Source organism: Sminthopsis crassicaudata, chromosome X (assembly GCF_048593235.1).
Source record: "Sminthopsis crassicaudata isolate SCR6 chromosome X, ASM4859323v1, whole genome shotgun sequence".
NCBI lineage: Eukaryota > Metazoa > Chordata > Mammalia > Dasyuromorphia > Dasyuridae > Sminthopsis > Sminthopsis crassicaudata.
This window is the reverse complement of record NC_133623.1, coordinates 35145651-35217739: the sequence shown is the minus strand read 5'-3', so window position 1 is coordinate 35217739 and position 72089 is coordinate 35145651. Positions and strand designations below refer to the sequence as shown.

General features: G+C 36.8%; 1 long non-coding RNA gene across 1 annotated transcript; it reads left to right on the top strand.

Moving 5' to 3' along the window:
• Positions 1 to 13853: 13853 nt before the first annotated feature.
• Positions 13854 to 69579, top strand: LOC141548447 (uncharacterized). The gene is made up of 3 exons (XR_012483951.1): positions 13854 to 13932; positions 25544 to 25699; positions 69508 to 69579. It is a non-coding gene; the product is annotated as an uncharacterized LOC141548447 (long non-coding RNA).
• The last annotated feature ends 2510 nt before the right edge of the window (positions 69580 to 72089 follow it).

Sequence of the window (72089 nt, the reverse complement as noted above, 5' to 3'; positions counted from 1 at the left end):
GTAGACTTTTAGAAAGGCATGTTTACTGAGAAGGTAGAGTAAGCAGAAAAATCCTAACTCGTTCTCCCCAAACCGGAGAATGATTCTCTTCTCTGCACACTCCTGGTTGCTGGGAGGGAATACATAGACTTAGAGTATAAAAACACAAAATAAAAATACAAAAGTAGGGGACATAGATGCCTAAGGAAGATCTGGCCCTGAGAATTCCTTTTGTTCTTTGCAGAGTCCCTGATACTTCTGTGGCAAGCCAGGAGATGAGCCATTCCCTCCCTCAAATGGGCTGGCTCCTTGCAAGAGGCAGCGTCTAGGTTGCCAGCATTCTCCTGCCAGGCTGGGTTAGGCCCTTCTCCCCTCAGTGGACTTAACTGCTGCCACTAGCTCTGGTTGCTAAGGGAACCTGTAATAGCTCTTCAGACCTTTTACAATTCACAGTCATAACCTGGCCTGTTCTGTCTCTGTGTTTTCTTTCACTTGAGATCAGAGAAAAAAATAAACACAGAATCAAAGAAATAGAGGTGCCATGCATTTATGAACCCCGGCAACCAGGGGGGAGATGGGGCCTTATTCCCCTTTTCCCACCTTGTGGCCCATACTAATTCTAACTCAAAAGATGGCAAGGAAGAGGGAAATGCAAAAAGGGCAGAGGCAGGGAAGTATTGATCCTTTTAGATATGAATTCAGTTCAAGCTCCGTCTATCAGCACACAGCACCAGTCCCTTGATCACCGAAGGCTAGAATAAGGTTTACCAAATCTTCTTCGTGATGGACTGATAACTGACTGGCAGGCTCTGAGGACCGGTTTCTTTGGCCAGTCGCCCATTATACAGCCATTCAAATTATGTTAAACCTCATGGAAATTTAGAAATTGCAAATATGAACACAAATGACTTTTGTTAATATTGACATTCTTTTGATATTTTCTTCCTTTCTTTCTTTTTTTGCAGGGGCTTTTGTCTAACTACAAATCTGTAATCTCTACTCTCTTAAAAGGTAGGATTCAAGTTGGAAATTACTGAAATTTGATTCCATTTCTACCGATCAAATTTGTATGACAATTGAAAAGTAATATTCCATCTGTGGACTTCAGTTTCCTCATTTGTAAAATGAGAGGGTCAGATAGGTTGGTCTCTCGTGTCCATCTGTTCTAGCTCAGATGCTTGATGGATGGATCTGTGTTCCTATGTAGATGGAACATATAATAATTTGTTATATTCATTACATTAATATTAACAATAGTAATAATTACAGCTGATGTTTATAGGCTTTCATGTTTTTCAAAGCACTTACATAATTTAATTTGAACTTAAAAATTCTATGAGCTAATTTTTCTTTGGACCGGGCCTGTGATTTCATTGATTTTGTTGTTGTTGTTTTTCATTTTGTTTTCAATTGCAGCTGACTCTCCATGACCCCCATTTGAGGTTTTTTTTTGGCAAACATACTGGAGTGGTTTGCCATTTTCTTGCCCAGTTCGTTTTACATATACAGAAACTGAGGCAAACAGGGTAGGTGAAGTGAAGGCCTAGAATTGTGCCATCTAATTGCCCATTCATTGATATGCAACTTAATAGCTTCAGAGATGCATGGGACAGTGAGAGGCTGAGGGCCTTAGCCCAGTGTGACACTGCCAGCTCATGTCAGAGTTGAGACTTGAATCCAGCTTTTCCTGGCTCTGAGGCTGGCACTCTGGCCCACTGCACCATGCTGTCTTTAGAAAAGTAGTCTTAGCAGCATGATTATAATTTTACACATTCAAAAAATGATTTTCTGAGAAATGACTTGCCTGTCACAGTGAGATCCAGACATGGGCTTTGAACTTAGATCTTCCTGACTGCAAATCATGCACTCTATTATTCTAATTAGGAAGTATGGCTATTGATTTCAACAACCTGTTTTTAACAAAGTATTTGTTTCAACCTATTGTTCTGAGGCAAATTTTCCCTGTGTCTCTAATTACAAAAAAAAAATGCTATTTTGGCTCCTTTGGATTTGTCATTAGTCACTGAAATTACTTTTTTCAGACTTCCTTGATTGCTGTCTCAGGCATAACCCCTGCATGTTTTTCATAATTCCTAATGAGACTTGCCATTGCCTGTAGAGGAAAAGCAGAGGAAAAGGGAAAGAGGGAAAAATCGGGGTAGACTTATAGACCATATTCAATTCAATCAAATAACTGGATAGCTAATCAGTTTGACCTATCATTCTGGATGGAATAGCTTTAGAATAATTCTTCTTGAGATAAGAATGGCAAAATACTGGAAGAATCATATAATCTTAGTTTTGGAAGGTCATCTAATGATGTGATACAGTGTGCTTATTTGGAATCAGCCAGAGGGGGGCTGGTGTCTTATCCCTGAGGGGTAGTTGGGAGAATTCCAGCAGTCGAGTTGGAGGAGGTACCATTCTAGAGGCTCAGACATAGCCGAGTTATCTGATTGGAGAGAAACAAGGCCCAATGCAGGGTTTTCTGATGATGGAGATCTAGTAATCAATGCAGGTGAACCAGGGCCAAGGATGCAGAGAAGAGGAAGCTGGGCTTAATAGCTGCCTGTATCCAGAGTCTGAATTTCTATGAGGAGATTGCTATGATTTCTAGGCGTATTTATTTAAGGGACTGCCTTCCCTACTCCCTGTGCCTCTGAAAGCCCTCTGCCCCTATCTAGGGCCGGTTTGGATACACAATGTCGGGAACCCAAAATATATACATATATGTACACACACACACATACTATATCAAGAACAACATGTCCTTGATAATAATAATACTAGAACAAAATAAGAAAATAGCAACTTTTCCTCTGAATGAGTTAAAAGTGACAATAATATCTGACAGTACTTTAAGGTTTACACGTCGACTAGTACATGTTGTCTCAATCCTTTGGTTATATTTTCATACAGAGATTTAAGGCCTTTTGTCAATATAGACATTGTCAGCATGCAGTGAATAGGCAAATATGCTATTTTCTCCAAATATCTTTAATTTAGCATTCTTTCCTTTAATCTCCTGGAGGCCCTGCCCCTCTGAAGTAGCCAGCTTCTCATGCTGTCTCCTTTAACAGCCTAGAGAAAGAGCTTCACTGAAAAGCACCATAACAGCCCTCAGGCTCAGGGCTTCATTGGCTTTCTGCAGCAGCAATTCTTCTGTTCCCTCTGCATCAATGACGTCTGTCTCCTTTATAGACAGATGTATTGCAAGGTTGACAAGGACAGGAAAACCTTCTTTAAATGAAAAAGAACATAGACTTAAGCAGGCCTAATAGAAACCCATAGTGTATATGTACTTTCATTCTGAAGTGGGGAGATGTATTTGTGCTAGTGTTATTCATCTGTAATTTTGAGGAAAAGATGGTCCTGCCTCAGTTCTCCTAAATGTATGTCTCCAAGCAGAAAGGCTTGTAAATCTTGCTCTAAAAAGCTTATTCCTTCAGATGGCATATTGGAAAACAATTAAATCTGGACTCAAAAGTGCTGGGTTTCATTCTGGATTCTGATACTTATTTGTTATATGAATATAAGACTATAAGTTATATGAATATGATGCTGTGAAACTCAGTGTCTTTATCTGTAAAATGGTGATAACATTATTGATTTATGGATCAAGAGCAAAACTAAACGTTCAGTTAAGAAGGCTCTAGAACTTGGGGATGCTTGTGGATTTTAAAAGGCAGAAAAGGGAGCTTTGGGTTCAAATTTCAGTTCTGACCATGGGCCACACTTTTCACCTTCCTAGGTCTAAAACTCCTCTTTTATAAAATGAGGATAATAATTAGCACCTCACAGAGTTCTTGCAGGACTTGGGTGGGATAATGTATGTAAATGCTTATTAAATGGCAAATTATAGCACAAAACAATATAAATTACTTGTGGAGATTTTTTTTAAATACCCCTATGTATACTCAGGAATAGGGAATGAGCCCTTCAATTTAAGGAACTGAATCCTGAAAAAATGAAATTTAGGAAATCTGTCATTTATAGGTATACAGAGCTCTTGGTGTGGAAATTCCTTCCATCACTGAAGATCATTGACTTTTTTTTCTGTAATTTCTAGTTTTAGACAATTGTTTTGGCTACTAAAAGATGAAATGACTTTGTCATGGTAACACAGCCAATATGTATCAGCCAAAGGAATGAAACCCATAACTTCCTGATTCTGAGAGAAGATTTATCTCTATTGTGCCAGGGTGCTTCTTAGATATTTTCTTAGTCACCGTATTTCTTAGTTGCAACTTTTTGGGTGAGAATATAAAGTACTTTGAAGGTGTATGCTACTCTTAGAGAAAGAAGAATATGATAGCTAGGTAAACTTAATGGGCTCTGGGGGGGAGGGCTTATCCTACTTCCCACTCACATTGATAAGTTATGGAGCCTAAAGGTGTTCCTGAGAAACTGGGATATCTTTTTTTTTATTGGTTCCAGCCTCCATTCCAGTGTGCTTTTCCTAATATCAATCGCCAGGTAGTTAGTATCACCCTTATATCATTGATTAACCCAGTGATTAGCATCCCAAAATCATTTAATTTAAATCAACTAGATTTTCCAAAGGGCTATTTATTGAGAATCTGTAGCAAGGACAGAATTATAAACATTCCCCCAAACCAAGGGCATACTCTCTCCTAGGCCCCTTCAGCCCCTGGGGACAATGGGCTCAAACTTAAAATGGACATCACAAAGCATAGACACTTTGAAATGTGACATAGCTAATTCTCAAGTTGCTTCCTATTAGATGCTGTTGATCGACTTGTGTGGGTTAAGCAGGTTGCTCCTTATGAGACCCAGATGCTGGCACACTCTGGCTTGGATTCCAGTTCCTGAAACCCTGCTGTTTTCTTGACCTTTCCAGCTTGCAGGGCCAAACATTCTATGCATTCTCATAAGGTCACAGCTCTCATTAGGCAGTCCACCATTGCTCATGCAAGGTGCGTACAGAGTAAGTAGAAGGTAATCTTAGGAAGAAAGGGACTGGCAGCTAGGGGAGACAGAGAAAGACCTTTAGGATGTGAAGATTAAGCTGAGTCCTGAAAGAGGGATTTCAAAAAGTTGGAAGAACATTACAGAGGATTGTATATGAAACCATAAATTTGTATTCTGTAAAGCTTATTTTCAAAGTAGATATTAAATTGAATATACTAGTACTAAAACAACCCTGCTTATCTTTGTCCTTTTCTGAAAATCCTTCTGCTCTCATCTGTGTATTTTTTACACGTTTCACTGATATATTTTCCTTCCTAATTTTTTTTGTCAGCCGTATCACTATAAGCCTACTGTTGTAACAAGTAAAGTAAAAAAATGAATCCACACATCAGCTCTGCCTGAAAACATTGCTCATTCTGCACTTTTAGTCCATTGCCTCTCTGCCAAGAGGTGGGAAGTGTGAGTTGTTGTCATTCTTCTGGAGTGGTGATTTGTATGATGTTGATCACAGTTCTCAGGTTTTTCAAAGTTATTTGTATTTAGGATATTATCATTGTACAGCTTGTTCTTCGGGTTCTCCTCACTTCACTGTGCACCAATTCCTACTCATGAAGAGTTTGTCTGAAACTATTACTTTCATCATTTCTTCTGGAGCAATAATATTACATTAAATTCATCTATTGTGATTAGTCCAGCCACTCCTCAATTGCTGGATATCCCCTTGGTTTTCAGTTCTTTTCTCTGAGAAAAAGATCTGTTATAAATATTAGTGTGCATTTGGGTCTTTTCTTCTTCTTTATAATCACTTTGATTTATAGGCCAAGTATTGACACTAGTGTGGCAAAGGGTATGACTAGTTCAATAATCTGGGGGGGCATAGCTCCAAAGCACTTTCTAGAATGGCCGGACCAATTCACGTTCTTGCAACGATACCTTATTGTCTGGTTTTCTAGGCACTCTTCAACAATTACCATTTTATCTTTCTTTTTTTTTAAGTTATTTTTTCCTGATCTTACAGATATGACATGGAATCTCAAAGTTGTTTTTAGTGTGTATTCTTGTACTTAATAGTGATTTGGAACATTTTTTCATATTTTTGTTGATGGCTTAGATTGCTTTATATGAGAACTGCCTGTTCATATCCTGTCACCATTTATCTTTTGGAGGAATAGCAATTGTTCTTACAGATTGGAATCAGTTCTTTATATATCTTGGGAATGAGAGTTTTATTAAAGAAATTTGTGGTACAGACTTTTCCCAAATATTTTTCCCTTCTAATGTGAATACCATTGATGTTGTTTGTGCAGAACTTTTTTGATACTATGAAATCAAAATTATCACTCCCTAGGGACACCTCCTTAGGGTACTTGATAACCTCTGACCCCCTTTTTTCCTTGCTGAGGTTGCTCTAAGGTCTCTATACTTATTGAGATATTCCCCATCAAGGAGCTGAGTGGTCTACTGACCCTCCTGGTAAGGTGCCAGATGTTTACCGTCCCTATCACAGCTTCCCTATTCTGGGTCCTGAATGGTCTCTTCTTCCTCTTCCCCAGTAGGACATTGAATCTTTTTTTTTTTTTTTTTTCTTGTCCTCCCTGGATTTTGTTTTTTCTATCAAGAGTTGGATAATCTCTCTTATCCCTGGGGCTTCTCTGGCTAGAAAGCTGCCTTTGGCTTCTCCTTACATAGTGCTACTGAGGGTTTCAGGTATGTTTACCCATGTTCCTACTGGCTTTTCTGGTAGGATGCCATATCTACTGTCCAGCAGGTTCTGTCTGTGTTTTTATGGTCTCTTGGGCTGGATGAAGGGGCTTACTGAAATTTCTTTTTGTGTTCTTTGGATTCAGTCTCATGTTCTTTAAAATTTTTTTCTCAGTAGTATTCTATTTCTACAAATACATGTAAAAATAGTTTTCAACTTTCATTTTTATGAGATTTGGGCTATTAATACTATATATATATATATAATATGTAAATATTATATATGATATATAAATATATAATCTCTTTGGGATACAGACCCAGTAGTAACATTGCTAGATCAAAGGATATGCATAGTTTTATAGCCCCAAATTGCTCTCCAGAATGATTGGATCAGTTCACAACTCCACCAACAATCTCATGCTCTTTTTAGATCTTTAATGTAATAAAGTAAGAGAGTTGGGCTATTGTGTAACTTAAGTAAAAGTCTAGATTTATGATTGTTTTTTCAAACATTTAAAACATTTTATTTCAAAACAGAAAAAGAAAAAAACTTGCCACAATGCACAGCAGAACATGAGAGGATTAAACATATGAGACAATAAATTTCCATTTCAAAAAAGCCTATATAATAAATACTATACATTATGTGTAGAGCTGTCTATCTTTTCTTTGCTTCCTTATATGTTTTCTTCTCTTCTCTCCTGTGCATTATTTTCTTTATTCCTCCTATCTCCCTCCCCACTTCACCCTCCAAGAAGACTACAATTTAAGTACATATATATATATATATATATATGTATACACATACATATCTTTATATATATATATCTTTATATATATATATATATATATATACACACACACATACATATATCTACACAGATATCTATAATAATACACATATATAAACATGCACATTCATATTTATAAAAGTCCATATTATGCTTATTTGTCCTCTGTGTCTCTTAAGGTGTTTAATATCTTCTTTCATAAGTCCAAGTCTTTCCACATTTTTCTAAATCTTCCAACTCATCATTTCTTATACCATAGCGATATTCCACCTTTACACTATCTAGTTCTTTTAAATAATCTAAAACAATGTTGATTAATATGGTTGGCATATAGTATAGTCTCTACTTTTCTTGTAGGTTGTCTACTGTTTCTTGTTTCTTTAGGTTTCTTGTTTTCTTGTTTAAGGCTAAAATTTATTTTCGCTTTAACTTGAAGATCAATGATTACTAGATATGCTATTTTTTCCCAATAAGCCCTACTCCCGGTTATTGTTATTATGTTTGTGTTAGATTTATGATATTTGACTTATCTCGCTTTAAATTTGTTTTCTAGATTATTTGCTTTTGCTAGGAAATATTTTGTATTCTCTTGGATTTTTCAGTTTGTTCTAATTTTTCTTAGTGTCTGATAGAATTTTTCAGTTCTGTTTGCTTTATATTTTTTTCAGGAACTCTATTTGTTAGAGCATGGAATAATGGATAGAGAGTCAATCCAGAAGGCAGTAAGACCTGAGGTCAAACCCCCACTTTGATACATAACTGACTGTGTGACTATGGGCAAGCCATTGAATTTCTTAGTGCTCTGTGACAGACTAGTAGTTTCTTATAAATTACTGATCTACAGTGGTAGAGGGAGGTTCCTCTTCTGGGAGTTCCTTATACCAGTGAAATCACAGGTTGAATTTCTAATCCAGCATTTAGTAAAGTTTTCCACTTTCTCTTTTATGCTGTTCTCTTTCTATTTTTTTCTTAAGAATTTCAATTTCATTTTTTTATCTCTTCCTTCAGTACTTGCAGCCACTCTTGGGATCCTTTTGCCAAATCATTATTTTCTCTGAGACTAGTTGTTGTGGAGACATTCTTGATTCTTCTTACCAGACTCCTTGTTGTTTTATTTCTTTATTGTGTTTGATGTTCTCTCCAGTTTGCAGATATCTTCAGTCTAAATTTCTGGATTGGGACTTGTAGTTAGAACCAGGTTCTGCGGTCTCCTGTCCTCTTAGATGGGGTAGGCGAGGCCTCCTTGGTCTTGTTTCCTCTGTGGTCTGGATGTGGCTACTGCCATCATTCTAGACAGTGTGACGAGTACCAGGCCCCACTCTCTGCTGCTAGTCCTGCCTTTGGCTTTGTTCAATGGTGATGAAGGTGCTGGCCTTGCCTTTTCTCTGTTTCCTTCTTCTTGCATGATTCCCAGCTGGGACCGTAATAAGCTCCAATCAGATGTTGGAGATCATGGTGGTTTCAGGTCTCCTGGAAGTCTCCCTGGCATATATACCTGATTCCTAAGCTGCCCTTGTCTCCTGCTGTTTCCTAGTTCTCCACCAAACTCTTCCCCAATGGTGACCTTTGAAGAATGGCTTTACTTCTCCATTGCTGTTTTAAGAGGTAAGGCCAAAATCCTTTTGGCTTCTGGCCCAGTGACATGGCTGGGTTCTGGTCCCCCAGGAACATCCCAAGTCCTGCTCAGAATAGTTGTAGACTCCCGGTCATTTAGCAGAGCCCCCAGTGGCTTTGGCTCCCTTAATCTCATTCCTCTCTTCAAAGTCATCTGCTTGTCTAGCCCTACTCTGGGTAGAAGAGAGCACTGATTTTTCTGAGTTTCTTCATTATTGCTCTTTCTGGTGATTTCCGGAGCATATGTGAGAGAACAGGACTCCTCCGTGACATTCCATGTTATTATCTTAGCTAGAAGTCACTCACAGAAGCTGCTCGAGTAGGGGAGTATATCCTCAACTCTTCCTCAATATCTCAACCCCTGTCCCATGCCCAAGCACTTGCCAAAACTTGTTGATTCTACCTATATAGATAGCATCTGTCACATTCATTTTCTTCCATCTACCTCTGTGTCTACAATCCTATTTCAGACTCCTTCACCTTTTATGTGGACCATTGCCTCTTGATTGACCTTTTTTCCCCTTATTCTTCTCTTTAATAAATCCTCTACTTGACAAATTAATATTGCTAAAACATTGTTCTGATGGTGATATATCCTGGTGTGAAAACCTTTACTGGCTCCCTACAGCCTCTAGAATGGAATCCAAACTACTCTATTGACATTGGAAGCCCTGCCTAATTGGGTTCCGGCCAGGAATGTACTGGAAAATGGCTAAAAATCTGCTCTCCAAAACCATCACTTTCTTAAGTGTAGACAATCGACAAAATAACAAACTTAGGTCTGATTTGTGGATTTCTGAGGTGTAAATGCTCATGCTGACAAATCAACAATCGGCTCACACGTACCCCACTGGTTCCAGCTCACCTTCCTAGTCTTTTGTATTCATTAATGTTCTTTGTACACTTTCCAGTCCAGCTATTGGTTTACTTGTCTCCTTGTTTCTTGTACAGAGTATTTCATCCCTCATGGCCATGCTTGAAATGTATCCTTCTCAACTCACATCTTAGAATTTCTTGATCTCTTCAAATCTTATTTCAAGGACCAATTCCTATAGAAGGCTTGTCCTGATTCTCCCTGGCTATTGGGCCTTTTTATCAAAAATATTTGATATTATTCTATACACATTTTATATTTATATATTGTATATTTGTGTCCATTATCTTACAGAATGTAAACTTCATGAAGCCACTTAATTTTTCACTTTGTATCCCCAAACCCTAGCACGGTACTTGGTATGGGGCAGGCACTTAATGGATGCTTTTTAATTAAGTTATCAAATAATGGTTGCAAACTAAGACTTGATAATTAGTGACTTGACATAATAGTCTTTACTGTTGTTAATAGAAAGTTGGCTTTGCTTTTTAGCCAGGATACAGTATCATAGGCTCATAAGACTATAGATTTACAGTTGGAAGTGTTCTTGTTGTTGTTCAGTCATTTTCAATTGTGTCTGACTTTTTATTGGGGGGAGGGGTTCTTGACAAATATCCTGGAATGGCTGGCCATTTCCTTCTCTGGCTTGTTTTACAGATGAGGAAACAGAGGCAAACAGGATGGAGTGACTTGCCCAGGGTCACACAACTAGTCACTGTCCAAGGCTGCATTTGAACTCAGAAAGATGAGTCTTCTTAACTCCAGCCCAAGTACTCTACCTACTACAGCGCCACCTAGCTGCCCTTAGAGCTTATTGATTCCAACCTTCTCATTGTACAGAAGATGATACTGAGAGCAAGACAGATTCAGTAAGTTGAACAAGACAATACAGGGAATAAATTGTAAATGGGTAAAGTGACTCGGGGCCTCTGATACCAAATCCAAAATATTTTACTTTGTAATATAATTGTTGTTCACTTGTTTTATCTGCCTTATGTAAACTGTTCACATGGTAGCGACGATGTATTTTATCCATCTTTGTATTTTCAATCCAGGCCAGTGGCTTTCAGACTTGTTAAACTCTCATCTATCCAGGGAACTTCAACCAGATACTCAAATGGATCTCATCCACGTGGATCTTGACTTCAGTGATGCAATTGGCAGCTCACTTCTTCCTACCCATACTCTGACTTCTGGCCCTGTCATTCCATAATTTTGCTACATGAGATTTACCCATCATACTGGGGTGGGATGAGGGGAAACAGAGACTGGGGTCTTTTGACACCATTAGGAACCCAACAGGCCACAGGAACAATACACTGGCTATCTTTGACTCTGCCCAAGTAACCAAATTATCTATTTCCTCTGAAACATTGCTTTGACAAAATCTTTCCTTTTGGTCTTCTTTGTAATTCCTTATTTGTAATGTGTTCCAGCCTTCTTACACCCACCATTTCCTGATCTCTCGCCCTCTGGCTGACACCTATTTTCAATTCTTAAGATATTGTGTTCTTTATCTTGCAGCCCTCTATACCAATGCTGGTAAAATGGCATTGTTAAAAAATTAATCTTTTGTTTCAAGGAGAAATTTGGAATTATTAAAAGAACTTTGTAATTCCTGTAGATATTCAAAAAACTTTTCACAGTGACTGATACTGCTTGAGGGTCCCTTAGGCATCCCATATAATGTTCACAAGCAAGCAGACACCAAAGTTGGAATCCTATGTGTGAACATTTAGGAAATTTGCTAGTGACTTCCACTTCAGCAGATTATCAAATTAGCAAATATCACATTATTCATATTATTAGCAAATATGCACATCAATTAATAAACCTGGTTCTTCAATTTTATATACATCCAGATGCATGTAATATAGCACGTATACATTCATACTTTAGAGGCAGCCAGATAGCATGATGCATCGAGTCCCAGTCCTGTAATCCGGAAGACCCGAGTTCAAATACAGCTTCAGACTCTTAATCCTTTTGTGACTGGGCAAGTCACTTAAATTCTTTTTACCTCAGTTTTTCAATCCATAAAATGAAAACAATAACAACTATCTCCCAGGCTTATTGCGAGGATGAGATGTAATGTTTGGAAAGGGCTTTGCAAACCTTAAAGTTCTATGTAAACTCTTACTATTATCATCCCCATTGATTTTTCTTACTATATTAAATATTCCATGAAGTCCTATTCTGAGCCCTCAATAAGAAGACCTGGACGCACCATACAATGGTGTAAAAGAACACGATTGACCTGTATAATAAGGCACAACCACAACGATGTGTCAGAACAGCAGAGTTTTGGGAAAGAATAGATAAGCCAAGCCAAGGAACAGACAGCAGAAATGGGGAGGGTTCCCTTTGGAGCACTAAACCCTCTGTCCAATTAGATATCACCTCAGACCCAAGTATTCACTTCCCCTCTCTAGAGCTTGGAAATCCCTGATAATCTCACAGAGCACCTTTTAGCCGGATCCACAGATGTGCCTAATAATGCCATCCAAGTCACCTTCAAATGAGAAGGACAAATTTAGTTATGCATGTCACTGGAGGAAATAGAACCAGCTAATGCTGATATGTCATGCTGCTAATAGCATCTCCCTAAAAGCACTAGCAAATTTTTCTGATTGTTCTGTGGCTCTTTTAAACGCTATTCTCTGAAATACAATACCATCAAATTGGGAGATGATTAAGAATAATACAAGTGTAATACATGTCTGATGAGAGCTTGGATTTTGCACAGGAAATGTCTAGAGGAAATCCCATCTGAATTTCATCTTTTCCAGTTTTATGTTTATACCTAAGTTGCTATACTTCCTGGGTTTTATTGCCCTTTCATTTGTACAGACTAAAGTGGCAGAAATGTTGCTAGCAAGCAGCAAGAGATAATGACTTTGAGATAGCCAACTCAAAGGATTGGCTCTTGAGTAGCAATTCATTAATGCCTCCCTTTAGCCCAGCACTTTATAAATAAAAGATGTCTCCATTTTCTGATTTCATGAAAGAGCCCATTTCATCATCATATACCAGTTTCTTTATATAAAACTAAACTGTCTATTGAATTAGACCCTGAAGCAGTACAGTGAAGGAAATGGATGTATCAGTGACCCATGCTTGAGAAGTGATATCCTTTCTTTTATCTGGATATGATTTTAACTTATGGAACTACTTTATTAGCTTCTGATGAATTCATTGTACAGCTAGGTGGTGCTACAGTGAATAGAGTGGTAGGCCTGGAGCCAGGAGAATCTGAGTTCAAATGTGGCCTCAGACACTTAGTAGCTGTGTGACCTTGGACAAATCACTTTACCCCATTTGCCTCAGTTTCCTCATCTGTTAAATGAGCTGGAGAAGGAAATTACAAACCACCCCAGTATCTTTGCCAAAAATACCCTAATGCGGTCATGAAGAATAGGATGTGACTGAAAAGGACTGGGTAATGATAAATTGATTAAAGCTCTCCCATTCACTTTGCCAGTTCAGTAATGACTTCTGTTGGGTTTTCTCATATGGTTCTCTTTTTTATTCAACTCCCTAGATTATTTGCTTTAATAATTTTATAATATTTGATTTTTCCAAATACATGCAAAGATATTTTCAACATTCACCCTTGCAAATTTTCCTCTTTCTCTCTCCCCATTCCCTCTCCATGAGACAGTAAGCAATCCGATATAGGTTAAACAGGTACAATTCTTCCCCAAATATTTCAATATTCTTCATATCTACTTTAGTGTTTTGTTAGATTCATGATCCAACTGGATGGAGTCTATCTCCAGTGGTCCATAGGATCCTAGTTCTAGAGTCAGAAGGGACCTCAGAGACCATATTATCTAATCTCTTCAGTTTAAAGATAAAAAGAAGTAAAAATGCCTTGTCTTCAGGGTCATGCAGATAGAAACTTTGGTATATATCAGTACAGCATGTGGTGAAGTAGGAAAGAGTGATGCATTTAGTCAGAGGATCTGAGGACTTCTACTTGCTCTCTCTGCTATCCTGGGACCGCTTCTTCATCTCTCACAAAAAGGAGTTTGACTGGTAATGCTTAATCTTTAATGTCTCTTCTAGGTTGAAATCAAGGCTTCCTCTCCATATCCCTTTTTATGATGTGCTGTTATTACCTATGTCTTTTTTTTTTATCAGTCTTCCACAGAAGATGTACCTAACATGTTGGAGGTCTTCCTCTGGATCTTTGAATATTCTGTGGATACCTTTGCTAGACTCGATTGCCATCTGTTCGACTTTCCTGCTGTCAAATGATTAGCCTACTTACTTTTCTTGGGGAGTCATGAATATCTTTGATGATGTTTTCTACGCTGTTTCTTACATGCAAATCATTGCGGGTAATATGCTCCAACGTGTTGACAACAATCTTTTATTGTTCAGGTATCCTCTGGATTGCTTGAAATTTTGATTATTTTATGATTATCATTTAAGGTCATTTCCTTTGGCTATAAGTATAAAACCATCATTGTCCAATAGTAGGCTCGTGTCCTGTCTGAAATACATCACTAATGTAATCATTGTGAGAAGACATTATGTACTTATTTTTATCTTTCAGCAATGAGAAAGTTACACATATAGTTGTTCAGTGGTGGGAATTGAGAGTGAGGTTGATAAGAGTTAGCAACTGAGATGCGAGGGTGGTATGGGACCCAAGGTAGCTGCGTGCAACATACGGTGGGAATGCCAGTTCTGAATCAGTTAATAGAGCAAGTAGAACCTTGGTCCAGAAATGGATTCGATGTCAGTAAACTAGAATATTCAAGAGAAAAAAAGTACCACGTCAAGGAATGGGAAGTGAGTAGGAGCATTGGGAGCATCAACCATGGAACAGATTGCCAAGAACAGGCATTGAGCCAAAAACGAACAAAAGGTCTGAGAAGCTGAGGAAAATAAACTGGGAACAGGTACTCCAATGATTATTTTGCCATATTCATCATTAGTTCTTATATTCTCCTTTTAACTTCAATCTAGGTATTATTGCCTTACTTTTTCAATTTCCAAAAATAGTGATGCTGTTTTCAATTTTTTTTTTCTTTTCTTTTGTGATGCTGTTTTCTAGTGGGACCTGCATATCTGTTTTGTGTTAAGGCAAGAGAAAAGAGACTTTTTTTTTTTACTAGTGAAGTCATGTAGTATAAGGCACCTATAACATGGCAATATCCTATTCTCTTTTCCATCCTGAGGTCAGGGTAGCTGTTCGTCACTCTCTGTGGTCAATCGTTTATTTAAATGGCTATGTGTCCAATGACAGAACACATATTTTGATCACTTTTTCCATTGGGGAGATAGAAGCTAACATGACCTACTGCCTCTGAGGACATTTCCTAGGGTCCTCATGCCCTGCAAATGTGCTAAGTCTGGATTGTGAAAGTTAGCATACCTATGTCTTACTTACTTTTTCTCAGGCCAGACTAAAGGGAAAGGCTTAGAGAAGGAGTCAAGGTTCTTGTTTTATAGCCAGAAAACAGCCCATGGATGCTGAAGAGGGACCAGATGCATCAAAATTAAGATTTTCTGGCTCTTATGCAAAAATGCAGATGTTTGAGCTAAAGTCAATGGCAGCACCTAATCTGGTGGCAAGTATTAACTCATCGGACCTGCTCTTCCTACACCCAGCAGGGGAGTTGGCTCTATGAACATTCATGAAAGGGATTGTTGAACAAAAGGTAACTGGCCTCTTTGTGATATACCTTTGTCTGTGCCTAGTAACTAGAGAATATATTTTATCTGATTTCCTACTTTTCTTCACACTACTCTGTTTTACTTTAAAATTGTGATATAATTGGAGCCACAATTTTTTGAGAACTCCCCACTCAGTTTCTGATACTAGAATGCCACTGAAGCTTCCCGAGACATCATACAATCTAATTCTCCTTTTATTGTAGAACAAATGAGAAGTGAAGTTATTTACACAAAGTAACAGAGGTACTTTGTGGCAAGCCTAGGACTAGAGCCTTAATGCCCTGATTCTTGCCCAAACACTGCCATACTGCTTTCCATTGAGATGCTCCTGAGAGAAATGAATATACTGAAATCACAAGTCAAAGTTCATTTGGGGGGGAGGAAATGAATATTTCAGAGGAGATTTATTTAGATTGTGCTTTCCTAATGCATTGTCACTGAATTCAGTTGATGATCGTTACTTTCCTGCAGTGAGGTAGGCATGGATGTAGTAGGAAGTCAGAACGTCATAAGAGGCTATTGCTCCTGTTCAAAGAGATGAAATGTTTTATGTCCTTCTTCTATATGAAGTGACTGCTACTGTAAGTTCATCAAGGGCAGGGTCAAGGCCAGGCTGCCACAAGGTAGTGTGTAGGATACAGGCCCTGCCCCAGGTGAAGTGGCACACGGACATCTGGAACCCAGACAGGGAAGTGAGTATGGGGTTGCCAAAGAGATGAGTTAGAGGATGAAACAGAGCCCAAAAGCCGAGGATTTAAGGCATGGAGGAGGTAGTCATAGTAGGAGGCAGAACATGGATTCTATTACTGTCTGAGGACAGATTTGAATGTCAAGGACTCTGTGATCTGTGGGCAGCTATTATGAAGAAATGCTGGCTCTGCCTACTGGTATTATGATGGCTCCTTAGGCACCTGTGTTGGCATTGGTGTCTAGGGGGTTTGTTAGCATTGATGGACCAAACTCGATTTTATTCTTGTCCAGAAATGGAGCACTGGCTTTATTTTCTATAAGAGCAATCCATGAAAGTGAGCAATGGAACTCATCCCTCATTTCTCCTAGAAGTCTTATCAAAATTTCTTTTCAGATCATTTATTTGATAGCATCTGATAAAGTGTTTCCTAATATTCTTATAGAAGAGATGGAGAATGTAGGTTAAATGATAGTACAATTTGGTGGATTCAGAAATGGTTAAATGGTTCTACTTAAGGAATGGCTGTTAACACTTAGTATCAATAAGGCAAGAGGTCTCTAGTGGAATACCATCGGGATCTGTGTTTGGCCCCGTGAAGTTTGACATTTTTTAAGCAGTGAATGAGATAAATGTGTGTGTGTGTGTGTGTGTCCTTTTATGGAGGACTGGGATCTGAACTTTCTAGGTTACTTTCTACCATCAGCCTTGCTTGGTTTTGTCTGTACAGAACTTCATATCCCTCTCCCCCCTCCACTTTTCAGCTTTCTATCACATATAGTCTTCCCTCCTTAGATTATAAACTCCTTGGGGAAGGACTATCTTTCTTTTTCTTATTTGTGTCCCTGGTGCTTAGCACAGAGGCTGGCACATAGTAGGTGCTCAATAAATGTTAAATGAATTGCATGGAATTATCGAAAATCAACTTCACAAGTACAATATAAAGGAAGCATGGTTAGGCAGCAATTCATCTATGGATCAATATGAGTCAGCAGTTTAATGTGGCAATGAAAATATTGAATATGACCTTAGACTTCATTAAGAGAAACATAGATTCCAGGAATGAAGAAGGGGTAGTCAAACTGTCCTTCGAACTCATCAGACCTCATTTGGAGTATAGTGTTCAGCTCTAAACCTGTGGTTTGGTGAGGACATTAATAAGCTAGAAAGCATCTACAGGAGGGCAAGCAAGATGGTGAACGCTTAGCTTAGGTAGCATTTCTCCAGTGAAACACTTCCTGATCTCCTCAGTTACTAGTGTTTCCTTTCTCTACAAATTGTTTTGTGTTTTATTGTCTGGGTACGAATTTCAACCCCGTACTGCCCCCCCTACACACAACCACATACATACACCCACTATATAGAGACTGTAAGTTTTTTAAGGGCAAGAAAACTCTAATCCCATGATACATGCTTCACCCACAAAAACTGATCACCTGAAATCTCCTGCCTGGTACAGTGCAATGTGCTTTAGAAATGCTAAGGATGTCATCCATCCCATAAGCTGAGATGAATTGGCCCAAAAGAAACATGAGGTGTGCAAAATTGAGAAGCCCCCAAAATCTTCAAAAGTACTATTTGTGTCCAACCTGTGGTAGAATATTCTAAGCTCATATTGAGACGCATTGTAAATCAACTCTAACTAACATAGTGATGTCATTTTGGTATGAAGGACAACAACCAACCAGTTTTAGAAATACCTGTTGACTTGAGCCCAGCTCACAACCCCTCCCCCCACATTCTGCTTTTTTGTTCTTGTGTTCCCAAGTGGAGTCTATGAATAGCTTTTGATCCTTCTACCAATGCTTTTCTCTGCCCTGGCCTTGGCTTTTTTCTTTCTCTATTTAAATGAAGGCTTATTCAACTTTTTTTTTTTTTAATAGAGAAATTGAATTGATAACCTCTGCTTCCAGAGCAGGTATCAGGCAAAGTTTGTTGCTTGGAAACCATAAAAACTTCTTCCTTATAGAAGATACTTCATGGTCACCAAAATATATTTAAAGTGACCAAAGTATTTTTTTTTACTTTTTTTATTCTTTTTTCCCCCTAGCTTCTAATTCTTTTTCTTCCTACCTCACCCAATGAAGGAAAGAAAAACCAAACCTATTACAAATACATACATATATATATTTATGTCTCTGTGTGTGTGTATACATATATATGTATACGTATGTATGTGTGTAGTCGGATAACTTGTTTCATTGCAAATCCTCTAAAATTGTAGTAGATCATTATGTTGATCAGAGTTAGTAAGACTCAGAAAGTTGATTATTTTTTAAAATATTGCTGTTATTGTGTACAATGCTTTCCTAGTTCTACTTATCCTTCTTTCAGTTAATATATGTCTTCCTGAGTTTTCTGAAACCATTCCCTTCATCATTTGGGGGGGGGGGTTGAGGCAAGTGGGGTTAAGTGATTTGCCCAGGGTCATACAGTAAGTGTTAAATGTCTGAGGCTGGATTTGAACTCAGGCCCTCCTGACTCCAGGGCCAGTGCTTTATCCACTGCGCCTTCTAGCTCTTTCCTTCATCATTTTTAAATGTACAATAGTATTCCATCACATTTGTATACCATAACTTATTCATTTATTTCCTAACTGATGGACATTCACTCAGTTTCCAGTTCCTTGCCACTACAAAAAGGGCTACTATAAAGGGATTTGGATGTGATTTGTGCATATTTTCAAATTGTTCTCTAGAATGGTTGAATCACTTCGCAACTTCACCAACAATGCATTAGTTTTCCAGTTTTTCCACATGCCCTCCAACATTTATCATTATCTTTTCCTCTCATCTTACCAATATGAGAGGGATGAAGTGGTACATCAGAGTTGTCTTAAATGAAACTTTTATCAGAGCAACTTGTTGCAAATATTTTTTTCCCTAAACTTTCTACTTTTCTTCTAATTTTGCTTTATTGATTTTGTTAGTGAAAAACCTTTTTAACTTTCATAATTAAAATTATCAATTTGGTGGCAGCTAGGTGGCACAGTGGATAGAGCACTATCCCTGAATTCAGGAGGACCTGAGTTCAAATCTGATCTTCCTAGCTCTGGGTTGCCTTAGCAAAAGAAAAAAAATTATCAATTTTTCCTACCATGAACATTTCCATCTCTTATTTAGTCTTGAACTCTTCCCTTATCCATAAATCTGATGAGTAATTTCTTCCCTGATTTTTTTGCTTGTGATTTATATTCAAATCATGTATGCATGTTGAGCTTATCTTGGTGTTAGATGTGAGATGTGCTATTCCTAGTTTCTGCCTGACTCTTTCCAGTTTTCCCAGTTTTCATCAAATTACGAATTCTTACCCAATAGTCAAGATTTGGGGTTTATCAAACACTAGGTTATTGTGTTCATTTGCTTTTGCAAATTGTTTCGATGATTACATCTCTGTCATATACTTTAAGATATATGACTGCTAGTCCCCTTCCTTCCCATCTTTTTCCATCATTGATTTTTCTGATATTATTGACTTTTTGTTCATGCAGATAAAGTTTCTATTTAATTTTTTTAGCTCAATAAAGTAGCTCTTTGGTAGTCCGATAATTGTGGCACTGAATAAGCAAATTAATTGACAAGGTATTGTCATTTTTATTATATTGACTCAGCCAATCCCAAGTATTATATAGATCTGTATTTATATATAGGATGTTTTGTAAGTGTCCTGTTATAATTTAATGTTTCTGTTGGTAGATAAACTCCCAAGTATTTTTATATACTATCTGTAGTTATTTCTTCTTTCTCTTCCTGATGGATTTTGGAGGTAATATACAGAAATTCTGAGGATTTACATGAGTTTATTTCAGATCTGCAGATTTGATGGAATTGTTAATTGTTTTGTTTATTTTCTAGTTGACTTCCTGAGGTTTTCTAAGTAAATTCTCATAACTGCAAAAATAGTTTTTTTTTTTCCAACATTGCTTCTGCTGATTCCTTCAAATTGGTTTTAGTCTTACTGCTATAGCTAGCATTTTTAGTTTGATACTGAGTAGTTAGATTGATAATGGGCTTCTTTGTTTCACCCCTATCTTTTTGGAAATGTTTCTAGCTTATCTCTACTAGAGATAATGCTTGCTCTAGGTTTTGGATAAATGTTACTTACCATTTTAAGGAATGCTCCATTTATTCCTGTGCTTTCTATTGTTGTTGTTATTGTTATTAAAACAGGAATGGCTATTGAATTTTTTAACGGTTTTTTTTTTGGTTATCTTTTGACATAATCATGTGATTCTTTAGTTTGTTATTAATTTGGTCAAGTAGGCTAATAGTTTTCCTAATATTGAACCAGCTCTGCATTCCTGGTATAAAACTGGCCTGGTTATAATATATGACTTTTGTGATATATTGTTGCTACTATTTTATTTTAAAAATTTGCATCAATATTTATTAGGGAAATTGATCTATCGTTTTCTTTTTCAAGACTGATTGATGTCATGGAAAAAATTTGGTAAGACTCTTTCTTCATCTACTTTTCCAAATAGTTTATTGGCTCTGGAGCTAATTGTTCTTTAAATGTTTGGTAGAATTTGGTTGTAAATACATCTGCTTCTGTTTTTTTTTTTTTTTTTTTTTTTTTTTTTTTTTTTTTTTATTCTTTAGGGAGTTCATTTATGACATGTTCTATTTCTTTTTCTAAAATAGGGTTATTTAACTATTCTAGTTCCTCTTCTGTTAAGGTATGTACTTTATATTTTGTAAATATTCATCCATTTAATTTAGGTTGCCATTTTTTTATGGACATATAATTGGACAAAATAGTTTTTTTTTTAACAATTGATTTAATTTTACTTTTATTGATTGTGCATTCACTTTCCATTTTTGATACTGATGATTTGATTTCTTTCCTTCAAAAAAATCAAATTACCCAATGGTTTGTCTGTTTCATTTATTCCCCTATTAATCACTCCTAGTTTTATTCTATTTATTAATTCAATGGGGATTTTCTTTCAATTTTATTAATCTCTTTTTTGATTTTCAGGATTTGTATTTTGGTATATAATTGGGGATGTTTAAATGTTATCCTTTTGTATTTTTTTAGTTGCTTGACCAATTTACTGATCTGCTCTTTCTCTATAAGTACTGCTTTGGCTGCATCCCCCATAATTTGATATGTTGTCTCATTGTTGTCATTGTCTTTAATGAATTTATTAATTATTTCGATAATCTGTTCTTTGGTTACTTTTCCTTGAGGATTAGATTTACTTTCTAATCAATTTTTAATCTATGATTCTAAGGTCCTTTATTGAATGTAATTTTTATTGCTTTATGGATTAAAAAGAGCGCATTTAATATTTCTGCTTTTCTACATATATTTCTATTGATTAGTTTCTGTGAAAATGTCACAGATAACTGAGACTGATATACTCCTTTCTTTTTCCATTCAGGATTCTAGAGAGGTCTTACTTTTCTAAAAATTCTAATCATGTATATGTGTATAATATATGTGTATGTGTATATATATGTTGTGTGTGTGTGTGTGTGTGTGTGTGTGTGTGTGTATTATGTAGTTGATTGGAGAAAACTTCCTTGCTATCTGGTTCTACCCAATTTCACTCTAAACCTCTAGGCAGAACTAGAATCTGGGAATTGGCAATAATAAAATTTAACAGTTTCTCCCTCTCTTTCCCCCATAGTCATTTTGTAAATATTTCCAAATGTATTTTCTATGCTTATTACTGTTAGTGTGGTTCTGTTTTTAAATAAAAGTTTTATTGTAAATATAGTGGGAAAAATAAAATTCTAATCATCTTCTTAACTTTTTTCTTGTTTATTTTAAAGTTAGTTTTATCTAGTTCTAAGATAATTCCCCACTAGTTTAGTTTTACTATTTTTTCCTATAATTTTCCTATAATTCCTATAATTCATTTAGTTTTTCCTTTAGTAATTTAAATTCTATGCCATTTATATTCAGTATTGATATTGATTCATTGTCTATAGTAGCTTTGAGCAAAATGTAGTTTCTCTGATTATCTTTTTAAATTCGGTTCATTTTCACTTTTTTGCTTTGTCTGAGATGGTTACTACCCTACATTAAAAAAAAAAAATTCGCTCAATATATAGTAAATTCTCTTTTTGGACCCTTATTTAAACTCAGAAGTTTTTTCTGTTTCAAGTGTGTTTTTTAAGCAACATATTGCTAGATTCTAGTCTCTAATCCATTCTGCTATTTGCTTCCATTTTATGGATGAATTCATCCTATTTACATTCATATTTATGATTACTTACTATGTATTTCCCTCTATCCTAATTTTTTTCTATTTATCTTTCTTTCTTTTTTTTTTTTTTTTTAAACCCTGTCCTCTCCTCAGAATTGTTTGCTTTTGACCTCTGTCTCATTTTATCTTACCTCCCTCTTCCTCTTAACCTCTTCTCCTCCTACTTTCCTGTTAGGTAAGATGAATTTCTATACCCAACTGTTTGTGTATAAACAGATTCCTCCCTCTTTTATCCAGTTCAGAGTTAGGTCAAACATTTCCCTTTCACTCTCATTTCCCCTCTGTTGTTGTTACACCTTTTACTCAGGCACCTCTTTTATGTGAGATAATTTTCTCCCTTCTTTTTTTTCCCCCATTTTCCTAGTTCATCTCTCTTTCTCACCCTTCTATTCTCCTTTGAGATCATCCTAACAGAAAATATCCACCCCCAAGTAGACTACTTCTAACTTTAATGATAAAATTCTTGGGGATTACATGTATCACCTTCCCATTTGGGAATATAAACACCTTAACCTTAAGTTTCCTGTAATTTCTCACTCATGTTTATCCTGTTCTGCTTTTCTTGAGTCTTGTGTTCTAAAGTTGAATTTTCTATTTGGTGCTGGTATTTTCATAAGGAATGTCTGGAAGTCCTCTATTTATAATTGCATGTCTTTTTTTTTTCACCATAGGATTATACTAAGTTTTCTGGATAGGTGATTCTTGGTTGTAATTCTAAATCCTTTGCCTTCCAGAATTTGAACTGTGATTCAGCAATGGATTATGGTTGCAGAGCTGCCAGATGATACCAGTTTGTATGTCCTGTACTATTGCACGGGTCCCCTGGGATCACTTTCTGTTCAGGAGTTCAGTTACCTTACTGTTCTTGGATGGTGGGCCATTCCTCACTGCTGCTGCCTTTCTGCCTGTTGTCATGCTGCTGCACTTCACTATTGTCCAGTCTCTACCTCAATGTCCGCAGACTTCTTTGTCTCTCCTCCTAAGGTGCCCTGGGCTGGAGACATGATTCACGGTGACTTTTCCTTGACTTTCTTGATTAGAATTTGGTCTGGAATGTCTTTTAGATTGCTGTAGAGAAGGTATATTGGATGAGTTGAGCAAAAATGCTGACTCCCAGTCTGTTATTTTGACTGCTCCAAAGCATGATATTTTTGCATGCATAAAATAGCTTTGATCCAGAAATATAGCCTGAGGTATGTCTCCACTGATCTTCTGGTAGTCTAGATGAGAACCTACTGTAATTGTATTTCTCTGCCTCCTACTGCTAATAGAACAGGAGTTTGAGATCTTCTGAGTACATAGTTAATATGGCAAACTGGTAATGCCTACAGTAAGCAGGAAGGGAAGAACACCTATCCTCTTACAAGCCCATTTTCCCAAAGAGATCTCTGAGAAATGAAATATTTTGGAATACTCTGTACCAACTCCAAAATGTAGGTCTCTGCAATCAATTATTAAATATTGTTGTGGCTTGAGACTCAATACAGAAATACCAATGTTAGCAAAATAGAAAAAAAAATCAAATGAACTGTTTTGTGAACTCAGTTGTCCTAGGTCTCTGATGACCCGGCCTAAAACTTCACCTAGTCTATACTGATAAAAGAATGGAAAGATGTCTTGCTCTAGTTTGTGGCTAAAATGCCAAGAAAAAGTAATAGCCAGGCATTTTCTTCTGTGTCATATCATCTATTGGAAAAGAGTGTGATATAGCTGACAGGCTAGTTGACTAAGGACTCATGAGGCCCGAATTCTCTTCCTTTGCTGGATTTTCTCAAACAAGTCAAATCAAACTGGCTCTGTATCAGTTTCTGTCCTAAAATGACACTGACAATAGCTTCCATCTTGAAGTAATTTTTGCAGAGCCTTGAAAACCCCATGATGTTTGTTCCCCCGAGCCTAGAGAAAGACACATTGTACCAGTTCGGACTCCTTTTCTGATTGAAAACTCTGATGCGGGCTTAGAGCTGGAGGAGAGTCTTAGAAACCTTCTTTCATGTCCTTGTTTTATAGATTAGGAAGCATAGATCAAGAAAAGCTATTCTGAGCTGATTTCATCCAACTCCGATACCAAGAAGGGCTTTTATATAATAGTTGGGCAAAAGTAACATAACTTTCCATTATGGTTTTCCATTATCTATTCCCAAGGACAGGACATTGTCACACGTGGTGTGAGATTTAGGACAATTCATAAGAAAAAATTAAGTTTGTCATCAACTTAATCCACCAGCATGTTTATCTAGGGCTGGTGTTGCAACAGAGCTGAAGGCCAGGCCTGAGTAAGGAGAGGATGGCAGAATCTCAGAGCTAAAAGGGACCCCCAAAGAGAGTCTAACCCAACAGGAAGTCCCTTTGTTAACTACTCTAGGGAAAGGCATGTGCTTTTGTATTCCTAACTCTCTGCATTGCACCAGACACATAGTGAACACTTAATCAATTGCTTGATGGTCATCCAGCTGTCACAAAAATTGGGTCATGGATGGGAAACTACAGCTTTCTCAATACTCCTCAAGTTATGTCAAAAACCCAACTCTTGAGCATCATTATGATCCTAGTATATGGCAGCAAATCATGAAATTTTATGATTTCAGAAAAATCACAGAGTACTGATTCAGTCGGGGCCTTATACCATCAAATACTGGCAGAAATGCTACACAGGAACAAAACCCTTAGGCAAACAAACATAACCCGGTTTTTCCTGAAGGGGATTATCACTGAGTGTTGTTGTTGTTGCTTTTTTTTGTGGTTGTTGTCTTTTTCATTTTCTTGCTGTGAGGCCCTGTGTGCGAGATGGGGATGGAGAGAGTGGCAGTACAGACGGCCTTCTTGATTATAAACAGTCAAGGTTTTTTTTGGAGTGGTGACAAACATACTGGTTTTTATAATAAACATGTGCAATTTTTCCATGCATATTTCCACAAATATCATGCTTCACAGGAAAAATCAGATCAAAAAGGAAAAAATGAGAAAGAAAACAAAAAGCAAGCAAACAACAACAAAAAAGGTGAAAAGACTATGTTTTGATCCATACTCAGTCCCCACTCTTTTTCTGGATACAGATGGTTCTCTCAGTCACAAGACCATCATTGGAACTGGCCTGAATCACCTCGCTGTTGAAAAGAGCCACGTCCATCACAGTTGATCATCATATAATCTCATTGTTGCCGTGCACAGTGTTCTCCTGGTTCTACTCACTGCACTCAGCATCAGTTCACGTAAGTCTTTCCAAGCTTTTCCGAAATCATCCTACTGATTTTTTCTTATAGAATGATAATATTCCATAATATTCATATACCATAACTTACTCACTCATTCCCCTAATGATGGATAGCCACTCAGTATCCAGTTCCTTGCCACTAACAGTCAAGTTTTGAAATATTATTAAACCATAAATTAAGTTGCTGACTGTGTATGTGTTTAGGTTTTAGAACAACAAAATCAATATTGTTTTCCCATTCTCCATTTAATTGGAATGAGTCAGAGCTAATCTTGAAAAAGCAATCAGGCCACTTCTGCCTGATCTATACCCAAAAGCCTTAAAACAAGTACATTTTGAGCCAGAAGGGACCTGAGAGACCATCTATTTAAGTTGTTCTCCAACACTGCTATTCTTTTTAATGGGAAAATTGTAGATGCTAGCAATAATTTCCTCTCTAACATTTTAGACGTGAAGTTGTAGATATACATATATATATATAAAATGATGGTGTAAAATTAAGTTTCTCACTCTCTTTTGCTTCCAAAGATAACTAAGCATGATAATTGTGGAGATATGTATAGAAGAATTGCACATTTAACATATATTGGATTACTTGCCGTCTAGGGGCAGGGGGTAATGGAAAAGGAGGGAGAAAAATTTTGGAACACAAGGTTTTACAAGGGTGAATGTTGAAAACTATTTATGCATGTGTTTTGAAAATAATAGGCTTTATTAAAAAAAAAGATAGCTAAGCCTTCTTTATGTCAAGGATATTTCATGTCCCCAGACCTCTGCGTTAAAATTTATGAGTTTGAAACAGAGTAGCTGGCTGAGCCTACTAGGGCCAGGAAGACCAAGGTTCAGATTTCTCTTCTGGCACTTACTAGTCATGTGCTAAGCGAGCCACTTAATCTGTCTGAGCCCGCTTTCCTCATCTGTAAAAAGGAGATCATAATCTCTCCAGTCCCCACTTTGTAGAGTTATTATGAAGCTATAATAAGGTAATGTATGTCTTGTCCATTGAAGATATGAAAGTGATCTATTTAAAGGTCGAAGGGACATCAGACTCCATCTGATCCAAACCCCTTATTTTATAGACAAGAAAATTGAAGAGACATGGTCCCATGACTAGTAAGTAGATGGGACCCAGGCTCTCTATCTCCAGATGCAGCATGCTTTCCCCCAGGCCATTATCCTGAGTAATGGACTGGCAGGAAGCTTGCATTTAACAAATTTAGATTCGAACTAATATAATTTACAATAGCAACATTCACCAATCTGGCCATATGACCACCTTTGTGTGGTCATTGGCTGGTGCCTGGAGCATAGACTGACCCCATGGTTCTGCAGGTACTGAAATTGTTTCCAAATGACTTAGCACATCATTAGAGATTACACCTCTCTTCTAGACCAAATTGATCCACTTAGATGGGAAAAAAAATTTGCTCCCAGATTAACACGATGTTAATCTTTTGGAGTATTGACTAAAACTATCAACTTTTCAGAGTTTCAGTGAGTAGTCTTGCATTTAGCAAAATGCTGGAGGGCTTAAGACAAATATGGTGGCACTCTGATTATTTTCCTCAAGTGGTTCAAAAATGGCACAGTCTAAAGGAGATTACTTCATTGTTCACTGCTTTGTTTGCCTCCATCTAAATACTTGTGCCCCCTTCTAGTGTGGATTATTTTGCTAACCATTTGTTTTCACCAAAGCATCCCTATTTTGACTGCCCCATTTTTAAGGCCAGGGAAAGATCATGAAATAATTGTTACTGAAGGGGCAGCTAGGTGGCGCAGTGGATAGAGCACCAGCCTTGAATTCAGGAGGACCCGAGTTCAAATTTGATCTCAGACACTTAACACTTCCCAGCTGTGTGACCCTGGGCAAGTCACTTAACCCCAGCCTCAAAAAAAAAAAAAAAAATTGTTACTGAAAGCTGGAATAAACTACAAACAAAATTAATCATCCCATAAAGTTATAAGTTTCATTGTATCAATAATGATTGATGTATATATATATATATATATATATATATATATATATATATATATATATATATATATATATATATATATATATATATATATATATATATATATATATATATATATATATATATACATATATATGCAACATAGTTATAATAGTACCATAAACTTATTATATATATATATATTCAATATATATAATATAGATATAATAACACTACAAACTTATTAATATTAGTAAATTGTCAAGCTATATAGGATGATAAGTTAGTGCATAATCTAAAATGCATAAATTTTACAGCTCTTTTGATGTAGGACCACAAACTAACTGATTCATTATTAGCTCTTAGTGAATTGGGAATGTATTAAGCAAAGTATATGATATAACATGTAAGTTACCAGAGAAAAGGGACTGTTTTTTGAGCATGTCTTTGTATACTCAGCATCTAGCATAGTATCTTGCATACTGTAGGCCTTAAATAAATACTTACTATTTAGGAATACACATATGTACATACACATGCTACATGAAATATGTCCATATATGTATATATATATTTATATATAGCCATATTATTCAAAACTGTGATTAAATTATATATGGGGGGGGGAAGTGCTATGGAATTCCTTTTGGAATTATGTCAAGAATCTCTATTTTCTTGGTGTCAATGTGGATCCATGAATGCAGATTGCAACCTCTTTACAAGTCAGTCAATGACATTCAAGCGCTGCTGTGAGCAGGGGAAAAAATAGTCGTCCTGAATTTGACAAAAAATAAGCCCCTCTGATATTCACTGGCTTGGTATTGGGGTGACGGACCCACATACAGTTCATCACTAGTCTGTATCTGAAACCTTTCTAGCTTGGCAGACTCTATCAGGGTCTGCCTTCTTCCAGGGCAGCTTTGGGGATCACTCCTGCACCATGATGAAATAGCAGAGAAGGTCTCTAGTGGAGATCTAAATTTTTACTTAATCTTTTTCATTCATGTCTTATAAGATGGAGTAGAAGACAAGATAATTAAATAGAAAACTTATTTAATTCAAACTTGTGAACACTGTTGATTTAAGGGAATTATGACTAATTATAATTTGGAGATGTGAACATAGAGGCATCATGCAATTGCAGAAATACTTCATTCAAGAGTCATTTATCAAATTCCTATAATTTATATAGTACCACACTAGGCACTGTGTGTGTATGCATATCTTGGGAGGGATGGCTACAAAGATAAATAAGACAGTCTCTGTTCTTGTCACATGCTTACAGGAGAGATGTAACAGATGTATAAACATTATACAATAAAATGAGCAATGACTCTATTAAGAATTTTAGTGCAGCACTATGTTAAAAGCGTTATTAAATAGAATTTATCTTAATAGTGTACTCTCAATGACAATTACACATTAATGTGAAAGGTTAAGTTTGATTTACGGAGAACATATTTGCTCGTTGAGTCCACCAGTTTCCTCCTAGAGTGCCTTACCATAGCTATTTCCCATCAGTGATATGCAAACTTTGCCAGGTCATACCAAGCTGAGAAGGAAATAACAACCACCACAATAATATGTCAGTGAGATAGGCTAATGGATAGAGTACTGGTCTTAGAGTCAGGAGGGCCTGAATTTAAATGTGCCCTTAGATACTTACCAGCTTTGTAATCTTGAGGCAGTCACTTAAATACTGTTGGCTTCAGTTTCTTAAGCTATACCTCGTAAGGATGTTGTGAGGAGCAAAGATAGTATTTGTAAAGTCTTTAGCCCAGTTCCTAGCACATCAAAGCTATTTTATAAATGCCTTTATTATTATTATTATTATTATTATTATTAATATTATTATTATTAACTCTTCTAACCCCTTAATCTGTGGAAGTTAGTTTTGTGGCACCACATACAAGGTCACACAGGTTTGAAGTGGAAGAGCCTGAAATGATGTACAGGCTCTCTGATTCTAATCCCATCTTCTTTTTCTTACAACATCTATAACATATAACATAAAAATAAGGAATATGGGAATATTCACATGTGGGTAACCTCCTTTTAAATGTCACATGGGTTTATTAGATTAGAAACCACTAGACTTGAGGGCTTATCTAAGGGGGTGTTTCTCCCATTGCGCCTAGCACAGAACTTTGCACACAGGAGAAGCTTAATATATACTCTCTGGATTGAACCGAATTTCTCCCCCATAGCAATGTGGTTATATTGAAAAGAGATAATGAGTAGTCCCATCAGTAAGCATTTTACATTTCAATTTTTTAAAAAGGTGAATAAGTCTGCTCTGAGTTGGATTGGAGGAAGGGGAAAAGGGAAACTCCATTCCATTTTTCTGTCTTTCCAAGTCTTGCTAGTGTCATTTTTGTCAGAGTTAGAATAAAACTAACTAACTGGCTTGTTTTTCTACAGGATTCCCAAAGCATTGCCATGGAGTAAAAGTGCTGAGTCTTGCTTTTTCTAGTTTTTATGCAAATCATTCTTGTTAATGATTCTATGTACCTTGATTCCTCTATAGAGGCTGCCTCTTTACTTGGGCAGCAACTGGTTACAGCTGCATTGGCTGGAAAGAGGAATATATTACAGGATTGACCTGCAAACAAAGCAAAATAGAGTAAATGGACCAAATTTTGAACATGGATCACATAAAAAGAGAATTATCATACAAATGATCTTTCATGATTCATTAAGCTCCTCTACGCAGATTACATATTTATCAAGATAAGACCATTTTTTTCTGTACATTATGTAACAATGGAGTCTATTTTTCTAAACCTGTACCAAATTCCACTTATCTCTGAGTTGGTCTGGTCCTAATCATTTCTTTTTTCTCCTTTTCTAGAGTTCAGTGAGAATGCATTTGCAGTTAAGTATCCTGACTTAATTAAGCAGAAATTTCAATGCTTCCTAAAGTTATAAGGTTAAATCAGTGATATCAATCTAAATATTTACCCCCCCTCCAAATGCTAGGGAAGAAGCCAAACATAATCACAGTTTAGAAGTAGTAAAAAGAGAGCTGTTTTCCTGTCAAATGCAACTTGCTAAATTTGGTTTTTACTAGGGCCTTTCCATCATTTACATCGGGATGAAAGGTTTCTCATTTTCTTTAAAATGCATTTTAAAAAGCAAGTCATTAAATAATCAAAATCATGAAATGCAAATAACTTGCTGCTTGGGGAATTTAAGTAGCAAAAAGAAATATTTCGGGCTTTTTGCTACCCGAAGCAAACAAATCCAGTAAGAAATGGTGGATTGTAATAGTCAGGCATTAGAATTATACTGTGGCCCACCCTTACCCTGCCTTCTGTGTTTAGGTAACTGGTAACATCACTGCCCCTTCTATAGGTATATATGGTGGTCAATCCTGCCACAAAACTGTTTATTAATCCAAATAGGACAAACTAGACGTGCTTTTGTCCACGTGTCATGGCTTGACAAACTTTTGTCGACATCTTTAGAATTAAGCTTGGCTTCACACCAACTTATTAAATAGCAAGCTAGAGCCAAAATATGCGCAATCACAAAAGGCCCCTTGTCAGAAAGTTATATAAGCTCCAGGAGTTGCTCGTTGGCCTTCTGGCTTGACGGTAACTAGCCAAAAAGACCCGTCTCACTAAAAAGATCACATAGGCATGCTAGTGACAACTGGAGAGCTGACTAGCCTGCCAAGGTCAGGCGGAGCTCCGCTGTTGCTTACAAGGATTTATTGCTCAAGGTAGCCATGGTCAAGAATACAAACATACAGAATGTTCTGTCCTCACTCAAGCATGCCTCCGATCATTATCTAGCCATTATTATTCATTTCTGAGTGGAACATTTGAATCTATTTATTCACCATTATTGGCTGCCTACTATCTCATGGATGGGCACATTAACTAGATAAGATACTTTGGGAAGATTGGAGAACACACATTTTTATCCTGAGCATTTGTTCTCTCTGTGGATGGGAGGGTTTCAAGAAGAAAGCATTATTTAGGGCATTTAAAATAATGACACAGCATGGAAAGTGGAATGAACATGGGGTTTGGAGCCAAAATGATTTTAAATCCTAATTCTGACAGGTAACTGTATGACTGGGGTACTCATGGTGGTAATGATGGTAATGGCTACAATGATGAAGATGATGGCAGTAATTCATGGCTCCCTTAAAGTTTGTCCCATTGTCGTTGTTGGGGAAGGGTGAGGGTGGTGATGACACAGTAGAGTGATGAGAGCTAGGACCATGTACACCAAGAATTGTGCACACCCTGAGGCAATTGTGTAGCTGTTAAAAAGCCTATCAAGAACCCTGAAATGCTGGCTGATAGACCTCTGACAATATTACTGACTGTTAGCACCTGATCAGTACGATGCAAAAAAAAAAAAAAAAAAGGCAAAGAAATAAGCAGGGAACGATAGAGGTGCAAGTTGATTCTCCTGTGATGATTGGCTTGAGATGGAAGAAGGCAGAGAGAGGGATACTCTTTTGTGTTCTGATACCACAAGGAGGAAAGATACACCAGGGCACACCACTTTCTGCAACTGTTTCAGTGTAGATAATGATGATCTCCAAAATTGATAAACCATGAGTATAAGTGCAACAGGCTGAAGAGATGAACATTTATTTTCCTTATGTACTTCAGTTATTTCACAATTGAAATGGAAGCATCTCCTATCATTTAGAGGCCAGAAAGCCATCCTTTTTTGTTTTTGTTTTTTGTTTTTTTTTTTTTTTGTCAATGGAGTGTCCTTGGTTCCAAGTCATAAAACAATGTCTCTGCCAACAGATACAGGGCGAAAACTTTGTAAGCAAAAACTTTATTACTAAGCCAGGAACTGGATAAAATAAGAGATTAAAAAGTCACATAAACCTGAAGAAGAAACAGGAGTCCTGGAACATCTTCAATTAACACATTATAAATTATACAAAATTACAAAATCAATGGTAGAAACAATCTTTGTGTCTAAAATGATTTTGATCAAAATGTGGGCATACTTAGACTAGAGACTCTAAAAGTCCTTTTTTTGCATTTGTCGGCCTACACACAATTAAAAGACCACTTTTATCATAATGAGGTAATTCTAAAAAGCTAACATTTGCAATTACCAGCAGTGATGAACACATCCTCCTGCAATTTTTGATAGAAAGTGCAAAAACATCTCAGGACCTGTATTCAACCACTGTATAAAAGCCCCAGTGCTGTGGTTAAAACCATTAGAGGAGGGGGTGGAGCTATTAAGTAATTCTTCTGCCAATAGATACCATTTTACATGGCAAAAATTACTTAGAGGGCTATTGAGGATCCGCAGAAAGACATTGAAAAATTAGCACATTATTTGGCTGGCAGAAGCAATAGAAAAGGTGTGTACCTTATTATCCAATTAAAGGAAATAAGAAAGAAAGAGGATAAACAAAATTGTATCAGAATGTCTAGATTTCTTTAATCAACAAATGAAAACAAAAGTCAAAGAGTTAAAGTGATAACAGGAACCAAAGCAGCCCAAAGTGCAAGATCAAGTTTAGCCTCAAAGTCAGTTTGGGGTCTAAATCTGAGACTCGAAGCAAGTTAAACTTGACTAATAAGCATCAAAGGGAGGGCTTGAGTGTAGTTCAGCCTGATGCCAGTCCAGTGCTCTATCCATTCCATCCTGCTGCTCCTGAAAAAAATCCTCTTTGGTTCTCTAAATGCCTGTCCATCCAAAAGCCAACTCATCTATTTCTGGCAAACGTGGATAATAATAGTTGCACATTCAGCCTTGTAAAATTATTGTGAAAAGCCTGCTTTATCAAGCTAGGGGTCTGTTGAGATGTACAGTTTTCTTATGATTGTGTTGTGAAGTTTGTTATAGACAGTAAGGTAAGAGGAATTCAACTAATAGCAGTCATTTCTCTTTAGCAATAGAAAACTCTTCTTCCTATAGTCATAGAGCTTTTGATGGAAAGCAGAAGGTGGAAAAAATGTATCCCATTGAAAAAATCCTTTCAGTTATGTACCAATGAACCAATCTGGCAAGTGACTACTTGAGATGAATCCTTTTGTTTTAAAATTGATTCTCATGGAAGCAGTTCTATAACTTTTCAAGTCTTTCTATAGCTCTTCATCAACCCCCATCATTTGTCCATTACTTTTTATGTTGAAAACAAACTGAAAAAATTATTTCATATGAAAATTTACTCCGTGATTACTACCTACCACATTTCGCTTTACTAATTAAAACAATTATCAATAATTGTTGACATTCTTAATGATTTCTGTTTCAAATTGTTCATTGCTCTGCAAAATGACAAATTTGGCATCGCATACAAAACCCAACAGACAGCGCTAGTGAAGATAATGAAAACATTTTGGGACGTTCTGATTATAAGTATGTTTCTTCTAATTATTGCTGGCTCTTTGGCAACTGCAAGAGCCGGCTTGAACATCCATTTTCCACGGCAATTGGGATTGTCATTCAAATGAGCAGCATCTAACTTTGCATAGTGGGAGAAAACATGTTTCACTTGAGTTCTGATGTTTAAAATATCCCCAAACTTGATTACTTAATGTCATATTTGCTACTGTGTTGGTGACCCCCATTAGGAAAACAAAACTAATTCCACTGTTTGTCACATCAAAAGTTGACAGGACTTATCACAAAGTACTAAGAAACAATATGGTTATTACCTAAGACTGAGAAAAGGGTGTAGGATTTCCCTTATTAGATTGTAAGCTCTTTGAAGGTAGGGACTGTCTTTGTTTTTCTTTGTATTGTATCCCCGGTGCTTAGCACCGTGCCTGGCACATACTAGGTATTTAATAAATGTTTACTGACTAACTGTTATTTGTATCCTTAGGACCTAACACAAAGCCTGCTACAAAATATTGATTGCTTCACTGGTTGATTGAGCGAATCTGGGAAGAACTAATCTCATTAGAAAAGAATCAGATTTTTCACTTTGTTTTAAAATCCAACCCTTATTGTGGCTATTTCCCTTTTAATCAATTATTGTTTGCACTGATTCTGATATGGCCATTTTAGCAAAAGATGAAAGATTGGCCTCTCCTTTTGTGTCACATCTTCCCTGTCCATATTTTCATTATTCAATTAATAAACATTACTCAGATGAAATGGAAAATGGATATCATCATACGGCATCTGTGGTTGTTATGGAAAATAATAGCCGAGTAAGTGGTGATGAGAGCTCTAGGTAAAGGAAATTCAGTGCAACTGGAGAAGTCTGTAATTGGCAGACTAAAAAGCTTATGTTTCCCTAGAATAGCAAAAGTATCTCGGTAATATGTTGTTCACCCAGTACCTCATTAGCAAGCCTGTGCTTTCTGAACTCTGTTTCCATGCTAGCATTTTCCCCCTGCAAACCCTCAGATTTGCTTGTGCATCTTTTTTGGACATTGCTAGATTGCTTTGTCCTGTTCAGCTCAGTAAATGGCAATCCTTCCTCCTCACTCTGACTTCCCCATTTCAGAAATCTACAGCATATAATCTTGGACAGAGTGGTCCTGCAGGAAAAACCCAGGACCTGGATTTGATTTGGATGGTTTGGAATCTCAGTTCTGATATTTACCAGTTATATGGCCCTGGAAATAATTTATCCAATTCAATGCAATCCAACAAACATTTATTAAGTGCCTACCAAGTGCCAGGCACCGTGATAAGCTCTATGGATATAGTCAAAAAAAAGCCTCCCTTGAGGCTCCTTGGCTACAAAATATCAAAAGGAGGCAGGGGGCCTTCAGCCCCATTTTCTTCATATAGAAAATGGAATCATTAAGACCCATACCCCCTATCTCACTAGACTCTTGTGAGGCAAGTTCTTTCTAAAACCTTTAAGTACTACCAAAATAAGAGTTGACCACATTTGTGAATATGACATTTCTGCTCTCCTCTTCTAAACAGCCCATGCCAGAATGACCCAGCTGAAACATCTTTTATTATGGGAAGACCTCAGCACATGTCCTGAAACTTGTTCACCAGCAGTCCCTTCGGAGTACTCACTAAGGCCCTTGCCAGGGAAGGACCTTGAAGGACTTTGAATACTGAAACTAAAGTAAAGATAATGTTCTTCCTATAATTGAAACTAGATTTCTACATTGGAATGCTTATTGAAGCCATAGTCTTCCTGCCTCTAAACTCCAAGGAAATAACCTTATAGTTGGTTGGAATGTATCACATAGAATTTTATTATGATTATTATTGTAGCATGGTATATTATGTGCATATTGTAATACGTGTTCTATGTCTGGATAATGAGAAATGGTGGGTATTTTCTAAAAGTGTTTGGCAGATGAAGAGGCTACCCTAGCTATGGTATATCTTTATTTCAGCAAGATACAAACCCTCAGGATATCCTTAAGTTCAAGACAGAGAAATCTAAGCTGGATCAAAGTAGGTGAGTTTTAATCTGGTTGACTGACTATAACTGAAATACTGATTAGTGTGCCAAGGTCAAACTGAAAGGAGGTCATTATAGCTATGCTTGTAAATGGAGGGTTCTGTCCTTGGTCCTGGCTTAATTAGTGCTTTTTTTCCTAATGATTTAGGAACATAAATAGATGGCCTTCTATGGCTTACTGATGAAGTACAAGAGAGAGGAATTAGCTGCTAGGTAGCAATAATATAGTACAGATATCTGATCCTGAGCTGAGAGTCAGAAGACATGGAGTATAATCCTGGTTCTGTTAAGACAAGAAACTTCTCCTTTCTTGGCCTCATCATCTGTAAAATAATGGTAAAAGCTGACTTTTATGTGGTACTCTAGGGCTGCTAGGTGGTGTTGTAGCAGATAAAGTGCCAGGCCTAGAGTCAGGAAGATCTAAGTTCAAATCTGGTCTCAGACACTTCCTAGCTCTGTGATCCTGGGCAAGTCTCAGTTTTCCTCATCTGTAAAATGAGCTGGAGAAAGAAATGGCAAAATGTTCCAGAATTTCTGCCAAGAAAATCCCAAATGGGGTCCCAGAGACCTGAATGTGACTAAAAACAACTGAATGGCAACAGCAATATAGCACTTGAAGGTTAACAAACCATTTTTTTTAATCACAGCCTTATTCAAGTATTATTATTGTCTCCATTTTAAAGATAAGGAAACTAAGGCTCAAAGTAGTTAAACAGCTTAGTCACTAAAAAAGCCAGTATTCATCCCAGGCTCTCTAACTCCACATTTAGTGCCCTTTGACAAAAAACACTAATGTGACTTTAGGCTGCATTCATTCTAGTACAGTATCCAGAACAAGAGTGATAATAGTTACATTGTGCTCTGTGCTGGTTAGATCACAGCTGGGAGATGGTAGCTAATTAGGACTGTCTTAGATTTCTGTTCTTCTTTCACCACTGCCACATACTGGCTGACTGACCCTGGACAAGTAATTTAACCTCTCATTGTTCTCATTAGCTTTCTATAAGTTGCACAGAAATTACCAACCAACCTGCATTGGTTGAAGGAGTTTCTTTTGTGTGTTATATATATATATGTATGTATATATATATATATATATGTATATGTATATATATGTATATATGTGTGTATATATATGTATATATATGTATATATATGTGTATATATATATATATGTATGTATATATATATATATATCTATATATATAATCAGTGAAATTATAAGTCCAGCTATCTATCTATCTATCTATCTATCTGTCTATTTATGGAGACATACAGGTATATATTATATATATCTCCACATAGTATATACATAATAGGCACAGGTGGGTATACATATATTTACATATCAATTGTATATATTACATAGACATACATATACACATAAGTTATATCTTTTGTTTTTACATTTCCAAAAACATATAGCTGCATTCTTCTACTGGATGAGCCATCCCTTGTAACAGAATAATAAAAGTGGGGAAAACCAGCAAATCAACAAATCAGTCACATTGGAAAGAATATGCAGTATTGTCTGTTCCTAGTTCTCTACTTCTACAAAGCTTTGGCCCAAGCCATTACACAGAATTCTGTTTTGGGTTTGCTTTGTTTGAGTTTTCAATTATATTGTTGGAGTTATTGTGTTCAGCTTATTTTACTTAAGATGAATTCACATTGGTCTTCCTATGCTTCTCTGAATTCTTCATATTTGCCATTTCTTACAGCTTAGAAATATTTCACCATATTAAATTACCATATCTTACTTAGTCATTTCTTACAGCTTATATTTTGTTCTGAATTCTTTGTTGCTACAAAAAAAAAAAGACTGATAGAACTCTTGGCATATATGGGACTTTTCTTTCTGTAACTTCTTTTGGGAGTGTGTTCTAAAGCAACAGGACCTCATCAAAGAGTAATCTCTTTTCAGTTAAAGGAAGGGGAGGAAAGGAAAAAAAATTGGTAATTTTTCTTTTAGTGCTATGCTATGCGGATGTGTCCCTGATCATGTCCACACAGTCAGGTAAGCATTTCAGAATATTTAATAGTTCAAATTTGACAAACAATTATTAAATACCTGCTGTGTACAAAGCCCTATTATCAGGACTAGTGGGAATATACAGGTTCAATTAAGCATGATTCTGGCCCTTGTTAGTACTGCCCTCTCGGCTCTTGTGCTCCTGAAGTTCCTGATCTAATGGTAGGAATAATTTTTAGTTTTTAGTCAGAATGTTTGATAGCATTGGTATAGCCAGCTTCTATTGTGGAAACTTCCTTTACTAATGCAACTTAGCAACTCTTCTGTAATGTAGAGGTTTGGAGAGGTTATTTGACTTGAATGAGCAATATGTTCTCATGATCACTAAGCTTGGATGGGACAGGGGTAAAATATGAAACCAGGTATTCTTCCCATCAAAACTCCCCTCTCAATCTACTATACATTGTCTCTTTCTATAATAATCTTCACATCAATTCTAAGTTTGGAATATTTTACAATTTTAAATTAATTTGAAAATTAAAAATTACAATTTTAAAATAAAATATTTTAGGTGCAACATCTCATTCTGTCCTTGTACCAGCCTTGTGAAGGATACATTACAACTATTATCAGCCTCTCCCTTTTACAGATGAGGAAAGTGAAGCTTAGAAATGTTAAGTGACTTGCCCAGACTCATACAGCTAGTAAACCTCTGAGGTGGAATTTGAACTCAGCTCTCTCTCAGGTTCAAATTTTAGGTGTAGCAAACTTTGTACTATACCACACTGCCTCTCTGTGGTGATACATGATAAGTACACAACTTCATACTAGCATATACATATATACATATACATATACATATACATATACATATACATATATATATATATATATATATATATATATATATATATATATATATATATATATAATCTCACAGACGTGGACTCTCTTCAATAATGCAGAAAATAACTTTTCCATACAATCTTAACTTGGACAACTCTTGTGCATGTCTTCTCACAAATCATCCATTGACACCCTCCTGCTATGATGAGGAGTTTCCTCTAAAACTCTTGATATTGTGTGGATACCAATCAAAAACAAAAGTGGACACTACATTCATTCTTCTTTCTTTCCCCATGATGGAGCCATCTTTTTTTTTCTGGTTATATGTCACTCTGTTGACATCCCCCTTCCATCTCTCCTACACATTTCTTTGTTTGCTTGTGTTAATGCCCATCATTTGCCTTTTGGGTGGCCTTAACTTTTAATTCTTCATATACAATAATGTTTTCTAACTCACAGAAGTCCCTAAGAGAGAAGTTCAGATGAAGACAGCAAGTAAATTACACTCTTGAAGTCATCGAAGGCTTGGAAGTCAAGATCAGGTTGAATGAGTAACTTAGAAAAGAATATTAGCAGCCTATTGTTATATAATATCACAAATAGAAAATTTTCATTTGCTTTGTTCTTTGTTATAAGAGAGTACTGTGGACTAACCTTTAGAACAGGAGTTCTTAACCTCTTTTGTGTCTCTGGCATTTTGGTGAAGCCTAATGGATCCTTTTTCAGAATAATGTTTTAAGTCCATTAAATAAAATAAAAAGGAAACTGATTATAGTGAAATATTTATCAAAATGTTTAAAAAAATTCCTCCCCAGGGAACTTTCTGAGGGTGAGGCAGTCCCCAAGACCAAGGAAGTACCCATCCACCTTCCAGAACATGCCCTTTCTCCACAGTCCTAGCACCTGATGTGGGAGGGCCAAGGTCAAATTCAAGGCCCAGGACAAGTATTCAAGTTTTTGCTTCCTGAGGGGGTGAAAGGAGGATAAAGACCCGGAGCTTCTAGGAGATACCAGGTGGCCAGCTCAGCTTTCCTCAGTAGCTCAGGTTTAGAAGATCCAAATAGGCTAGGGGCAGGTTAATAATCTCCATTATTGAGTATTGTAAAGCTTACATAGAGATATTTTAGGATTCTTGGGAACTAATTTATCTTTTCCATTTTGTTCTCCTTATCTTATGCTTTTTTGAACATTTTATATCATCTGTTGGTTCATATTTTTACTAAGTATAACATTTAAAACCAATTCCCCATGCACATGAGTCATATTTCTGAAACCTTTAATGAAGAATTTATTTCCTTTCTCCATGATGTTTTCCTGTTATCAGCATGATGGTGGAAGAGGTAGAACCATATTTGAGAGCTCCCTTAGAAGTCTCCTTATGCCAGTGTTTCCCACATTACGTATTCTCCTCTACTGGAAGCTGAAACTATAGTCAATTCTTTTACCAACTCTTCTAAAAACACAGTGTCCTTGGTTGCATCAAGGAAAAAAAAAAAAAAAAGGCGCTGGAGCTCAAATCAAATTCTGTACTATCAGCAATGTCTTCCAGTATGATTCGTGTTAACATATTCTCTTTTATATATGAGAAAGTTAAGAATGATGGCAGGACCTTCCTTCCTTTTTCTTTTTTTTTTTCTAATGGATAGAATTGGCAGGGACCCCAGAGGCCATGTACTTGAAACCTGGACTGAAAAAGACATGTCTTTTCCAAAATTCCTAAGAAGCAGTCATCCAGAGTAAAAGTACAGGACAGCTTTTTAACTTCTCAGGTGATCTATTTTACTTTGGGATTATTTTCAGTTTTACAAAGGTCTTTCTTACATTAAGCAGAAATTTGCCCCTCTCCAAATTCCCCTTTGCTCATGGTTCTAGTCTCTAGGGCTAAACAAAATAAAAGTAATCCCTTTTCCCTGTGGCAGTCCTTCTGATACTCAAAGATAAGTCTCAGGTTATCTGGAAACTTTCCTTTTTGAAGGTAAATGTTATCAGTGACTTTAATTTATCTGCATATGGTATGAACTTAAAGCCCTTCCCCATGCTTGTCACTATCTAGGAGATACTCTCCAGCTTATTCACTTCCTTCTTAAAATGTGATGTCCAGAATTGAATAGAATACTCCATATGTTGTCTGACAAAGGCCCGGCATCATCTCCCTAAGTCCTCTTAATGTTGCCTGAGACTGATCTAGCCTTGGACCACTGTGGAACTTGTAATCCACTAAAATCTCCAGATAATTTCAAAAGAACTGCCTCCTAGCCACACACATCTCTCCTCTCTTCTCCTTGGTAAAGTTCAGTGTTTGAGCCAAGGTGGCTAGGTTGGAGCACCAATTGCTATGGCTACCAAAATGATTTCTTTTCATTTCCTATCCTCACTTATTTACTTGGTATATATCTTTTTTATCAACCTCCTTTCCAATGAATTTGTAATTTGGCACAAATTGTTGTTTTCAGAGTCATTATATTTTTAATTGTATATTTACTTCACTGAAATATTGATTATAACAAATATATTAGTATTTATTTAATTCCCCCCCACATTTTTTTTAATGAATGGGGATTAATTAAGGAGAAACGTATAGTGCCTTTAAAATTCATTAAATCCATTTTTATATAGGAAATCTACTAAAAATCCCCACAACACAAGATGTTTGGAAACCAAGCAGCAAGTTCAAAGAGCCACTCATATTCAATTCTTTATTATGTATTATTTAAAAAGTACATTCAGCATGTTATGCTGGAATAACTCCACAATACCAAGCAATGCAACCATTAGGGCAACACAGTTCAGTTCTGCAAAATACATTGTACCTTGGTAGCCTGTGCAAGCCACGATATACAGAAGGTAGTCATGCATTTTTATGTGAGATATAAACTCACAAATCTTGATCACTCTTGTTAAACTCTACCTCTTTTTAACCATAGGCATCAGATTACAGTTTGGGGATAACTAAGACTAACCTGCTGACTAGTTTTAGTTCTGAGATAAATTTGAATGAATGACACTGCACTCTAAAAATGCTGAATTTGGCATACTGATTTAACTTCTTTAGCTTTATTTACCTTGAAACAGTTCTCAGATGGATTCTTAGCCTATTTATTATGAGCATATTTAGGCTCAGCTCATGGAAAGTTGACTTATTTTAATCCAGTGCCTTTGCCATGATTGGTTATAAAATTAGGGTCAGATGCTATTTAATACAACCGTCTGGTCCATTATTTATAGGAAGCGAGTGCAAGAAATCTACAAACCTCAAAATATCAAATGGCAGCTACAGTTTTTGGCTTCTGCAGAACAGTTCTTTCTGCGGTTATACAGACATACATTTCACATTCATAATGAGCTATTTGGGGTCAACCATGAAAATAAAGATAGGAAACACATGACCCAGGAGCATCACTGTAGGATTAAAGGAAATCATGCAGTATAACCAAAGGAAATTCTGTCCATATAAGACACTAAAACAACCAAAGGATTGGTTCGATTCCATTAAATACCTGGTTTATATAATGGAGGAAGCCAAATACTCTGAGAAAATTGACTAGTTGATGCAGTTATTTTCTTTTTACTACATCAATGGGTCAATTCCTTCAAAAATCCTATTTTTTCCACTTGGTCATTTGTTGAAAATCACTAGAATCTTCCAGTAGCTCTTTAGAAATCTAATTTTAATATAGTCGGGATCTTATACAGCTGCCTGAAAAGTAGAACATTTGTTTATTTGTCATTCATTTCTCTTTGTCTACGTGATGCCAAACCATGAATTTCACTGATTTTTTTCCTGATCCTCTGAGTTGAGTAGGAGATTTAGTGTTATGTTTGCTATGTGAGAGATAGTAGATAGAGTCCTGTCTGGCTTCAAATCCCACTTCTCATTTCAGTTATGTGACCATGGGCAAATTATTTGACCTGAAACTCAAAACCGTCTAAGGCTTAGGCTTACCTAGCAGGTTATATAGAGATAGTAATCTCTGATAGATGTACCTTTCTCATGAAATCGCAGATTCTTGATATGCATTCACATTTGTCTTTTATAGGTTATAATGATAGTCCCCATACACACACACACACACACACACACACACACACACATACACACAGACACACATACACACAGACACAGATGTATCATATAAATGAATAAAAACGACACAAAAATGTATATATTTCAAACTCTCTGGGTATTCATTGGCATGTTGACCTAATTAAAAGTTATTTAATTGACTTTTTGAACTTGTCTGTTTTCTTCTGACTTTTCAGGAGAATGTAGACATGACCCTAATTTATTTGGGTAGAGAGCAAGTGAAGACACAGTGAGCTAAGGAAGAAAACAGGTAATTTTAAGAGATTTCTCCAAGGTATATGTAAATTGTGTAAGTCAAATAAAATCTGTATAGCTTTACCATACAAATTTTCGCAAAACTAATTTGGAAAAGTTTGGGAATTCTTAAAAGGAAAATTCTATCATTACTTCCTTAATTAAATCACTGAGCCTTCCAAAAAAGGAAAATTGAGCCACGGATCTTCCTTATTCTTTCATTTCTCTGGTCCATGCCATATCTGTTCATGAATTACCCTCTAACCCCCCCCCCCCAAAAAAAAATTAGATTGTATTTTGCAGAACCCAGGTAGTCCTTGGAAAGTAGATTGGATTTCTGTGGGACCCAGAGAGATTTCAAAGCACCTTGATCAACAAGGGGTTTCTTCACAGAAGTTCTCAGACCACTAGCAGAGTAGAAGACAGAATCTTGCTGTTTCAGCTAGAGAATTTAAAAGGTAATTTAATCTCCAAGGAATACAACAAAGTCTGCATTTGCACTATCACTTAACAGATGTAGTAATGGTATGTTGGCTGCTATATCAAGAAGCCTGCTAGGGCTAATTAAAAGGAGGAAAAAAATGGAGCTTTGAATGAAAAGATGGAGTGGCTCCCCCACATATTTACCATTTACTTGAGAAACCTGTCTTCTCCATGTTTTGAAAAACGATGCCAGCCATAGCTAATGAATGTGTGCTTTATCATTTTATGAAATCTTTGAAAATGGAACAGAGACTTCGTTAAATCCATACAAATTGCCTAGTATGGTAGGGAATCCTCAAGGAAACATTGAAGTAGGGCAGCTGTGTTTAGGAAAACTAACAGTTCAGAAAGTTGATGTTAAAAGGAGGAAATCAACTTTAAACAATATCATTTGAGTATGCTCTAGAGGCTAAGATGAGTAGCTTAATGTAGAATATTCTTGCAGTGAAATTATAGGTTAGAAAATCTTAAGACAAAAGTAAGACTCATTTTTGAAACTGAGCAAGATTGAGGAATGATGATGAGGTTACAGAACGCCAACTGTTCAATACCTGCCATCTCCTTCCTTTTCTTGGTCAGGTAGTAGCGTTGCTCTTACTCTTCATGCCTATTTAACCTCTGAACTATCAGCTGATAGTTTCAGCAAAAAGAAAAAACAGGTTGTTTGGAAGCTCTCATTTTGATCAGTTTGTGGAGACCTGTTGATGGGCATCTTGAAGGAAGACTTTCCTGAAATGACAGGATACTCTCATATCCTTTCTTTGTTTTCTGAAGCTATTGCTACTGCTGATAGTCTTCAAGACGTATCAGCAATACTTATTTTATCATTCTTTCACCCTTTGGACAGGAACTGGACTGCCTACTTTGGAAAGTAAGTTTTAATTTTAATGAGAACTCTGATTTTTGGAAAATAAGTTGAATTTTGCTAGGCAGCACATGTGAATAAGAGGGAGGGGGAATACTCAATTTTCTAGCCAAGTCTCCAATTACCTAGGCATTAACTTTTAACAAAGTCATAAAGTAAACAAAGAGATGGGTAAAAGATTGCCCTCTGTCCATGAACATTCCCTTTCCATTCATTTTCTGTAAAGAATGAGGAATTAGGGTAGCAAAGGTACTCTTCACCTTCCCATTGAGCCCCTACTTTTGGACTGACTTCCCCAGCTCTGCAGCTCCTCCTTCATTTTGGGACCTGGCTTTCTGGAATCTAGAAAGGGGCTTCATGGTTCATCTCATCAAGTCCATTCATCATACAGGTGGAATGAACCTGCTTCGTGATCTAGGCCAAACCTTCATTTAGATAGGTTTTCTTAAAATGTCAAATGAACAGTTTTGATGGCAATGACACAAAATAGCAACTTCTTCAGAGAATGGCTTTTTATTTTGTATTGTTACAACCAGCTTAAAATCTATATCTAAACCTAATTAGACATGGGAAAATAAGGGGGAGCGGTGAGAATTCAGAAAATAATTCAATATCTTGATACATCTCTGATCTCATTAGTGTTAGTGTATATCACAATTCCTTCAACCTTTTCCACCTTTTTCAATTCTTGTATAGATTTTGTGGGAAATATTCCTAATAGATTTACCCAATATACCACTCAAAATAGCTCTTTTTAAAAAGTTATTAATGGGCACCATTGTGGCAAGCAGACCATACACTAGTTCTGCCTATGTGATTCATTCATTTTCTTCTGTGGTCACATATCTCATACCCATTTTAGTAATATGCTACTGCTTCTATATACCCACCAAATAGTTTTTCCACTGCCTTGCAGGAAGTACTTTTCCAAACTAGATTTCCAGTAAATTCTATAAGCACACATTTGGATTTCATGCCTAAATCACTTGAAGGTATATGTACATACCTCTCATTTACTTAAACAATGCTTGTGATGAATTCTAGATTGTCTACAAAATGCCTGAACCCACTTTTAAAAAAAATAAGAAATCCGAATTTCTTCCATAATAAGTGGAATTCAAATCTCAAAAAGCCCAAATTTGACCCCAAATTTGGAAACAGAGTTTGAGTGTTCTCTGAAGTTGCAATCCCACCAGGATGACTGTTAATGGAGATGTCCAAAGTTTAGTTGAGAAATTATTCACTTTGCCACCAGTCCCGTCTTTGGCAATCTACTTTTAAAATAAAGAATGTACCTTTGGGAAACAAAGGAAAAATTACTTAGTACGCAGAACTTTCTCGATTTTCCAAATTATTTTTGAAGTTGAGATAAATTGTCCATATATGTCTTTATTCCTGTCTGTCTTCAATGGTTCATCTTCATTTGTTTGTCTAACTCTCTGTCTTGAAGCGTGCTCTCCTCTTTGTGACTATCTAATTGGCATGTGGTGAGGAGAGATAGGAACATTTGGGGATGCAGTTACTTTCAGTATGTTAAGCTTCAATCACCCAATGGCAGCAAGAATAACAAAAAGAATATGTTGATTATTTAGTGTTTTTCATCCAGTGATCTTCAAAGTGTTTCCAAGTTCCATCTGGAAATATAACTCCTATATGGCAACAGTTCCATGGAGAACAGTCCAGCTGTTAATTAATTAATAGGTCTTGTGCAGAGAAGGGGAGATAGGTCCTGGAATGAAACTTGTTGTTTAGATTCATTCCAAATCTGGTTTTCACTGATCCTAAAAAAAGAAGACTGGGAATTTATCTATGTGTATTCCTTTAAGGTTTCTCTTTAAACTTTAGTACTAAGCATTCATCTGGGTTTCATTAAAACCAGAAAAACTTAGCATAACTTCCAACCAGAGGACTCGGGGGTGCTCTTTCTGGACCTCTTCGCTTGTCAGGTTGTCAATCAAGTACCTATCCTTAGATATTATGCAGGGAACTGCTCCCAGTCAACCACTATTTCCACTCCAACTCCTCTGTCTCCTTAAAAAGCCCATGTATATTCTGTCCAGACTTCAAGCACAGAAATGGTTTGGTGTTATGTATACCCTCCAGAGGTTGTCATTTGTCCTTCATTCTCGAAGAGGACCATGACATCAGGGAGGTGGTGCCATGACATGCAAGTGAGTTGGATTGAAGTGAAGGAATGCTAAAAGACACTGGAATGTTTGCCATTTTCTTCTCCAGATCATTTTACAGATAAATAAATGGAGGCAAGCAGTGTTAAGTGACTTGCCAGGGTCATATACCTAGTAAGTGTCTAAGGATGCATTTGAACTTAGATCCTCCTATCTAACTTAGATGTCCTGCATGCTGTCCCTCTGGTTGTGTGTGTGTGTGTGTGTGTGTGTGTGTGTGTGTGTGTGCACGCACGCGTGGGAAGCAATGAAACGCTCATTCCAGCCATCAGTTGGCCACTTCGGAGAATAGCCAAGTCCTCTCTGACTCTCAGAGAGCCGGCTGGTCACCTCTTTTGGAAATGGCTCCAGTTATCTTATTGTTGTAAGCATTTCTCACCAGGTGGCTTATATGTATCTCAATATCAACATATCCAATATAGAACTCATTCTCTTTTCTCCAAACTTCTCCTTCTTCACCCCCCCTCCATATCCAGCTTCATAATTTTGGTGTCATCCTCAACTCCCTATTCTCCTCACATATCCATTCAGCTGCAAATGTTGTCATTTCTGCCTCTCCGATTTCTCTTGCATACAACTTCTTCTCTCTGACTACTTTGCCACCCTTCTAGTTTTATTTTCTCCATTTATTTGTTTATTAATCCATTTCCCCATGACTTTTAAACCCATCCTTTATACAGCTGCCAAAGTGATTTTCCTAAAGCGTAGGGTTCATCATGTTAGTCCCTGACTCAAGAAGCTATAACTGCAGGATGAAAAATTAACTCTTCTCTTTGGCATTGTCACAAACTGGCCCAAGCCAACCTTTCTAGTCATATTCCACCATTGTTCCCTTTATAATCTATGTTCCACCTAAGTAATGAGATGGATTGACTGTCAGACCTGTAGTTGAGGAGACCTACGTTGAAATGTGACCTCAAACGCTTAATTAGCTGTGTGACTACAGGCAAATTACTTGACCTCTCTCTTACTCTGTTTCTTCATGTGTAACGGTAGTACTAGTAGTGCCCACCTCCTGAGATTATTTAGAGGATCAATTGAGATATCTATAAAATGCTTCACACAGTGGACAGCAGTTGTTCAGCTTTTAGAAGCAGCAAGGCAAGATAGTCAACTGTAAATGGGAATCTTAATCAAATGAACTAATATCTGTAAGTTGCTTAGCATAATACCTAGCATAGACTATTCCCTTAATAAGTGCTAGTGACTCCCTTCTGGTGAAGCTTAGGGATCCACATCTCAAAATAATGTTTTTCAAAGAATGAAATAAAGCACATAGGATTGCAAAGGAAATTAATTATGTTGAAATATAGTTATCAGAATATTAGGGGGGGGAAATTCCCAAAGGCTAGAGCCCCTTATTGAAAGGTATTTATGTATAACTTCTGATCCTTCATGTAAATAAGCGCTCCTTTTTAATGGATATTTGTACTTGCCTACAGGTATGATATTAATATGCCTCTCTAGCTTGAGAGACTTCAAAATCAGTTCAGCACCTATTCTTTCTGCTCTTCTGCCCACACGGAAGCAGAGATGTGTCTTCCATCTCTCTACAGGGATCTTTCCCAACTCTTCCCACACCTGTGTTAAGCACGCAGACGAGGAGCAGCCGTTGTCAGATCTCATTTTATCAGGAGAAATAAAATAAATGGGAATGTGGTGAGCAGTCATGGTAGGGGTGAGGGGGCAGAGTTAGATTCAAGTGGATAACTTCTCGTTTTAACTCAATTGTCTTGCCTGAAAGGAGGAGAGACAGAACTCAGATGAGTTGGGCAGATAATGGGAGGGGGGAAGGGATGACAGATCTCTCACTTGGAAAGAAGAGAGGAAGCAAGAGAGATTTCTGGGCTCTCAGTGCATGCATTATCTCACCACTGTCATGCTGAGTTCTTGGCAATCCCCATGGCACCTCATAAGTCCAATTGTTCTGTCTTGCCACAATGGCCCATTATAGTCCCAGGGCCCAGGAAGTTGAAGAAGGAGAGGGGCAGCCCATGCCTGGGCAAGACCCTCAAATAATCTAACCGAGCCCAACATTTCTTCATGACTCAAAGAGAGAAGGTGAATTTTTCCCAGAAGCCTCCGAGGCTAAGTTCAAAGATATCACTAGGATGCTGAAAGCTGGGATACTGTCTGCCTAACTATCCTATTTTCATAGCAATACTAACAGCCAGGTGTTACAAGAGGAAGGAGGGAAAGGAAGCAGAAGGCTCGGGTGATGGGGGCATCTATGGGAAGAGAAGTTTTTGGCCAAAGAAATATGAAATCTGGGGATATTTATGAAGGAAAAAAACAAAACCTTTCATCCAAGGAGAAGTTATATACTTTAGAGAGAGCCAGATGTCCTGTTCTGAGATCTGTTTTTCAAAAGCACGGAGGAAGCTGGAAGAGACTAATAATTTTTTTGGACTAAATGATTTTTGATTCTATTAAGATTAATAAAAAAAGTCAAAACTTTTAAAGCTCAATGTCTTCAAAGAGCCCTGTTGGGAATTTTTCAGAAAGGGATTCTTTTCCCACCATACTTCTCTGCCCTCCATGTAGAATTGCTCTTCTTGAAAGATATAATATTGACAGGATAACAAATGAGTTTCTATGACAGAATGGGAGATCAGTGTGATATTTCCCTAAGGTACTATGCCTCTTGTATATGCTAACTTTTGTCAGTCAACAAAAATTCATTAAGTGCCTACTAAGTGGCAGGCAATTGTGCCAAGTGTCGGAGTTACAAAGAAGGGCAAAAAATTGTTCCTGCTCTCATGGCAAGAGACAACCGCAGCTATGTATAAACGAGTTACAAACAGAATAACTAGGAGCTCATCTCAGATTAAGGAGACCTGGGCAAGGATTTTTGCAGAAGGTGGGACTTCAACTAAGATTTGAAGGAAGCCAGAAAAGCCATGAGGAAGAGGTGAGGAAGGTGAAGAGGTGTTCAAGATGTGGGGATCAATTTATTTAAAAAAGGATATGAGGATCAATTTATTTTAAAAAAACATGGGGATCAATTTATTTTAAAAAAACATGGGGATCAATTTATTTTAAAAACATGGGGATCAATTTATTTTTAAAAAAAACATGTGTATCAATTTAAAAAAAGACATGGGTGTCAGCCAAAGAAAATGCCTGGGACTTGAGTGTGAATTATCAGTTGTGAGGAATGGCAAGGAGGCCAGTGTCACTGCATTGCAAATAATGGGAAGTGGAGAAAAAGAAAGAATAAGTATAAGAAGATTTGAAAGATAGGAAGAAACCTGGTTACAAACTAAACCGAATTGTTAGCTGATCCTAGAAGTAATAGGAAGAGATCAGTGGAGGTGTAAGACTAGAGGTCAGGTGATAGGGCTGGACAAACCAATGACAATATCATTACTCCTCCCAATCTATGCTATCATTAATGCAGGTAGTCCCTTGATAAAGAAAATCATAAGCCAATCATGGCTGCCAATACTGGGCGACATTTGGCTAACATGCTGGTGGGAGGGAGGGCTCTCCCTTATACTTGCCCAATATCATGGGGATAATAGTGGAACTCTTGGTTTAACCCTTGACTGTCTCTCACTCTTACTAATTGAAATCTTACTTGTCTTTTTAACACACTTTTCTCCAAAGACATCTTTCACGATGATTTCATTTCCTCTTGTCCTGCATAACTCCTCACTGGTAATATATGTCTACCATACACCTCTCTGTTAGCCTTTGGGTGATCTTCAATTTTGTCTTCAGAGAGAGTGGTATCTAGTATTTCATGTTTTGCAGCCATATCTCACTGAAAGAATTTTGGAGTTAAGAAAATCAGATTTTGTTGCAGATAGAACCTTGAGCTCATTAAAAAGTCCAGTATTATTGCTCAGAGGCAAGAGAGTCTATTTTTTGCCCTCTTTTCTTTTCTGGGCCCAGATTACTGAATATTTTAGCCACTGATCCCGATAGAGATATTTATTGTCAGGTGACTTCTTTTGGTTGCCCATTTAATTGCATATGATAGTCACTAAGTATTAGTCCATTTGGTTTTTGCTCTGTGGATATTCATGTCTAACTCTTTTGAATGTTTACAAATTTCATTTTGGAGCCTTTCCAGTATTCTGGGGCTTGTAGAGACCTGCAAATAGGAACTTCTGGAGAACCTTAATATCTCCATATGGCTCTCTGTTGTGCCTCTTCTGGGCCAGTTGTAAATACTTATGGTGAGCATCCCATTTTTATACCTTACTTGCTTTTGATAATCAGATTAATGTTATATCTTATGACATCTTTCAAAGAATAACATATGATTTCTATATATGCTCGGAAACCATCTTGTGTGTCTTTCAAGCAATATTTAACTCTACTAAATTAAAACCATTTTTTAAAAAAAGTGAACAATAAAAGCTCAGTTGGATCTTGAATTCCTAATACCATTTAGTACATTGTATGATTGTAAGCACGTACCCTTCTGTGAAGTATTCATAATAATGATGTTTTTGGTTCAGTCATTTTAATCGCATCCAATTCTTGAGGATCCTGTTTGAAGTAATCTTGGCAAAGATACAGGAATGGTTTGCTATTTTCTTCTCCAGATCATTTTACAGATGAGAAAACCGAGGGTCACACAGTTAGTAAGTGTCTGAGATCAGCTTTGAAGACATGGAGATAAATCTTCCTGACTCCAGACCCAGCCCTCTATGTACTGTGCCATCTAGATGCACCATTATCACCCTCTTCCTATTCCTCCTCATAACAGTTAATATTTCTACAAGTTTGAAAAATTGTCTAAACATATTATTTCATTTGATTCTTAGCATTCCTCAGACTAGGTGCTATCATTATCCCAATTTTAGAGGTGAGGAAACTGAGATTGAGAGTGATATATATTATTAATATTAACAATAGTGCTAGTATTGGTGATATTTACAGTCAAAATTGTATTGGTAGTACTAGTAGAGGAAACATGAATATTTTTGAAAGAGCTAGCAAGGCCAGCAGCTTGAATTTCTCTCTAAGAAAAAAAAAAGATAGTGCATGTACTATAAACACCAGCCAACAAAATAGGATGAACTTTACGATAGTAATCCGAATAGAAATTATTTTGAGTTCTAGTGACATGTCCTAGGGAAATAAGACACTGCTCTCTCACTTTCTATTGTAGAAATTTGTCATCCTAGGGATACTAGTGCTGTTTCTTACAGATATAGAATTCTTCTCTATATGCAGTCTACTTTAAATCACTGTATTCCATATAGTTTTCTATATGTAATTCATTTGTGTTCATTTGTGTATACACAAACATATATGCATGTGTGTATTGAGTTCTGAATATTATTTTCGAAGCTGTCTTGTCTGTTTCCCTCTGAACATATTTCTTTTCTGTTCTGTATATTTAAAAAATGCTTTCATTAATACTCTTATTCCCTCCCCCTTTCATGAAACACAATCCTTATAACAAATAAGAATAGTCAAGCAAAATCAATTTCTATATTTCCCATGTCTAAAATATGTGTCTCATCCTCTGTGCTTTATTATCAGTTCTCTGGAAATATGTATGGTTGGTCAATGCATTATAAAACTGTTTTTATTTATACTGTTGTTACTTTTAAAATTGATCTCCTAGTTCTGCTTCCTTAACCTATTTCATACAAGTTTTCCTAGGTTTCTCTGAAATTGTCCTATTTGTCATTTCTTATGTGATATTCCATTCATTCCTATACCATGATCTGTACAGCCATTCCTCACTTGATGGGCGTCCCTTTGTTTCCAGTTTATGTTACAACAAAAAGAGCTACTGTGAATATTTTTGCCCATGGGTGACTTTTTTCTCTTTTGTAACTTCTTGTCCACATAAAAGTAGCAGGGGCAACACTGGATGAATGAGGATGAATAGTTGGACAACTTTGGAGGCATATTTCCAAGTTATTTTCCTGAAGAATTAGATCATTTCATAGTTGTCCCAACAATACTCCAGTTTGCCTCTTTCCTTCCTCTGACACTGATCAATTTCCCGTTTTTGTTCTGTTTGTCCATCTGATAAATGTGAGGTGGAATCTCAGATTTGTTTTTAATTTGTATTTCTCTAATTAATAGAAATTCGGAGAATTATTTTCACATAGATGTTAATCACTTCCTCTGACAAATTCCTGCTCATATTCTTTGACCATTTATCTGTGGAAGAATGGCTATCATTTTTGCATATTTTGAAACAATTCTTTATTGTCTTGGACATCCAATCTTTGTCAGTGAAACTTTCTGAAAATGTTTTTCTACTTAACTGTTTCCTTCATGATTTTAACAACATTGATCTTGTTTGTGCAGAGCTTTTGAATTTTAGGTAATCAAAATTGTTCATGTTTCCTTCTCTGATTCTCTCGATTCATTGTCTTGTTATGGGTTCCTCCTCCATAGTTTTGAAAGGTATTTTGTTCCCCTGCTCCTCTAATTTGTTTCTATTGTGTGACATTTTATTTCTGTGTTATGTCTAGAGCTTTTTTGGTCTAGATCTAATTTCTGTAAGAATACTTCCCAGTTTTGCCAATACATTTTAAAAATGCATTTTTGTAAGTATCTTGGTTTTTATATCACAAGGTATAAACCTAGATTTTCCATTTCCCTTCCCCACTATCAGAGAGCCATTACTCTTTTATTATTATTATTTTCAGAATCTGCCCCAAGCATATTTGTTTTTTTTTTTAAATGTTTAATAATAGCTTTCTATTTTTGAAGTACATGCCAAGATAGTTTTCAACATTCACCCTTGCAAAACCTCGTGTTCCAGATTTTTCTCCCTCCCCTCCCCCTACTCTTTTCCTCAAGATGGCAAGTAAACCAAGATAGGTTAAACATGTGTACTTCTTCTAAACATCTTTCCACATTTATCAGAGCCATTACTTAGAAGAAAAAAAATAAGCAGGAAAAATATTAAAAGGGAAAACAGCTGGTCAAAATTGCCTCCAAAACAGGAAAAAATCCATCATTATATACAGTGTTTCACCCTCTGCTAACAAGTGCAGGATTATATTTTCCTATCTCATTTTTGGGGTCATATTTGTTTTTTGTTTTTTTTTTTAATAATCTCAAAACATTCAACTTCAGTTCCTTTCTGGCGATTGTCTGGTGTGTACCCATTACATGTGATGCTTACTTTTGGCCTGAGATAGTTTTCATGATACTAAAAAAGCCTTTATTTTGCCTATACTTTGTAGAATATTTTGTTGTTTAGCACAACTTAGTGTTACATTTCATCGTGAGCTTTTTTCGGTAGCATTTGCTGTAATCATGTATTTGGTTTGGGATGTTTATGGTTTAATATGATTGATTCTGTTGATTGTTTTTGTAATGTTGGGCCATTCTGACATACCCAATATAATCCCAATTAGTCATAATGAATGACTTATTGGATGAATTTCTGTAGTCTGTTTGACAGGATTTTCTTTAAAATTGTTCAATAGATATCACATTGATATTATTGCTCCATAGGTCTATTTGTTTTATAGCTCCCAGGTTTTGGTATTAGGACTATATTTTCAGACAAAAGAAGTCCAGGAGATTGAATATGTTCTCACTTTTGATAATAATTTCTGTTGTACTGGTATTAATTGTCCTTTAAAATTTTGACAGAATTGTTTTGTAAATCCATTGAGATTTTGTAAATCCAGGAGACTTTTTTCTTTGGCTATTCCCTTATGACTAGACCTGGTTTTTTGGTTTCTGTTTTTTATAAAACTGGATTATTTAAGATCTCTATTTCCTCATCTTTTAGTTGGGGTATTTTATGCTTTTGGAAAGAATCTTCTCTTCTCAGATTTTTTTTTTTGGCATATAACTTTGCAGAATAGATTCTTATAGTTCTTTGTGTGATTGTTAGAATGACATCAGCACTTAATAGCATAAAAACTATTAATAGTGTGACTGGTATTAATATCATTGTAGGAGTAGTACCTACATCAGGAATACTAGTATTTGTAAGTCATCATCTTTGCAAGATTATTTTAAGAAATTCTTAATATTTGTAAAAGAAGAGCCCCTTTTCTACTACTACCATTTTTACCAACAATGGCCTTTGTAGAACTCTGTAACTGTATAAAGTAGGGTGACTCACTGAATTGCTCTCATTTGTACAAGAAAGAACACTTCATCCAATTTTCTGCCTCTACAAGGTAAGGCCCCTTTCTGCCCTGAAACCATCTGGAGAGAAGGTCATCCTAGATTTCAAAGGGCAATAGCCATTTAGAATATAAACTCATTTGTAAAATTTCATGGAGGAGAATGATGGAGGATTATAAGTAGTATCACCTTATAAAACAGTATGAAATAACAAAGGTAAAACCAGTTTAAAGACAGCTTGGCTAGGGTTCCGACTAAGCAAAGTCATGCCACTGGCAAACCGGAAGGACAAGAGACCAAAAAAAAAAAAAGAAATAAAGATCTATTAAGATATTTATAGCCTTCTATCCAGTATACCATGCTACTCCTCTAGTAATATTATTACTAAAAACCACACTCATGCTGGCTAATACTGAGACTTCTCTAATAGAATAGAATAATAATAGGAATATTGTTACAATTAATGTTACTACTATGAGGGTTACTACTAATTCTAACGTTGCTCAAATGCTGCTGACACGAACACTGTATCTACTGATACTGAAACTGTTAGTGCTGCTTGTAGATGCTACTATTGATATCTTCACTAATATAAAATGAATATATTATGCATAAGATAGTTATCTGATGTACAGATTATATATATATATATATGCATATATATATATGTATGTATGTATGTATGTATGTATATTCCTTGCCTAGGCACCTAAATTCCAATCCCTGGGCACAGGAGATTGTTACTTGTTTTCTTTCTGTATAGAATTTAGCACAACAATAAGTACAGGGTAGATATTCAATAGATAACTTCTTCTTTGACTAATTGGGGTTGAATTATAGCACTGGCCTTGTTTATCCAGGAAAAGCTTTCTGTCCACTTGTAGCTTTAAAGCTAATTTTAAATACTGTATGTATTAAAAGTGGGGAGGGGTATTCATTGTAATGGCATATAAGAAGTTGCAGAAGGAAACATATAATGAAAAATGGAGGAACTAGTCGCAGCAAGAGTAAGAGTTAACAAAAGGCAGTCCGAGATTCTCACTGGTACCCATGAAATGGTAAATGAACTAAATCCCATTGGGTAAATTCTTGATGAAGGATGTATGAGACAACATGAACTCAGAACAGCACAGAATGAAAAGACCTAGATGAGCTGCAAGCTGCACCGTTGGAGAAGGTACCCCACATTGATGAGGTCCCAGATTCATTGAAATATTGAATTATGTTAATAACATATTTTTACTGGGCCACAGACTTGAGCCATCATCTACTATTCCATCACTAGTGGACAGTGTCATAAGATTTTAACGCTTCAATTTTCTGTTATAAAATGTTTACATTCTAAGTCATATCTAACTCATCTATGTTTTGTTAGCAGGGCTGGAGCCCTACAGGTGAGCTGTTTATCTCCCAAGATCAAGGGAATATTTCCTTGGGAATTTAACATGGGAATGCCTACTCAGCTGGTGCTGCAGGGTTTGTCCCCTTTCTCTGAAAGCTAGGAGATTTCAGTAAGCACTCTCTTTGGAACAAAATTGGGGGCCTCCATTTTCTGAAGTGTTGTTCACACTACTTTTTATTTTCTTCATATCCATGGACCTTTTCCATTCCTTCCTCTTCTTCCCTTTAAGAGTGGTCTTTACATAAGCCTTTATATATAGGGGAGAAAATAGAACAGTACTTCATGGGATCCGAGATTTCAAGCTAGAATGACCCCTGGAGGTCAATTGGTCCAAGGCTTTTCTTTTATAGAGAAGGACCTGGAGCCAGAGAATCTAAGTGACTTGTTCAAAGTCACACAGGAGCCTAGCTGGAGTATTTTCACTAGAAGTAGATCTGGAAGCAGCAGCAGTTTCTCCACCCCACACTGTTTTTCCTCTTGAATATAAATGCACAGGGAAGCTATGGTGAAATGAAAAGTTTTAGCTTCAGAGGATGTAAGGTCTTTTCTTAGGCTAATTCTGATAGTCTCTCTGCCTCAATGTGAAATAAAGGGACTAGAACTATATGAACTCTGAAGTCCCTTCCAGCTCTAGATCTTTTGAGAATTCTAATAGGGTTTTTTTCCCTATGCTCTTCGGTGTTTTTATTTTTTATAACTATAGCTTTTGATTTTTCAAAATACATGCAAAGATAGTTCTCAACATTCACTCTTGCAAAACCTTGGGTTCCAAATTTTTCTCCTCCCTTCTCCCCTAGATGACAAGTAATCCAATATAGGTTAAACATATGCTATTCTTCTAAGCATATTTCCACATTTATCATGCTGCACAAGAAAAATCAGATCAAAAGGGGGAAAATGAGAAAGAAAAAAAATAAGTAAGATAACAACAGCAACAAAAAAGGTGAAAAATACTCTGTTGTGCTCCACATTTAGTCTCAACTGTCCTCTCTGGATGTGGATGGCTCTCTCCATCACAAGTTCCAATAGCTTTCAATAACTGAAGGTAACTGAGTTTTTCAGTAACTTTTTTCTTTATGAAGAAGATAAACAATAACCCCTCTCTTGTCTGTGACTTTCATAGTTTTGAGTGGTTCCAGATACTATTAGATTGAAGCAATTTGATGGGAAATGGGAAATGATTTTATTTGACCCTCCCAACAACCCTTTGAGACAGGAAGGACAGGTTTTATTATCTTCCCTTTGGAGATGAAGAAACTGAGATTCCCAGAAGTTTACAGAGGCAGCAGGTAGTGCATCCCAGGCTTGAAGTTGGAGCTTCTGTTTCCGAGTTAGGCTCTTTCCATTACTTGATGCTAAAGCCTCAGGGCTTTAGCTGTGATTTCTCAGGGCATCTAAGGATCAAAATAGTTCCTGATAAAAATGAACTTTTCTATAGTCTGAGTCATCTCTCTTTGAATTTCAAGGAGGTACATACAAGCATTTACATGCTGGATAAGAAACATATTGTTAAACCCACAAGACAAATTCAGTCAGTCATGTTCTTTTAATGGCTTTTCATCTACATCAATGCTTTCTGGTGAGCTTTGCCAGGTGTCCAGCAAATGCAACCTTTCACACTGCTCTTGTTCTACAAGGAAAGCTATTAAACACATTGACTTTCTAAAGTGCCATTATCCCCAAGGTACAAACTGTACCTGGCCATTAAAGAGGTTGTTAGCTTTGGCAGAAGGGGCAGGTGCTACTGTAAGTAGGAGATTAGCCTTCCAATCTAAAGGGAGGAGGAGAAGGAACCAAGAAATTGTCCAAAGCCAGCTAGCCACCCTGGAGAACCTACTCTAAAGAGATTGGCAAGTGGCTCTTTTGGTCACAATGGGGATGTTGATTGTACTGTTAGCCAGCCACAAAAGCAGTCCAGGGAATTGTGTGGAGTAGGAAGCCGTTCATAAAGAACTATGCAATTGCTGCCTCACCAGGCCGGAAACAGCTGGTTTGCTGCTGAGACTACTTAGAATAAGCTAGTGCTAAAATAGAGCCCCCCCTTAGATGGAGACGGAGGAGAGATTTTTCATTTGATCTTTATTTTAATGACAAATTGCTACTACCAGATTTTACTTTTGTCTCCAGAGGGGTAGACGCCAATCAAACATTGTACAGCCACTCTAAAGTTTTATTGTATAATAGGACGAGAAGTTCAGAAATTTTATTAACAAAAGGGCTTAAAATATTTGGCTTGATTTTTTTCACACCTAATAAGCACTTATTTTCCTACTTTACCTCTTGGGTTCATCCTCTCTTAGTCAGGAGGTGGGCAATATAGCCATTATCATTGGTCCTCTAGAGTTATATTAGTCAATGCATTCACAAATCTCTCAAAGTTGCTTGTATTTACAATGCTATTGTGATCACAGAAATTGTTTTCTGAATTCTGCTCTCTATGCTCCCCTTAAGTTCATATAGATTGTCCCCAGGTTTCTTTCATATATATATATATATTTTTTATTTTCTCATTCTTCAGAGCATATTTATATTCGTATAATATAATTTGTTTAACCATCCCCTAAGTGATCGGCTTTGCCTAAGTTTCCAGTTCTTTGCTACTGAAAAAGAACAGCTCTCATTTTTGTACACATGGATCTGCTTCCTCTTTCTTTGTTCTCTTTACCGATAGAGGACTAGTGGTGGTATTGGTGGACTAAAGGTCAAACAGCAATTCAGATCTCTACCAGAGAGCATGAATGTGCCCATTTTCCCACAGCCCTTCAACAAGTAATTTTTCCCTTTTTTCATCTTTACCAATGTGATGGATTTGAGGCAGAACCTCAGAATTGCTTTCATTTGAATTTCTTGAATTCACTTAACTTAGTGAGTTAGGGCATTTTATATGGTTATTAACAGTGTGGATTTCTTCTTTTAAAAACTACCTCTTCATATCCTTTAACCCTATACATATTGGAGAACCCCTCTTATTCTCATCAATGTCATTTCCTTTCTCATGGAAGTGAATCTTTTATAGCAGAAACTTGCTGCAAAGATTTCTACTTAGCAACATTGGATTCATTTTAATTTTTTGTGATCAGAATGGGCCATTGGATCTTCTGTGATCTCCTGCATTTCTTGTTTGGTCACAAATTTTTCCATTCTCTAGAGTATCTGAAAGGTGATTTCTTGCCACTCCTCCAATTTCTTTATGCTTTTACCTCTCAATCATGGATTCAGGTAGAACTTGCCTCGATATTTGGTGTGAGGTTTCCAGGACCACCTGGGGAAGTTGGCCCACCTGCCAGGTGTCAGCACCTGTCAGGATAGCCTTTACTAGATGCCTTCAGGAAAAGCCTGAATGACCACTTGCTGGGTGTGCCCTGCTGGAGCCTCTTCTTTAGGGCCAACTTGGACTAGATAGCCTCTGAGACCCCTTCCACTTTTTATATTATGTGTTCTGGTCAAATGCAAAAGGGAAATCAAATCTTTGACATTATATTAGCATTCTCTTAAATATTTATTTTGACCAGTTCTAAAATATGTCTCTTTGCCAAAAATAATTATATGATTTTGCTCAAGATTTTACTTTCATAAAAGACTTTTTAAGTATACGTCAGAAAGTTTTTAAGTTAACAAAATCTCAGAGTTTGCAAAGACCTCAAGTATCATCTATAGAATTCAACACATACCTGGACAAGAATCCCCTCTGCAGAATCCCCCAATTCAACTAACCTGCCAGAGTTAGGTCTCCCTGGATCTCTTAGGTTCACAGCACTAGATCTCCCCCTGAGCCCCTGCCGTTCCAGGAATGGCTGCTGTCGTTCCTTGCCACTACTAATGGCTTTGATGTTTTCTTTGTCATAGTAATAAGCCAAATAGAAATTTTAACACTTGAACAAAGTAATTATAATTCTTTAAACTTGCCAAGTGCTTTCTTCATGTTTTCTAATTTGATCCTTTCACAATTCCATGATATAAACAGGGTAGTTTTAATTTTTTACAAATGAAGCAATTGAGGCTTAGAAATGGTAAAGTGACTTAAATGGCAGTCTAGATTTGAACTCCAAGTTCAATGCTTTCCCTGCTCCCCTAAGCTGACTGTCCAGTAAAAAGTGTCTTGGTGATGAAGAAAATGAATATGGGAGCTCTTCCCTTTCCCATCAATGTCTTGTTTCCTTGCTTCCATTGGGGCACGCATCTCAGCATCTTCAGTAACTAACATCTGTTTCTTTTCAGTAACAGAAAGGTCATCCTGCTCAGCAGAAAAAAATGAAACTTTAGTTTTGCAGCAGATATCTTTATAAGCTCATTTTTTTTCCTATTTCATCAGCAGGTTTGGGCCTCTCCAAAGGGGCATTTCAGAGATAGAAATAGTGCATGTTTCTATAAGAAAACTTTTAGAAATACAAAACTGTATATACTAAATTCTTATAATTCATTGCTCCTAAGTAATTCCTTTATTTAATTTATTCACTTTCCTCTCCTTGGCAGGTAGTAAAAGAAGGAAAATGAAGGAACAGTAGTAGGAGGGATTGTTAGCTAGCTTCTGGCAAAGGACCCTATTCATTATTCTTGAGAAGGGTAATGAGGAAAGAGGAATCTACTTGAACTTGAACAATCCAAAGACTTGTTTACTCAGATCCCTTCCATAATCTGTTAGTCACGTGACTATGGTCAGGTCTGCATAATCATTTTGATCCTCAGTTTCCTTAGCTATTTCAAATCCCCTCAAGCAATTAACAACCATTTGCCTCAGAGAAAGTCAGTAAACCTCAGTAAACCTGAAATAATAATAATAGCATCTACCCCACAAGGTTGTGGTGGGATTCAAATGAAATAATGTATGTTAAGCACCTTGTACATCTGATGAGGTTTATGAGTTCTTTTCGTTATAGGGATCAAGTGAAATAATGCATGGAAAGTTCTTTTTAAATATTAAATAAATATCTGGATGTCAGGGCATTTCCTAAGAGCTTGCTTACTTAAGATGGGCTAGGTGTTGTACTTAGCACCAGGGAGACAAAAGGAACAGGAGCTGGTCCCTACTCCTCAAGCAGTTTCCATTCTAACAGGTGAAGACAAAACATAATGGGGACCTGACAGGGAGGAGAGAGGAAGAAGTCAAGGCAGCTATTGTGAAAGCGTAACAGTCTGGAAATGGAGCTCCTAGCAGCATGTCAAGGGCTTGTCATGGTATGGTGGTTCCAGGAATCCATTCACCAGTCAAAGAGTGCCTGAAAGGAGCTGGAAGTCAAGTGAGCATCCAATTGTTCTTATGCCCTTAGTTGATTTCTTCCTCTTCTTTGATCTGGTAGGAGATTAAATGCATCTTTGGCTTCCTTAAGGCAAAGGCCAGAGACCATAGGAAGCTTTTCTGGATCTTCTGAATTATTAGTTTTCTCTTCCTTCTCGAATCAATTTGTATTTATTTAAAAGCTGTGATTGCGTGCAAAAGGTAGCTAGATGGTACAAAGAGCCTGGCGTCAGGAAGACATGAATCTAGTTGTGTGAACCTGAGCAAGTCACTTCACCCTGTTTGCCTCAGTTTCCTCATCTGTAAAGTGATCTGGAGAAGGAGATAACAAACCGCTCCAGTATCTTTGCCAAGAAAACCCAAGATGGCTCGTCTTTGCCCCTCTTTTGTCTTCTCTCTACATTTTCTTCTTCAGTAATTTCATTTGCTTTCACTGCTTCAAATTCCATTTCTATAAATCTCTATCTCTGACTTTGTTTTTTTAACTCTAGACCACATCAGCAGTTGCTTATTAAGAAATCTCTATCTGGATGCACCAATGACATCTGAAACTCAATCTGCGCATCCATTCATATGTCTTTCATTGTCCTTCCATTCATAGTCTTCCATGTTTTAAAACCTTAGCCTTGTCTTTGATCCTTCTCACTTATTCTCTATTCATGTCCAGTTACCACATCTTGTTAACTTTGTCTTCAGAATATCTTTGACACCCATGGTGTTTCCATGTCACCTTAGTACAGATCTTCATAACTATCAGGCTGTCCACTGCAGTATGTCCATTATAGATGCGTCTTACCACTTCCATTCTTTATCGTTTTCTTCTATTTCCTCCTAGAATAATCTTCCTTCCTCTGAGGTCATGGTACTCCTCAAAATTGTTTAGTGGACCAAATACATTTCAAATTCTAGAACCTAGTATTTATGGTCCCCTTATGATCTGAAACCTCTACCTTTTTTGCTTTATCTCACACCCTTTTCCTCCGTGTACTCTTTGCTTCAGTCAAATTGGATCACTTACAGTGTTCTATACATTCCTTACTTGCCCATGTAAGTGCCCTTTTTATCCTAGTCTGCTGTGGCAGAAATTTTCTCCTTACTTTATCCTTTAAAACCTGATACTAATATTCCCTTCTCCTTGAAGGTTTCCCCTAATCCCCTTGCTGATAATGACCATTCTCCCCATAGCTCTCATTTAGTACTTACTTTGTAATAAAATGGTCTTATACATTCTTTTATAGTCTAGTTATTGTGCCATAGATCTAACCAGCCTGAGTTTGTATCAGGTTGCATGAGATTCTCCTAGTTGACAGAGAGAATCCTGACAACCATGCTTCATGCCCATATGTGGAACTGAGTTGGTACAAGAACTTTCCAGAGGGGTGACATTTTTCCATGCTTCTTTGAGAGAGAAAACACTCGTGGTTCCAGATTCTCTTTAAATAAACTCCAGGAAGGAGAAAAGGAAAGACTCTTTTGTAGATATGTAGGAGAAGCCATATCCACAGAATATCTCGGATTTCCAGCTTGCCTCTCTAGGGAGGGAATTTGGGGAATTTCCCCTTGGGTGCAATTGAGACCTTTTTCTTGATTGAGATCTCATCTTAGTTCCATCTAAACTAAAGAGTTGAGTCTTTGTGTACTTTCTCATATATTCTAAACTAAATGAGCTGCCTTCTGTTTGCTATTTACCTGGATAGAAAGGTTTACTTATTAACCATTTGGGAGTGTGTTTGGATTTTTTTTATAGCTAGTAGATGGAGGAAAGGAGCCAAACTAGGGAGTGCAGGACAGTGATGTCAAACCCAAATAGTAGAAAAAAGGGCCACTAAATTATACTTGCGGACCCCTGGAGGCGGCATATTGGAAAATCACATTTTAATATTGTCTGTTTCGTGTATTTTCATTCGGCCAAATACTTCCCAATTATATGTTAATCTCAGTGTTATCTTTGTCTTAAACCTCTGGTAGAAGCTTTTAAGGGACAGTGCCCTGGGAAGCTAGTGGCTTTTGATCCAAAACCCCAGCAATAGTAAATGGCCTATTATATATTTATATGCACTATATAATTCTATTCTGTTAACTCCTTTCTCAGAAGAGAACAGAGCTGGCAACCTTGAGACCCTTTCCCTGTTCCCTACAAGAAAGAAATTGCAATGTCCCTTAGAGGTGGGTGGGTAAGATTCCAGAGATATCAAGCAATGTCTCCCACAGTGATATTGAAACATCTTATATGGAAATAGGTATATTACATGGGCAGCACATATAACCTTACCCAGAGGAGGAAATTCAGGCCCTCCCAAGCCTGCCTTGGGCAAATCCCTAGGAAATTGCTTGAAATCACATTGGTTTTAGGAACCAGAGTCAAGAAGTCACCCTAGATATTCTGCTATCTTTTTTTAGTACCTCAGTACTTCAACTACCTCATTTTCATTACCCAGTTAAGACCGTTAGTTCTTTTCACTTTGGGGTCTACCCAACATCCAGAACATCATTGGGACAAAGGTGCTTCAAGTACTACATAACTACCAGTGGGAATCTTAAGAGCCTGGCATTAGGTTATATTCATCCATTTTCTTTTCAATGTTTTCTCATTTAGGGAGGGAGGGTCTGATTACTGCCTATTGCTATGTGTTCTCCTGCATTGAGATTTAATGAATTCCTTTTTATTTCATAGTTTTCTTGTCTTTGGGGTCCTTTATCCCAGATTGCAATTCTTAATAGAATAAAAATTTTGAAATGCCATCCTCGGGCAGAGAAGCCCACCTTAGAAAGAAAATGTTCAGAGAGTGGATTCTAGCGTTATCTCCTGACTGCAAGTGGGTAAAATAATGTGTGTGTGATTTTGACTTTATATATGGGAAGAAAGTGAATTGCCTGATAACAGAGTCAGCCTTGGAATGCAGCAATACCATTATTTTTTTTTTTATTTGTGCACTTTCTTTCTTCTAAGGGGCTGAATGTAGTCTGGCATTTCTCAGGCTTTATTATCTCAGACACTGTGAAGTGGAAGCTTTATTTCATTAAACCTTGCAATGCTCTTTTGAGCAAAGGAGATATGAATGTCATTACCCTCTTTTCACAGATGAGGAATCAAGGTTAAATGACATTCCCCACAGCACATAGAAAGTCAGGATTAGAACCCAGATGAAGCAGAGAAGGTTACAGGATGGGATCCAAGAGAATAAGAGGAAGGGCAGCAGAGCAGAGGGGGAGGATGGTCAGAAAGACGTTTGTTCAAACCAGTAGGAGTTATCAACTCTATCCTTGAGGCCCCCTTATCTAGCTCCAGATGGGAAGGCCTCAAGTCAAATATATCGAAAAATGTCTCCTTTCTACATGCCTTCTAATTGTCTAATTACTGTCTGGGATAGTTTTGGCACCAATCTTTCTTCTGCTTTCTTGTACTTCTATGAAACCAGTGACTTTAACCCCACACTTTAATTTAAACTATAGAAAGATACTTGTTTCCAAGGAGGGGGGTGCTTAGGAGAGATGATGGCTTTACTAAAACAAGTTCTTCCTTAAATGTTCCAAACTGCTTCACAGGGATTCTCTGAGAGGATGGAAGTCATCCTCAAATCAAATTTGTCTTAAGCAATATGAACAGCCAAGGGGTTCATTCGAATTTTGCTGAAACCCAGCATTCGTTTCAAAAGTCAGCTTTCTTGTCAGGTTGGACACTTCACATCTCACTGCTTGAATCTCAACCTAGTGTACTGGACAGAAATAAAATCACTTGGAGATCTCTAAAGTCATCATAATGTACCACACACATTATTAGTGTCGCCACATGGTCTTTTTGGCCATATGGGAAAGGAGAGCAGGGCTAGGCAGTAGGAGCGGTTTATGAACAATGAATATGGACATCTTGCATGGCACAGAAATGAGCTGAGTCTGTTCCTGTAAAGATGGAAAGGAGATAGCATTGAGAAGGAAACTCTTACTTATCTTCTCTAATTATTGTTAAGTGATGGATTCACTGATGTCAAAAGATGTAACCTTAAAGAAATTTCCTTAGGCCTTAAATAGATCATTAGGTGAATCAATTATTTCATTAGTGTGGCATAGCTCACAATCCTTTTCTGACTCTCCATTTTGTGCAGTTTTGCATGTCTCTTACAATCTATGCATGGAAATATATCTTCCATATATTTATAGCAGTTGCAATCCCATGTCTGATATGTTCTGCCTCCTCCCTTCTGACTCTTAGTAACCTTGGCTTCCTATAAAACTCAAGTCGGATCTTAGCTTCTGAAGGAAGCCTTTCTTGGTTCTCCACCCACGTCCTCCCTCAATCTCCAGCCCTTCCTCAGGGCCTTCCTTTTAAGGTTACCTTCCACCTGTTCTGCATATAATGTGTTTCTACGTGGTTGTATGCATGTTCACTCTCCCACTAGAGCTTGAGCTTCTTGAAGGGAGGAATTGTTTTCACCTTTAGCATAGTGCCTGGAACTCAAGAAGTGCTTAATAAATGCTTGTTGACTAATAAATGCTTGTCGATTGACCGTACAGTCATCAGGCAAGAGTTCCAAGGGGATCAGATATTCCAGGTATAATTCAGAGGATATGCAAAAATAACTTAGAGTAGCAGATCAAGAAGAAGGTTAGAGTGAACAAAGAAGCTGTACTTTGGGGAATCTCTAAACAAGTTGTGGGACATGAGTGGAATCTGCTGCACTAAAAGAATATGGATACAGTGAATATAAAGAAGAATGAGAAGTCTTACATGAACTCTACAGAGTGAAATAAGTAGAATAAGGAAGATAATAACAAATAAGCATTTATTAAGTACCTGCTATATGCTAAACACTTCACAAATATCTAATTTGCTCCTCACGATAACCATGGGAGGTAGGTGCTATTATAATTCACGTTTTGCAGTTGAAGAAATTGAGACAGAGTTTAAGTGATTCACCCAATGTCCCATAGCTAGTAAGTATCTGAGATTAAGAATTCAGATCTTTCTGACTCCAAACTCAGTGCTCAATTCACTGTGCTACCACCCGTCTCTTCACGATAAGAATATTGCTTCTGAGAACACATTAGATACATCTTAGGTATAGTAATCTTGGTACAAGATTTTCTTCAAGCCACAGGCAGATTGCTTTCTCCCTACACAAACACACACACACACACACACACACACACACACACACACACACCCACACACACACCCACACACCCTTACCCTTTCTTTTGCTATCTAGAGAGAATAATATATTCTCTTTCTTGCCTGACAAAGGCTAGTCAAATCATAGCAACTCAGCCTTTTCTTCACCCCACCCCATATCAAGCAGAATTTAAAAAGAGAAATTATATATGTAAATATATATTTTATATATATATACATATATTTCTATAATGTGCAGCTTCCTTTAAAATGAAGTATATCAGAAATTCAGCAATTAAGAAATTAAAAGCTTTCTTCCTTGTGTTTCCCTCGGGACAATTTTCCTTCAATCTTCATTTATGTAGTTTAAAAAAAAAACTTCACTGACCTTCAGTTCTTTCTCTTCTTCTCTCTTTCTCTCTGTTTTGGTGATTACCACTAATTTTTACACATGAGCAAGCAAACACACATATATACACACTTCAAAAAAAAAGAAAGAAAGAAAGAAAGAAAAAATACTCTGGTAATAAACATAGTCACACAAAACAAATCCATACATTAGTCATGTCTCAAAATGTATGTTTCATTCTTCACCCTAAATCCTTCTGTCACCTTTCATCATCATCAGTGGTGCCCTTGGAATTGTGCTTAATTATTTAAATAGAATTTCTCTTTGTATAATTTCCTCCTGGTGTGTGTTAATTTCATGTAGAAATAGTGGTGGCTTGGTGAGGATTTTGTTTTGTATCCTGTCACTTGAAGCTATTAATCACCTTTTTTATTGTCTAGTGATTCTCTAGGGTTTTCTAAGTAAACCACCATACCATATAGAGATAATGTGATATCCACTTATCTTCATGCCTTTAATTTCTTTCTCATGTCAGTGGTTAGGAAATATTCTTGATTTACTGTATATTATTACTGTAAATCTCCTAATGTTTTCCCATTTCAAGGAATGCTATCCTTTGGTTTAAAACATATACTTTTACTACATTAAAGTAGATATTCTGTGCCTAGGTTTTATAATGTGAATGCTCTATATCCTTGAGTAATTTGTCATTATAATTTCTAATCATATTTTACATGACATAAAATTGAAAGGAAAAGTAAACACCAAATGCCCAAGCCAAGGTTCACAAAGATGTTGGCAAGGTGGGGCTGAGTCTAATTGAATAAAAATTTTAATAGAGATAAATGTAATAGCTTATATTTAGATTAAAGAAATCAGTTTTACAAGTAGAGGAAAAATGATAGATGGTTGGACAGCAGTTTATTTGAATAAGTTCTGGAGGTATTATTGAACTACAAACTGAGTAAGAATCTGCCACATGATGTGACAGCTAAAAAAATCAAGTACCATCTTGGGTTATACTTTCTTCGAAAACATGGTTTCCAGGGGACAAGGAGATAGTAAATCTTCTATACTCTGATCTAATCAAGCTACATATAGAATATTGGGTTTAGATAAAGGAACAACAGTTTAAGAAGGACCTCAATAAGCTGGAAAGCAGCTATGTCATATGAGAATAGATCAGGGAAACTGGGAATTTTTAGTCCAGAGAAGAAGTCTCAAGGAAAATATGATAGCTGACTTCAGTTATTTGAAGGAATTTCATGGCCAAGAAAGGATTAAGCTTGTTCCGTTTGGCCCCAAAAGGCAGAATTAACAACAAGGAGTAGAAATCAAAAGGAGTAAAATGTAGATCTCGACCCACTAGAGGTGAGAATCCACTGCCATCTGCACAAATTGTTTTTCCATCTTTGACATAGGGAACAGGCTAGTATAGTCCCCTTAAAACCAGTCCTAAGTCTTCCCCAACTTCTGCCTAAGAAGATATGTGAATTTCACAGCATGGACTGACCACAGTTGTCCAAACAACAAAGCAATTTATGATCAGAGTCCATTTTATAGTCTAGTTTTCAAAACAGTTTACAAGTTCTAGGAAATAGTTCTCTACTTGAGAATAATCACTCCCTTTGGCTCATTTAATCATATTAAATCAGTTCCCTCTTTTCTTTGGGAATTGCTATCCTCCTACCCCCCACAAGTTGCTGGTGCTTCTTCTCTCATTGATATCCTGCATGTATTTTGTATATACCTTATTTTTACATCTGTGTTTTCTGGAGCATGTCACTTCATTTTTCTGAAGTTTCAATTGTTTCATATATAAAGTAGGAATAATGAGAGATACTAGACCTACTTTTTAGGGTGACTGTAAGATTCAAATGAGATGATACAATATAGAGTCCTTGACAATAGAAATAATATGCACCAGATTTTGAAAATAACTTTTGTTTTAAGAAAACCTATTTTCTAACTGAAGCTTTGCAAAACAGGAATTTATGTTTAGGTATCTAGCCCAATCTAATACCCACGAATCCATTATTTTATCTCCTACAGTAGTTCTTCAATAATAGGATATTGTTTCTCAACAGGAGACAAGGACTTTTCAGGAACATTTCAGCTGTCCTTGGGCTGCCCTCCAACTTATTGGGTTCCATGCCAGTTGTCTCTCCTATTTTTTTGAGTATAGCCCTGGAAAGAATCCCTTTGTAGAATATAGTCACATAGTATTTAAAGTACTCTGTAGGGGGCAGCTAGGTGGCGCAGTGAATAGAGGACCAGCCCTGAAGTCCTGTCTTAATTCCCACAAGAAACCATTTTTCCTTTGTGGGTAGAATTACTAGAATGTAGTGGATCAGAAGAGTGAGGCAGACATTTATCTAGATTTTGGCAAAATAATTATCTGACTCCTTCCGGTATTGTCGATGAGATGGAAAAGAAATGCAGGCTGGATGCCACAATGAAATGGATTCAGGATGAGTGAATGATAAAATCCCAAGCTGGCACTTGAACATCTCCTTAAAGAAAGGTCTCCCATGAAGTATCTCCTGAGCTCTATTTGGTCCCCTATTGTTTAAAGTTTCTAAGCAATGACTTGATGAAGGGAGAGAAATAATGATTTTCATGTTCACCTAGACAACAAGGTGGTAACCTGAAGAGAGCACTGGGCCTGATATAAAGAAGACCTGAGTTCAAAACATCCCAGCCTTGTGACACTGGGTAAGTCACACAAACCTCTGTCTGCCTCAGTTTCCTCATCTGTAAGATGGCGATAATCATAGCATCTACCCCCCAGGGTTGTTGTGAGAATCAAATAAAATAATAATCAGAAAGCACTTAGCATAGTGTCTGGCACTATAAACATGTTAGCTAAAGCAAAGGAAAAGTTTACAGATGGTGTAGAACTGGGAAGGATAGCTTAAGCATTCAACAATATTAAGGATCCAGGAAGATCTTGTCAGGTGAGGAGAATGAACCAAAATTATAAAGATGAAATTTTATTGGTATCACTATAGCATTCTACATATGAGTTAAAAATCAGCTGAGCAAGTATAGTATGAAGAAGGTATGGTGTAGTTCATGAAAAAAAGATCTGGGGGTTCCAGTGACCTACAAGCTCAGCAGGAGTCAACAATATAATATGATAGTGACAAAGCTTAATGCTATTCTCTGTCGCATTGAGGGACTCATTAGAGTCCAGAACAGGGGACAAGAAAGTTCCACTCTTCCCTGTCCTGCTCAGACCATATTTTGAGTATTGCTTTCAATTTTGCATGCCGTATTTTAGGAGGAAAGTTGACAAGGTGGAGAGTATCCCAAGCAAGGCTATCAGGGTACTTTGCAAAGGTCTCAGGTTAATTTCAAACAATGATTGATTGAAGGTATCAAGTACATTTAACTTGTAGAAAAAAAAAGACTTATGGAGGATAGGCCAACTGTCTTTAAATTTCTGACAGACTGTCATGTGGAACAGGGATTAAACACGTTCTTTTTGACCCCAGTAGAGCAATGTGTACAATGTGAAGATAGCATGTTTAGGATTAAAGTGAAGAAATAAACTTATTACTAATTAGACCTGTTAGAAAGTAGAATGGCTTGTTTTAAGAGAATTTACATAGCTGTAAATCCCCAGCTTCTATATGATTTCCCCTCCCCAAGTATCCCTAACAAGCTCATTTGATTAATTCCATTGCATAATGGATTCAAATTCAAGGCTCACCATCTCTGCCTTTGTGGGACCCCCACAATTAACTAATTAATCCAGAGTGCATTATACATGCAAATACATATACACTTTAAACAGTGAACCAAAGCTTTCTTTTAACTAACCATTTTGCATCAGAAAAAACTATGAAATCCCCCAAACAAGTACAAATAAAGCTGGTTCTCCACATGATGGTTTTGAACAGCTTTCCCAAATCTGTGTACTTCCTCCACCCTCTCCCAGATCTATAAAATGACTTAAGATTTAGACCTGGACTGGGCAAATTTTAAAAAAATTATATCGATTTCAGTTTATTTGTTTCCTTTATAATTCTACGTATTTTATCTTATGAATTTAAAATTCCTCTTCTGGTCAGTGGCCCATAGATTTTACCAGATTAAAAGAGAGTTTATAACACGAAAAAAAGTTAAAGAACCTCTGATCTAACCTAACACCGTTGGATTTCATATTTTTAAAACAAATTTTTATTCTTCTTGTGCTATACCAGTCTTTTTTTCTGAAGAAAATGTGTCTTGTTCCTCTCCATTACTTGCCCACTCCCCACCTTGAAACTGATACCTCCCTTTTAATTAAGAAAAAGTGAAGGGGAATACTAGAGAGTATACAACATTCTGTCTAGGTAGTCCTTCACTTCTTCCAGGAGAGTATATTTCATTACCTATTTTCAGGAATTATTATATACATTTTAAAATTATGTTCATTTCAGATGCTTTCAGTGATTTTTTTCATTCATACTGTTAAAAGTGTGTATAAATTTTTTTTTTTTGCTTTTCTCATTTCAATTTCTATCAGTTTCTCAAAAATAGTCCATGTTTCTCTGAATTATATCACTTTCATGGCACCATAAAATTCTATTACATTTATATGATTTTCTTGATGATTCAAATGGCACACAACCCTGGGCATATACCACAATCCTGTGGTATTTAAGATACTCTCAATAATAACAAGTATAGCCACCTGACACTCTGACACTTGGAATGGATAGACTTAAGTGGTCCATTCTAAGTTTTTGCTTTTGAGTTTGCCCTAGCACCATATATTTAAAGTTTTGGTGCTTGGATTCTAGATGATTGAAGTACAAATTCTAGTTTGTTGCTATCCATAAGTTCCTGTTTCCAAGCTATATACTGTACTGGAGCATGGCAATCTCTTGTACTGAAGTGCTATTTGTAATATCATAATGTGGTGGTACTTTAATTTTTTTTCTTTTTTGGGGAGAGAATTTATTTTTAAAATTTTCATTAAGTTCCACAAATTTTGTGAATTTGGATTCATGGTGATTTTGATCTATCCCAAGGCTTTGGACATTTTGGTTAAAAAAAAAAGGGAGTATTGGAGCAGAGATTGTCTCCTTGAAGGCAATAACTTTAATGTAGTTTTTGTTTTGTTTTGTTTTGTTTTTGTATCACCAAGGTTTAGCATAGTCCCTAATATACAGAAATTCTTTAATTTTTTTTTCATTCATTTCATTTATTGGGCTTAGTGATAT